Source organism: Sarcophilus harrisii, chromosome 6 (assembly GCF_902635505.1).
Source record: "Sarcophilus harrisii chromosome 6, mSarHar1.11, whole genome shotgun sequence".
In the NCBI taxonomy this organism is placed as follows: domain Eukaryota; kingdom Metazoa; phylum Chordata; class Mammalia; order Dasyuromorphia; family Dasyuridae; genus Sarcophilus; species Sarcophilus harrisii.
In genome coordinates, this window is record NC_045431.1 from 244,308,396 (window position 1) to 244,379,442 (window position 71,047).

A 71,047-nucleotide genomic window follows, 5' to 3' on the forward strand; every position below is an offset into this window, starting at 1 on the left:
CACTCCCTGTGTGATCTTGGACAAATCACTCAACTTCCTGGGCCTCATTTCCCTCGTTGGTAAAATGGTGGCAGTGATTCAGCAGCTTCTCCCAATCTGCGATCCTCTGATTTAGAGCCAGGAGTGACCTGAAAGGGCATTGTGCCCGGTGCCCTCTCTTGTGCCCTCGGCCGGTTGAGGCTCCACGTGTCCCAGGCGGCATTCTGGGCTGGCCCTCCCCCCAACCTCCCAGGGTTACCTTGTCCTCTTCCCCTGGAGTTGGAGGCCGTCGGGCCACAGTGTCACTGGCGGTCGTCAGGAACTAGAGGGATTTCCGCCAGCGGCGCTGCCCTCTGCCCTTCCTACCTTCCCACTCAGCCTGGCTCCCCGGCCCGGGCACTACAGGGCGTGCCCAGGGAGACTGGCAGGGCAGTGCCCGTTTCTTCTCCTCCCCAGGGTCCTGGAGAGTCACTGGTTCGTGTGGATCACGCAGATGAATCACCTCCCCAGGGACAGGGGAGGAAAACCGGATTGGGTTAAGGTGAGAGTTGAGAAGCCCGCCGGGGGGAGGAGGGAATGGGCCGGAAGGGGGGGCGGCGGGACTTCCCGCCCCATCCTAAACATTTGGGGTTTAAGATTTTAGAAACCAGGATTTTTAGTAAAGTGGTTTTTTATGATAACATACGGAAGGCTTTGGAAGGGAAGAGACACAAAAGAGAGAGAGACTGAGATGGAGAGATAGAGAGACAGAGGGAGAGGAGAAGAGAACAGAGAGAGAGAAGAGAGAAGGAGACAGGGAGAGAAAGACAGAGACACAGAGAGACTGAGATAAAAGACAGAGAGAAGAGAGAGGGAGAGAAGAGAAGAGAAGACAAAGGAGAGACAGAGGGAAGAGACAGGGACCAGAGAAGAGACACAAAGAGGATGAGATGAGATAGAGAAGAAGAGGGAGAGAGAGAGACAGAGAGAGACAGAGGCAGAGAGAGACAGAGACCCAGAGAGACAGAGACACAGAGAGAGACTGAGATAAAGAGATAGAGAGACAGAGAGAGGGAGAGAGAGACAGAGAGAGACAGAGGCAGAGAGAGACAGAGAGACTGAGATAAAGAGATAGAGACAGAGACCCAGAGAGACAGAGACACAGAGAGAGACTGAGATAAAGAGATAGAGAGACAGAGAGAGACAGAGAGACTGAGATAAAGAGATAGAGACAGAGACACAGAGAGACAGAGACACAGAGAGAGACTGAGATGGAGAGATAGAGAGACAGAGAGAGAGAGACAGAGACAGAGACAGAGACTCACACACACAAAGGGGCACACAGACAGAACTGCAGTTCTCCCCTGAGCCTGGCTCCCCCCTTCCCAGGGACAGCGGGGTCTCTCCCCTCCGCGCTGTCCCGGGCGGCTGCCTGTGAATGTGGGCCCACCGGGCCGCCGGTTTCCCCCGGGCCCCGCCCCGCCCGGGGCCGCGGCCCCACTTTCAGATCAGGGGGCGGGCGGGGGGGGGGGGGGGGAGCTGAGGCCCGGAAGGGGGGGGCGGGCATCTAGAGGGCACGGACCGGCCCCGGGACCGAGACCCCAGCCCTTCCGGCGCGGGGCTCGCCTTGCCCTGCCAGGGCGGGGGCCGTGGGGGCGCTGTTTCCGCCTCCCGCCCCCCCAGCTGAAAGCCCGGGAACGGCAGCCTCGCTCTTCGTGGATTGGTTCAGCGGCCACCTCAACTTCCAGATTGAGCATCAGTGAGTGGGGGGTCTGGGGCCGGGGAGAGCTTTAACGCGCCGGGGCCCTGGTCTGGCCTCCCGGGTCCCAAAGGCAGGTGGGGAAACGAGGGCCGAGGGCCTAGCACGGCCCGGCGGCCCATTCCACAGAGGGAGACACTGAGGCGGGGCGGGGGAGGGGCACCCGCAGCCCGCCTCTCTCCCCCTGCCTCCCGCCAGCCTCTTTCCCACGATGCTGACATACACAAGATCGCTTCTGGTGAAGTCCCTTCGCCCAGCCGGGCTCAGCCGAGGTCGCCCCGCGCGGCGCTGATGGACTTGCAACGTGCCCCCGGCTGGGGGAGGGGGAGGAGGGGGGGGGGAGGAGGGGGAAGGGGAGGGGGGAGGGAGGGGGAGGGGAGGGGGAGGGGAGGGAGGGGGGGGGCCTGGGCGCGGGAGGGCCCCGCTGCCCCACCGGCGGGGCCCAAGAGGAAGGGGGGGGGGGCCCGGGCCCCCCGGGGGTGGGCGGGCCCGGCCCTGAGCCCGCCCTTCCTTCCCCAGGGCCCCAAAGAAGCTGGCCCTTTTGAGCACCTCCTGGTGAACTGGCCACAGGGGGGCCCCGGGGCCCCCCCGGGGGCCCCTCATGGGCCCGCCCCCCCTGGGGGGGGGGGAAGGGGGGGGGAGGAGGGGGAGGGGGGGGGAAAAGGGGGAGGGCCCGGCCCCGGGGGCCCCCCGGGGCCCGACCGGGGGGCCCGGGAGACCGAGCCCCCCTTTGGGGGCTTTGGGGCCCCCCGGGCCCCCCCCCCCGGGGCCTGGTTGGGCCCCATGGAAATTGGGAAAAAACCCGGAAATTGGGGGGCTCCGGGGGTTTGTGTGGGCCCCCGGGCCCGTTTTTCCAAGGGGGCCTCTGCCCTCGGGGGGGGGCGGCCCAAACCGAGCCGGGGCCCCGGGGCCCGCCCCCGCCCGGCCAAAAGCCCCCGAACCCCTTTTAGGGTTAAAGTAACAGGTTCAGGCCCCAAACCCCCGGAAGTAAGCCCGGGGGGGCCCCCGGCCCCCCCCCCTCCCCCCCCATCTTGGGGGGGGGGGGGCCCCCCCGCCGGGGCCCCCCAAAGGGGGGGGGGGAGGGGGGGGCCCTTGGGGGCACGTGGGCCCCCTCCTGGGATCCGGGAGGCCCGGGCCGGTCACCAGCTGCCCCCCCCGCCCCGCCCCCTCCTGTCAGAACCTCCCCTGGGGCTCTCCTCGCTCCCCCAATGGCGGGATCTCGGGCGGGGAGCGGAGGCCAGCTCTGGGGCCTGACGCGGGCCGGGGCGGCCGCCGGCCGCTAGAGGGAGACAGACACCAGCAGGGGCCTCCCCGCCCTGGGCCCCCCTCCAGCACCGGCTTCCTTCCAGGCTTTCTGTCCGGCTCTCCTTGGCCAGGCCAAGGGGAGCTTCTGAAACTTGCACAAGAGGAGGCGGGCCCTGGGGAGAGGTGATTGGTCAAGGAGGATCCGCCATAAGCAAGCTTGTATTAGTCACCCACTGAATACCACGTCCCATACATCCCATCCTGAGCCACAGCGATGCAAAGCCCCCCCCAAGGGTGAGGATTCTTTCTCTCGGCCACGTTCTGCCCCCCCACCCCCGGATGTGAGGTGAATCTGTGCAGAACACAGGGGAGAAGGGGAAGGGACTGATGGGAAGGCTCCTTCAGCAAGAGCCTAGGAGCATCCCGGGAGGAAGGCCGGGGCCGAGCTCCTCCTCCATCGCCCGCGAGGGCAGGGACCCTGACCCCGGAGCTCATCCTCTGGCCCCCGGCCTCCCAGTCTCCGCCGCTTTCTGGCTTTCCAGAGCATTCCCAGGAGTCCCGGCTGCCAGGACTTGCCATCCCGCAGCAGCTCTCCTGGTCCTGCCGAGGCTCCCCGAGTTCCCGAGGACGTGCTGCCCCCTGGTGGTCACTGGCACATCCCTCCTGGCGCGGAAGTGGTGCAGACCTTGCCCCTGCCAGGCTGTGAGTGCCCCCAGGAGGGCCGGGTTCTAGGCCAGGCGCTGCCGCTCAGCCTGCTGCCGCACCACATGGGCCACGTCGTTCCTTCATCTGGGAAACAAGGGCTGGACTAGACAGAAAAACCCAGATTTCTGTGTCCACTCAGATGTTCCCTGTCCTAGGTTCTCCCTGGGCTCTTCCCTGTTCCCTGTTCCAAGCTTGGTCTCTGCTCTGACCTTCTCTGACATTCTGATACTCCTTGTTCCAAGCCCCTCCCAACTGACATTCCCTGTTTGAACCCCTTCCCATTCTAAGAGTGATCCCAGCTCTTGACCCGGATTCTGGGCTCCAGGTTCTTCTGGGTTCCGGCCTTTTAGCCTGACATGACACTGGACACAAAGATGAGGGACTTTGTCCCAGCTCGCGGCCCCAACATGAGCATCTCCTGGAGTCCCAGCAGGGGAAGGGACCTTAAGAGCCGTGGGCCTGGCCGGCCTGAGCAGATGCAGAGATGGAGGCCACAGAGGTCGTCCATCTGGCCCAAAAGGGCGATGCCACTTCCAGGGCCTCGGTCCTGCCCAGGCCGTTGGTGGCTGGAGAGCGGCGATTGTCTGGAGGCCGGCCTTGAACCTCACAGCCCGGCACCGAGCGTGGGCCCCAGACCCCCACAGAGATCTCTGGGGCCTTGAAGCTTGTACCCGTGGGGGATTAGCACAGTCCAGAGCCCAGGTTCTGGAGGTCTCCCCCTCAGAGGGTCCCCACGGGCTCAACCCAAGGCGGAGTCCCGCCCAGGCAGTCAACTGCTGAGAGAGACTGCAGGCCACACAGGAGACCAAGAAGGAGCCCCGTGTACAGGGGCTTGGCGGGAGCAGTGACCAGAGCCGGCAGTGGGGAAACCACTGGGACGTGGAAGGAGGCAGGGCCTGGGACCCTCACCTCATTTTACAGTGAAACAAAAACTGGCCAGAAAGTGACTTGTCCACAGCCACACGGGCTGAACCGAAAGCCCGGCCCTCTCCCTGCTTTCCAACCTAAGTAATGCCCCAGGGACAAGACAGAACATTTTTGAGGCTGGGCCCGGAGCCCTTCCCCAGCTCATCACAAGTGACCTCCCATGCAGGGAAGCCCAGCCCTACCCCACCCATGTCCCACCACAGGCCGGGCATCACGTCCCCCGGCCTCACACAGCCCTGGAGCTCCCCTGGCCCAGACTCCAAGGGTGGGGCCCGTTCCCAGAGGTTACAAACCAGCTTAGCACAAAAGGTCAATTTTTATTGAGTACCAAGAACACAGGCAACAAAATGGGCCTTTCATTCATTCCCAAAACAGTGGGGGAGGGGAGCAAAGTCAAATCAAGTCCTTGTTCCCTAAGAATTCTGCCTTCATTGGGGGGGGGTGGGGGGGGATGCAGCTTGAGGATGGGGGAAGGAGGGTTGGGAAAGGTTCCCTTAAGGATCCAGGCTACAAGTCGGCTAAAAAAAAAATATCGCTTTCCTTCTTCCCATGGGATGGTGGGAGGTTGGAGTCACGGCTTCCGGGGCAGTCCCTCCAGGAGCTCGCCTTCTCATCCCTCACCTTCCCAGAGTCCTACTCCTCAGCACCAATGCCTTCTCTCACTTTCTCCGGCCCAATCACTTCCCTACATCCCTTCTTTCATCCTGAAAACCTCCAAGTCCTCGAGGTCCCTCCTTGTGCAAGGGCCCCTGCTGACCATCTCTATCCAACCAGCCTGCACCCTGCACCCTCCAGCAGTTCCAGGGATACGGGGAGGGGGCTTGGAAGGGGAAACGGGAGGAAGAAGAAGAGGGAAGCACCAGAGGAGGAGACCCAAGCCTGTCCCTTGAAGACAGAAACGCTCTAATCTAGTGAAGACTATTAAAGGGATGCTACCAACAGCGAATACTCCTAACCACCATCCCACACCTTGGCAATGGCGGGTCACGAGGTCACGACCAGTCTAAATCTAGCTCTTGTGCTGAACTTGAACAGTCGTCAGTCCAGATAACTAAGGAGTTAAGGGCCCTAAGTTGGTGAGTCTTACACATTTTGTTCTAAGGGGAGCAAGGAAATCAAGCATTTCCAAAGCAGAGAGGGGGGAGGGGGGGGGAGGGGACCGAGAATCCCTCCGGTCTCATCTCCCTTATCTCCGGAAACTTCACCTGGAACTCCCTCCAGCCCAAGGGCCCCTGGGCAGGCAACAACTCCTGGAGGGGTCCAAGGCTGGAAGGCCTCCATTCTCAGCCCCAAAACGTCATCTTCCCTCTGAGATCCATCCAAGAGTGACTCAAGATGGCAGGTGCTCGGAGCTGCCCCTCTTAACCCTAAGCAAAACAGGACCAAGAGGGGCGGGAGCTCCTCAGCTGGACCAGGAGGGATGGAAACTCCAGGGCCAGAGGGAGGAGACAAGATCATTCTGGTGCTCAAAGGGAGGAGATCCTGCATCCGGAGGCCAGAACTCCAACCCCTTCACTTTATAGAGGCCAGAAGGGGGGAAGAAGTCCAACAAAGGGTGACTGACGGGTGGCCGAAGGGGTGACCCAAGCACTGCCTCCCATTACGGGAGCAGAGGGTGTGTCTGTGCTCTGAACTCCTCCCCCCTCCAAGGTAGCCTCTCACAGCATCTGGATCAAGAGGAGGACTTGAATTTTCTTAAGGCCATCATGATGTGTGCCCGAGAGGCTACGGGTTGTTCCTCCAGAGAGAAGGCAGCTCGGTCTAGTGGAAGTAGCAATGGGTTCAGGTTCAGGGCCAGACCACTCGAGTGGGAAGCCCCGCCGTACTCCTCGATACCTGTGGGATCTCGGGCAAGCCTCTGTGAGTCTCAGTTTCCACTTCTGCAAAAGGAGGAGAGCTTGGGCTCTCGGTAAACCCACAGGGGGCCCTCCCCTGTCTAGCTAAATCTGCAGCTGGGCCCGCGGGGACTGACGCCGTGCTGGGGAGGGGCACATTAGAGGGTGCGGGGCTGGCCGACTTCTGAACGGGGACCCGGGAAAGGAAGGCGGGAAAACCTTCCGAGTCCCAAGAAGGCAGTGGTGTGGCCCGAACAGCTGCCTCGGTTGCCCATTTGGTTCTGGGCATTCTCTGGGTGCTGGACAGCTCCTGGTCTGGTGGAAGGCCCTGGGGGAGCAGGCAGCCAGCGACGCTGGGGAGGAAGGGGGCCCTGGGTGCTTCGGATCCGAAACCGGGCAGAGCTGGCCGTGTATCCAAGGGCTTTCAGACTTGTAGAGAACCTGGGGAGCCCTACTGCGCTCCTCATCTGACAGAAGACCGCGAAGGCCAAGAGCCCTTCTCAGAGTCCCTTGGATGTACGGCAAGAGCCGAGATTGATCCCGGGTCTCCGGAGCGCACCCGGCCATTCCTCCGAGCGATCCCCAGGGGCTTGGGGCCACGTTTCAGGACAAATCGACGGGCAGGGGGCTGGGGGTCGGTGATTCCCAGAGGGGGATGCGGAACAGGAAGGGCCGAGGCCCTGGGGCCAGACCGGCACCGACTGAGTCCCCAGCAGGGGCAGAGGGGAGGGGGCTGCACAGGGGAAGGGGGGCCGCGGCAGGAGGGAACACAGTACCCCTTTCTTTCTCTCGGGGAAGTCGAGGCAGGGCAACTGCTCACGTGGGGCCAGAAGTGGAAGCCAGCTTGGAATGAGACCCAGCATCTCCGTTTGGAGCCCAGAGACTCCCATAAGCAAAAGAGTCCGCCCCGTTTCCCACCCAAGAAAAGAAGCCTGATTGGCCACTGGCAGATGCCAGGAAAGGAGAGGGGCTGTGCCCTGGAGAGAGACAGAGACAAAGACAAAGACAGACAGAGAAAGACAGAGACAGAGAAAGAGACAGAGACAAAGAGAGACAGAGAAAGAGACAAAGACAGAGACAGAGACAGAGACAGAGACAAAGACAAAGACAAAGAGAGACAGAGAAAGAGACAGAGACAGAGACACAGAGAGGGGAGTCTGAAGGGTTCCCTGAAATGGCCCTGGGCCCTCCTGGAGGAGCTCAAGTTGCTTGAACCAAAGGTGCTGCTCAATCCCTGCCTCCCTTCCCACAGTCCCTGAGGTGGGGGCGGGGGCTTCATTTGTGGAGGTAAGCATCCAGCCAGAGGTCTCCCGACTTCTTCAAGGACCTGTGGAGAGCAAGAGGAGGCTCTCAGCAATCTCAGAAGCATCTAGTTCAAAGTTCTCATGGGGAAGATGGGGAAACTGAGGCCCAGAGAGAGGAACAGGCATTTGTTCCAAGTTACACAAGGCTATAGGTTGCAGGATGAGGATTAGAACTCGGCTCCTGCGGGCGTCAGCCAATCAGGTGGGGGGGTGTGGAGCCGGGTCCTTCTGGTCCTGAGCCGCCACATGCTTCCTGTGCATGAAGGGATTCCAAAGTCCCTTCACCTTGCCTCAGTTTTCCCATCTGTAAGATGGGGGGGGGTCCTTGATTCTCTAATGAAGAGCCAGGATTCGAATCCAGGCCTTCCATAAGAAGACAGAACATGCTCCTTTCCCCTTTGGAGCCCGAGTTCTGGCCCGGGCCGAGGACCCCCCCCCCCCCCCCGGGTGGCTGCGTGCCACTCGCCCCCCCGAGCACCACAGGGCCTGCCACGGCCGAGCCCCCGGCTTACCCCACAATGTCCAAGAGGGCTCTCATGAGGGGCTTCTCTTGGTACAGGATGCCGTGCTTTGCACACAGAGACTTGACCAGCGGGGCGACCTTGTAGTAATTGTGGCGCGGCATGGTGGGGAAGAGACTGGGGAAGGGAGAGAGATGTGAGCAGGGGAAACCCTGCGGGCCCCTTTCCCCTGGGGGAAGAAACTGAGGGTCAGAGAGGACCATTGAGGAAATCTGCCAGCCTATGGGAGGGCTATTGGAAGCCGGATGGGGCTCCTGGCTGGTGGGGAGCAGGTCCGCTGGGGATCGTCTCAGAGAGGGGCCGGGACGCGGGACAGGGGAGTGACCCGTCCAGCACCGCAGCCGGAGAGGGTAGGGGCTAGGGACGACACGGGAGGCCCGGGCGTGTCCCGGCACAGGCAGGGAGCCTCCGGGCACATGTGGGCACAGCAGGCGCGTGCGCGTGGGAGGCATAAGGCAAGTGGCTTTTATTCATCCCCTATGAGTCAGAGACCCAGGCTCTCAGGCCTCTGGCTGCTCCCCCCCTCCTTCCCCCCGGCCCCCCCCCTCCCCTCCCCTACCCCACTCGGCCCACACCCCACTCACTGGTGCTCGATCTGGAAGTTGAGGTGGCCACTGAACCAGTCATTGAAGAAAGACTGCTCCACGTTGCAAGTGGCCGAGAGCTGCGGGGAGAGGGGAGCTCAGGGGGAGGCAGGAGCCCGCTTCCCCGGACGTCCCCGGCGCCAGAGCCCCCCACGTCACAGCTGGAAGGGGCCCCCCAATGGCGCCCCGGGTGGGGAACTCCCCCCTCTCTGGAAGAACCTTCCCAGTGGGGTGCACCCCCCCCCCCCCCCCCCCCCCCCCCCCCCCCCCCCCCCCCCCCCCCCCCCCCCCCCCCCCCCCCCCCCCCCCCCCCCCCCCCCCCCCCCTCTGCCCCCTGCCCCCACCCCCGCCTCACCTGGCTACTGAACCAGTCCTGGTACTTCTCCCGATCGATGTCCATGGGGATGTGATTCATCTGCGTGACCCACACGAACCAGTGGCTTTCCAGGAATCTGGCCAGGGGACACAATCGACTCTGAACACGCCCAGGGTCCCCTTGGGCTTTGAAGGGGGTCAGGGAAGGGAGGGGCAGAGAGGGGAGTCCTCCGTTGCTCGCTGGGGTCGGCCAGGAGAGCGATGGAAGCCGGGGTCCCCGAGGTGACCAGCGGGCGCTCCCCTACGTGGCTCGATGCCCGACGTTGGCACGGCTAGGAGCCGGCGGCGGGCACCTGGGCGGGAGGAGCAGCTCGGGGCTCGGGACTTCAGTCCCCGTGTTCCCCTTCCCCTGGCCCGAGCTCCCCGCCATCGGCCGAGGGGCTGGGTCCGAGGCAGTTTTCACCGAGCAAAGGGAGGGGGACCCACTTCTCCCCGGGCTCAGGGGAAGGTGGCTACCTGATGAAGTTGAGGAAACAGAGGGATCCCAGGATTCCATAGAAAGGGATGTAGGTGAAGAAGAAGCGGGTGTAGTAACTGATGGCCCAGGCCAGGTCCTAGGAGAGGGGCAAACGGTTAGCGAGTCTCCCACGGGTCAATGTTGTGCGTGTGTGTGTGTGTGAGTGTGTGCGTGTGAGTGTGAGTGAGTGTGTGTGAGAGCGTAAGTGTGAGTGTGTGTGAGAGCGTAAGTGTGTGAGTGTGTGTGAGCACTTGCGTGTGTGGACACACTTTCCAGGCCCTACAGAAAGCACTAAGAAGTTATCCCATTGGAGAGGCTAAACAACCCTGTGGGGGAGCAGTGTAGCCACCATGAGCCCACTTTACAGATGAAGAAACTGAGGCTGCATTAAGTCAGTTTCTTCAGGTTGCATCTGAGGGGCGATGCGAAGCCACTGCTGACGTCAGACGCAGCGCTGGGACCTTCTAGGACCCCCTGTTAAAGTGAAGAGAAGGGGCTGGCCCAGTCATACAGAGAACAGGGCTGCAGGAGGATTCACACCCAGTTCTCCTCGGCTGGTCTTCTCCCCTGTTCTACTCGATGCTGGTCCCTGCAGAGGATTCCCCGGAATTCCCCAGGGATTTATAACAATCCCAGAATCAGAGAATTAGAGGCAAGAGCTTGAATTTAAGAGTTTGAATTTTGCCTTGGCTCTTAACAACCCGTGTGAATATGGGCAGGGCCTGTCTGCTGGAGCCAGTGCATCTTTATCAAAAATTTAAAAATTAATGGTATAGAGAACTAAATTTAGAGGTTCTCTAGGGTTACCCCTGGCTCCCCCTTTCTTTTGTTTTTGGATCTTAATGTCTCTGTTTCTCCTCTCTATTATTGCCTGTCCTGGAGGATTAAAAGGTATGCCGTGATGTGTAAAATCTTATACTGTGCACAAAAGTGTGCAAAATGTTTGGAGGTGTAAGCGGGACCATTGTCTGTTTTTATTGCTTGTTTATTGTTTTTATAGCCACTCAGGCTATCTCTTTGCTGGTATTGCCTGGGATCCGCTTCCCGAACAGGGGCTCAGACCAGACGACCGCCAGGCTTCCCCCTCCAGCCCTACGCCCCGCCGGTGGCCACCGCTCCATACGGGGGAGACCACGGGCCTCCGTCGGGCGCACACACTGCCTGCGGTGCCAGGCTCCCCGGCGGGTGGGAACGCCCCCTTCCCGAAGGTCCGACACCAAGTGAACCCCCAGCCCCGGTGCCCGCGGACATGGACTCACCACCCAATCTCTGCGCACAATCATGGTCATGATGATCTGGAACTGGAAGTACAAGGGGATGAGCAGCGGGGGCCCAACTGTGGGAGGAGAAGAAAGGGCAGACACTGAGAAGGGCGGGGGGTGGGGGCCCGACCCCTCCGTGACCTTCCCGCCCCAAGCCCCTTCTGCATGGGCACAGGGAGGGCACTGGGGCCGACTCCCTCGACCACGGCCATGACGGTATCGTGTTGAGGAAATCTGGGGAGTCATTTAGTGAAGAGGGCCAAGCACGTGCCGGAAGGCTCGGCCCCGGGCTGGCTCTGGCTCGGCCCCAAACCTCCGCGTGGCCGAGGACGTGGGGCTCCCGCTCTCCGGGGCTCAGTTTCCTTATCTGCGGCAGGAGCAGGCGGGCAGGGCATGGGACGTGGGGCCGGGGGACCCAGGCTCGGCCGCCCATGAGCTCCAGGACACTGGCAGGTCACTCTCCGTGAGACTCGGCTTCCCCGTCCATAAAATGCACCATTTCACAGGGTGACGAGCCGAGAAGCCGAGCGAGACCCCAAAACCCGGTTGGGACCCAGCTCTGTACTTCATTTGCCTCTGAGTGAAGCCCAAACACTTTCATTTTCTGTTTATTTAAAGCATCTCTACTTCATTTTAAAAATGGGAATAAAGATTTCTCTCAGAGAGAAAATAGGGGAAAGGAGGCAGAGGTGGGGCTGAACTGGAGTCGGAAAGGGCCGAGTTCCGTTCCAGCTTTAGACCATTTACTAGCTGCCTGCCTCGGTTTCCCCATCTGTAAAATGGGGATAGTGACAGCCCTTACTTCCCAATGCTCCAGTGAGGGGACAGTGAGTTGTAGTTTATAGATCCTAGATATGTCATCCTCATAACTGGACGGAATCTCCCATGATTAATGTCAATGTTATCCTATCAATCATACTAATGATTCAGTGTATATCTATTCTGTATTATTACATGCAATCTCCCTTTAATAGATTGCTATGTGGAGTGTCTACTACTGTTATTAACACAGTGTTAATGAATAGTTATTATAATTAATCTATTATTATTTGGCATCCCCAATGACTGACATTATAATCTTAATGAAATCACTATAATATAAATGACATAATATATAATATAGTACATGTCATATTCTATAAATGAAATGTGTTTTATATATAATATGATCATTCTATTATTAGATGATGCCTAATATTTTTATTAGATGAGATTGCCAGTAATTAAATAAATGCTAATTATTATAACAATGTAATATATCATTAGTGTATCGATATTATTGGATGGGAGATCCTATTATTAATTACAACCATTAGGAAAATATAGAATTAGAAGGAATTTATGATTGTTATGACTATTAGATAATATTCCCACCTATTATTATGATACAATATACTAATTAATATATCATTCTTATTGTTAGATAGGAACTGTTAATATTATGTTAATCACAGTTGGTATGATGATGAAATTTATGGTTATTACTTTTCTACTATTAGGTAATCTCCAGTTATTATTAATTATAATCCTAAAATATAACAATATGAGATGTACTATTAACATCATTCTTATTGTTAGAAGTGTTCTCCTATCATTACGTAATCATAATCGTTACGATAATATAAAATTGATGAAATCTATGATTGTTATTACTCTTACACTACTACTGTAAGATGAGTTCTCCAGTTAATATTAATTATAATTCTAGAATATAACAATACGATATGCGCTAATTAACATACTCGTACTGTTAGATGCGTTCCCCGATTAGTATATTAATCACAATTGTTACAATGATATAAAATAATTAGTGGAATCTATGATTGTTATTACTCTTACTGGAGAACTACTGTTAGATGAATTCTCCAGTTATTGGTAATTATAATTCTAGACTACAACAGTGTGATAAGTACTAATTGTTAACATGCTATTGTTAGATGGGCTCACCTATTACCATGTTAATCACAACTGTTACTATATAAAATAATTAGTAGATGGAATCTATGATTGTTATTACTCTTACACTACTACTGTAAGATGAGGTCTCTAGTTATTAATTATTAAGCCTAAAATATAACATGATATGTACTAATTACTAATATATCATTCTTATTGTTAGATGGGATTGCTTATTATTATGCTTCTCATAACTGTTGCAGGAATATAAAGTAGTGATTAGATGGGGGCTATGATTGTTCTTACTGCTACTACTCCCAGCTCTCATATTCTATGAACTCTTGGCTTTTCTCTTCGCTTGAAATGAGGTGTCCCCTGGTCACAAATGGGGGAGGAGCTTCTGCTCCTCAGCGGAGGGTGCCCAGGGTCTGGGGCCTGGGGCAGGATTAGGGTGGGCGGCCCGGGGCCCGCCACTGTACTTACTCAGAAAGAAGTACTGATGCTGGTGGTTGTAAGGCAGGTATTTCAGCTTCTTCTTGCCATACTGGAGGAGAGAAGGGAAATTGTTCAGAATTGTCTGGACTCCTGACCCTGGCCAGGCGAGAGCCAGAACCAGTGGGGGGGGTGGGAGGGGGTGGGGGGGGTGGGGTGGAGGGGGAAGAGTCTAGGGGGTTTATCGTTGTATCCAACATCAACCCGGGCAGGAGTGGTAAGTATCACATCCCAGGGGATCTCGACAGGCCAGGAGGGGCCAAACTTCCCCAAAGGACATTTGAGGAAGATAAATGTAAAGTTCTCCATTGAAATAAACAATCAATTGCAGAAGGCCAGGACCAGAACTTCTCCCTGAGCTCACGCGGGAGCACCCGATGCGGCATAAAGCCACCTTTATCAAGCCCTCGCTATGTGCCAGGCCCGACACCCCTGTATTTGCATTAGCAGAACAGCGCCGGATGAAAAGCCAGTGTGGCCTGGCTCTGAAGCCCAACTGAACTCTGGCGACGATGGCAGGAAGCCAGCTGGACTGCGCTGGCTAGCTGCCCACCTGCCGTACTACACCCCTGGCGGGGGAGGGACCCTCGGGCAGGGACATCCATGGGGCAAACCCACTCAAGTGGACGCTGTTTCCTGTCCCGCTCAGCCAAGACCCGCGTTGTGTCAAGGCCCAGGGTCGGCCCCGGCGGGACGCGTTCAGGGCCAGAACTGCTCTGGCCGGCTTCTGTACCTGGACAGCGAGGCAGAGCAAAGCGTGCAGGTGGAAAAGGCCGTGAGCCTCAGGGCTGTGGGACCGAATGGCACAAGAGGAGGAGGGTCAGCCTCGCTGCCAAGGGCCAAAGGGTAGTTGAGGACAGCGGCCTTGGCAAACCTCCCGGGGACTCGTTCAGCTCTGGGCTGAGTAAGCACTGGTGGGGCCGAGCCCAGTCTGTGGTTATAAGTCCTGGCAGCCCAAACAGCATGGCGGGCCAGCGGCCAGCCAGATCCTCTGGGGACGCTGCACTCTGGACAGGAACACTGGATGGACCGCCCAGGCCTGGGGAACAAGGACCATGGCGGGCAAGACCCATCATCGTACAGGATGGCCCCAAAGCTCGGACTTGGCCAAAATCCCTCCAATCTAAGAGTCCAGCTCCGAACTCAAATGTCTTTGAACTGCTTGTCCTCCTTATCTGGAATGTCCTCCCTTGTTTGCCTCCCCTTCCTGGTTCCCTTCAAGACTCAGCTCAGCAGCAGCAGCTATGGGCGCAGTGAGTAGAGCACCCGCCCTGAAGTCAGAAGGCCCTGGTCTCAGACACTTAACACTTCCTGGCCATGCAACCCTGGGCAAGTCAGTTACCCCCAATTGCCTCATTAAAAAAAGACTCAGAAAAAAGATCTCTTCTAGGCCAGAGCCGTTTGCGTGGCCGTTTCACCACCAGTGGGAGCTCCTTTAGGGCAGGGATTGTCTTTTGCCTTTCATTTATATTCCAATGGTTAGCACAGTGCTTGGCATACAGTAAATGCTTAATAAATGTGCCCTGATTAGCTTGAATGGGATTGAATACAGCTGAACAAACAATGACAAATATGAAGACTTCAGAGAAGCAAGAGGAAACTTCTCTGAACTGATGCAAAGTGAGGGGAAAAGACAACACTAATGCTTTATAAGGTTTTAAAGCCCAACCTGGCAGTTCCATGACTGAGCTGGAACATTAAAGCTTCTGGCCCAAGACTAAGGACAATTCCCACCCTAAGCCACTCCTGGGGCAGAACAAGCCTGATCTCTCCCCATAGTCCAGTGTTAGCTGGGTGACACTGGTAAGTCCCTTCCCATGATGCCCTGCATGGACTCTCCATCCTATCTGTGGATCCACCTTCCCCAACTCTGTCCCTCCCTGCCTAGGGCATTTGAGATGCTTAATAAATAACGACCACTCGCCTGCTGGATGGAAGCCCAGCTCTGCCTTTTCCTATCCTGGGCCCCTTAATTTTTCTGAATCTCACTCAGTCTTCCCATCAGTCCTGCTCACTGAGGACAGGGGTTATCTCCATACCCCAAGCCTGACACAATAAGAGCAACTGTAACTGATGTGGACAAACCACTTTCCAAATGTTATTTATTTATCTCTTTTGATTCCCACTGAGCCTACCAGTCCACATCTCAGCCACCATTAGCATTATACCCATTTTAGAGATGTACTTAACTGAGGTGCAGAAAAATGACTTGCCTAAAGTAACAGCTAATTGGAGTCTGAGGCAGGTGGTTGCTACATGGATCTGAGCCCATTTCTCGGTTCCTTCTCTGTAAAATGAGGCAAGGAAGAGCCCTCTCAGCGCGAATTTTTGTCATCCTATGCCTTTTGATACAACTTGATAGGAAGGATTATAGGGAAAAGGGTCCCCAGATGCATGGAGAGCGGAACTCGAGGGATGCCCTGAAGGGTGCATTACCTTTAAGAAAGAAAGGTAAGTTGAGGCAGGCTCTCCCTTGGCTGTCTGAGCAGAGTACCCAGGGGCTAGGGCCTGAGAACGCCTATCTGGAAAGGCCCGGACACTTCCCCCAACTGTTTTTCTCCATTTGTATAATGACACATCTATTCAATCAGCTTAATCTTCTCCGGAGAGATAAGAGATCTTTCTCTTCCCAGGGGAAATGAAGAATTGGGGGGAAAGTCTTCCCATCTCAGCCGCCTGGAACTGGACACTTGGGGGGGGGGGGGCGACATCACTTAGAACCACTAGGTTCTTAACTGACTGGCGGCATGCTTCAGGTCCCGGTGAGGAGGATGGCATCTGGCGCAAGAAGGGGGCAGGATGCACCTCTAGAGATGAGGTTACTAAGCAGAGAGGGCAAGCCAGCACCATGGAGAGGGCCTCGGGCTGGAAGTGGGCTAAGTCACTGACTCTCAGTCTGTGTCTCATCTCTAAAATGGACAGTAGAGGGTGGTCTAGACCATTGAGTCTCAAAGTGTAGACCAGAGAATGCCGGGGTCTCGAAACCCTTTCCAAGGGTCTACAAATTCAGATTTAGCTTTGATTTCTAATGTGGTCAATATCTAGAAATATAACCCACACAAACACAAGGGCAGATCCACCATCATTTCTGATAGCAGAAAGAACCCCAGGGGCCTTCTCAAGGCTCCAGGCTCTGCATCCCTGATCTGGTGACCTTCCTCATCGAGCTTCTAAGTCCTGACCGTCCTCCACCTCCACGCTTTCCTCCCAGCTGCCCCTTCCCCCCTGGGCTGCCTCCACTCCAGTTCGGGCCATGGGAACCAGCCATGCAGATGTCTCCAACGGCCTTGGAGCAAATCCCTATTCCCACTCCTCCCCTCCTCCCATCTGCCTTTCAACATCCCAAGCTTTAGCATTCTTTAGGCATGGGCCTAATCACAATACGTCAGAAAATCTCAGAAGTCAACCCTCTCCTTTTTCAGAGAGGAAATCTGGGACCCAGAGAGGGAAAGGGATTTGGCCAAGCTCACACAGTTAAGAAGGGCTAGGATTGGATTTAAGTCTCGGGCCGCCAGCTCCCGATCTAGGGTTACTGCCACCGCCCCCTCATAAAGCATCATCGTCCCCTCATAAAGCATCATCGTCCCCTCGTAAAGCCTCGTTGCCCCCGTGGACCAAGGCTGGCTATTCACGGCTTCCATGTTAGCACACTGGTCCTAAATTCCAACAGTCAGTGGGATTTCAGAGTATTTAACAGGTTTTCTCCTCCCAGGGAGAGTAGGAACAGCGTTCAGATCTGGAGCTTGAAAGGCCATTTAGTCCAATACTAGTTTTAAAGAAAAGGAAATCAAGACCAGTCATCCAAAGTCACACAGGGAACCTCCAATTCTCCTTCTTGGCCCGTACTCCAGGACCTCTCACTGACTACGCTGTCAAAACAATAGGATCCTATTGAATAGACTAACCTTAAGCTATCACCTGGACAAATCCTTTACCTGTGGAGCTTCAGTTTCCCCTTCTGTGAAAAAGAGGGGTCAGATGCCATGATGTCAGAGGCCCCTTCCAGGAGGAGGAGATCCAGCATCCTTTGCCACCCAGTTTTGTTAGTCCAAACTCCAGTGTTGTCCAATTTCTCCAGTCCTAAACCTTGGGGTGAATCCTGCCTCACAGACTTACAAGCTGGGCGACCCTGGGAAGAACTTAATCCCACCTGGGGCTCTGTAAACTGACTGGGAAACTCAGTGGCTTCTAATGTTTCTCCTAGATCTCCATCGATGACTCGAGGGTCTCTCTTAAACCCTAATCTTTACTTTGCTCCTCCCTTGGGGGACCATAATCCCTCTGCCGAGACAGACCCCCCCCAAAAAAAAAAAAAAAAAAAAAGGGTCATGTCCTCAAATCCCCAGCTCTGGCCCCTGGGAACTGAACCCACAGCAGGTGTTTTAACAAAGGTTTACCGGATTGATGAGTAAATGAACACCACACTACAGTGGGCCCGACCCCTGAGGCCGGACTTCATGCTCAGAGACCCCTCCCAGCCCAGAAATGAAACAGGATGCCTTTTGTTTCTGGAAAGAGGATTTCCATGAAATAGTCCGAGCCCACAAAGCCAGGAGTAATCCTGTTGCTAATGGCAACCTGATTTTAATTCAAACCCCTGGCATTCAAGATAAGCCTGTTCCAGACAAGGTGTCCTAGGGCCTGCCTGACTCCATCTTGCTCGGACCCAGATTGGATTCCATCTCAACCCAGAGCTAGGGGGTCACCGAGTCCGGCCCCCTCAACTTACCGAGACCGGAGAAGTCAAGTGACTTGTCTACTCATTAGAGAAAATATGAGGCGATTCAATCCCAGGACTGCTAACTTAAAACTTAAAGTTCTTTGTGGGGGAAAGAGCAGAGGGAGAAAAAGAGGAGACAGAGAGACAGATGAAGAAAGAGATGAGAAATAAAGAGACAAAAAGAAAGAGACTGAGAGAGATAAAGAGACTCTGAGAACCAGAGGGAAGACAGATGTAAAGAGAGACAGATGGAGAAAAGGAGAGCAGGATGGAGGGGGGAGGGGAAAGAAGGGAAGGAGAGAGAAAGAGAAAGAGGAACAGAAAGGAGACAGAGACAAAAAGACAGAGATAAAGAGAAAGAGGAGAGATGGAGAGACTCAGAGAGACAAAGATCAGAGACAGAGACAGAGACACAGAGAGATCGTTGTATTTGCAATTCTTTCTTGGTTTTGCTTTGTTCCTCACATTCAAAAAATACAAAAAAACAAGACCTCAGGAGCCATGTAGGACAATCTTCCATCTTATGCAGGGGAAAACAGGCCCGGGGAAATTAGTGACATTCACCCAAGCCATCAGATCTTGGAAAGCCCCTCAGAGGGTTGTTACAACAACCTTCTCATTCCTATATATTAGGAAACCGAGGTCTGGAGCACAAAGTGCCTTCCCACGGTCACGAGCATCCTAGGCATGCTGGGGCCCACAGATTGTTTAGATTGGAGGCCCATTTGTTAAAGGCGAGACACCCCAGGCCTCAGCGAGAATTCCAGGCCCTTACACAGGGCAGGCCTCCTATCTACACATCTACACGGATAAGCCCCAATTAAGCCTGCAGAAGGTTTCCCCAGGGGAGGGCAAGACCAGACTTTGAGATTGGACGAGAGGTTCTGGTCTAGCAGGTCTGGCCAGAAGGCAGCCGCCATTTGGAAAGATGTGGGCTTTTGTGACAGAGGGAATCGTAACTGTTCCTCCTGGCCCCCGAGGCAGAGCCAGGAGCTCCCTCCTGTTCGGAACCCACTGCGCTTTTTCCACTGGGCTTCTATGGCAAAAGGGAATCCAACTGTCCTTCCCAGCCCCCGAGGTAGAGCCAGGAACTCCCTCCTGCTCAGAACCCACTGTTCCTTTTCCAATGGGCTTTTGTGGCAAAGGGAGTCATACCTTTTCCAGGCTTCTTATACCTCAACCCCTTTCTCCCTCTTCCCTACTCATCTGTGCCTCCTTCAAGACTCCATCTCCCAATGCCAGGCAGTGCCCCTGCTTGAGCACTCCTCCTTCTGAGCCTCCTGGCTTCCTTCAGATCCCAGCTAAAATCCCACTTTCTAGCAGAAGCCCTTCTCGCCAGCCTCAGAGCCAGAGCCTTCCTGCCCAGATCGGTTCCCATTTATCCTTCCACATATGCATGGCTATTGGTTGTCTCTCTCCCATCAGATGGCGAGTCCATCAGGAACAAGGGCCAAGTTCAGGCCTAGATACTGGGAAACATCTCCCGATCATAAGAGCCGTCCCAGAGTAAAGGGACTGCCTGACAATGGGGTAGATCTCTCCCTCCACGGAGGCCTTCAAGCACAGGAGGATGACCGCTTCTCCCCATGCTGGAGAAGATCTGTGTTCAGGTACGGGTGATTCAGGGTGAGCTCTGTGGTCCCTTCCAGGGCTAAGATTCCAAATGAGATCTAGGCTTCCCTAGGAACTGATAAACGCTTCTGCAGATAGCAGACAGAACCTTAAACCTGAGAGCTGGGAAGACCTGGGGTCAAAAGTACCTCAGACAACTGTATCATGGATTTAAAGTAGGGAAGCACCCAAGCGATTATCTAGCCCAACTCCACTCATTTACGGATGAGGAAACTGAGTGAGCTTTGAATCCAAGCCTTTCAGATTCCCAAGTCCAGAGACAGCAAAGGGAGGGAGCATGGCCCTAGCTGAAGTCATGCTGGGCCTTTCCCAGAGCCCCATTTTTGTGCCACTTTCTTATCGCACCCGACCGCTCAGAGGAGCTCCCTCCCTCCTCCTCTTCTTACCTCCACCGGCTGCCACTCGCCCAGGACAAAGACGTGGAGCATGTTCACGTCGGGGTCCTTCTGAAAGGTGTTGGGCTTGGCGTGGTGCTGAAAGTGCCGATGATTCCACCAGTTGGCCGAAGCTCCCTGGAAAGGGAAAGGGCAGGGATGAGGCCGATGGCTCAGGGTTGGGACCTGATGCTGGCCGGAGCCTGGAGCTCAGGGAAAACAGCCCACCCACCCCAAGCATTGGCACCAGAAAAAAAAATCAAAACACAATGGCAATACTTCCTAGCTGTGTGGTCCTGGGCAAGTCACTTGATCCCAATTGCCTCCACAAAAAAAAATTAAAAAAAATTTAAAAGACACGATGGCAAAGACAGCCGGGAACTATGGGTAGGGATGACCTGATGCATAAAGAAAAAGAGAATCCAGATTCTCTTTTATGTAATATGTTCGTAAAAAAAATCCCTTAAAAGATAAGGAAGTCAAAGAGCCACAAGAAACCTGTATTGAATAATGAAATATCTCTCTCCAGTCTTGAGAGAGGTGGCAGAATGCTGGATACACTGTCAGATTCGGTTACTGTATCACCTTTTTTTTGTTTCAATGTTTTTCTTTGAAGGGTTTAATCTGGGAAGGTTTAATCTGGGGAGGAGAAAGATGGGCAACAGGGAAGAGATATTTCTAGAAATCACTAATATAAAGAAAAAGATATTGATTTTTTTTAAAAAGTACTTTTTTCTCCTCTTTTAAGTGGAAAGGGAAGTCTCTCAATTAAAAGAAAAAAGGTGAACTCTGTGACCGGTTTCTTCTGTAAAAGGCGATTGGATGAGGCAGTCCCTTCTCCAGCTGGAATATTTTATAGACCAAATAATTGGCAAGGCCTTTTCCAGTTCTAAATCCATGAAAAGTCCTAGAGCAGTGAGAAGAGATCTAAAGATTGTCCGCTCAGATCCTTTTAGCAGGAAACAGAGGCCCAGAGACATTAAAGTGGATAATTAAAGTGGTATCTGGGGCAGAATCCTAACCCGAACCTTCCAGTACCAGCCTGGCCATAAACCATCAATTCTGTCCCAGTTCCCCAGCCCAGATTTTCTTGTCAGAACCGAAATAAGCTGGAATGGCTGGATCAAAAGTGATGGATGACTGTGGCCGGTACGATTAGACGCTTGCACCTGCTCTCCATTTATCTATCTCACGTGGGATCCGAACGTTCCCGAGGGAGGCTGCCGTTGTCGGAACAAGTCCAGGGCCCCGGCTTTGGTGGGAGGCACTCCTTCTTGCCCAATTAATCTGAAGATCATTGACAAGCCCACAGCTGGCTTGTTCGCTTCCTGAGGTAGATATCCGGACAGATGGCAGATTTGCCAAAATCTCAGCTTGTGCCGAGGCCCTTTCCCAAGCACAGAATGCTTGCTCGAGCAAAGAAGGGTTTTCATTGGTTGGCCCCCACTGGGCCAGGATATTAACCTGGCATAAGTTCCCTACTTGATTGAGATATTTGTGCTGACAGGTTCTGGGGAGAGAGCACGAGGGCTGCCCGGCACATCAGTCAGCAATGGAGTCCAGGGAGACGCCACAAGCCCATGTTATGTCTCTGCTCTGCTCAAGAGGCTCCCTTAGCTCCCTTCTGCCTGGAGCGCTCGCCCCCGCCTCAGCTCTAGCTCCCAGCTTCCTTAAGTCCCACCTTCTACAGGAAGTCTTCCCCAATTCCTCCTAATTCCAGTGCCTCCCTCCTTTTCACTCCAATTGATTGTGTATATAGCTTATTTATACATAAATAAATTTGTACATAAAGTCTGCACATTGTTCTTCCAGTTACTGCGGGAGCTCCTTGTGGGCAGGGCCTGATTTTTGCCCCTTTTGGTATTCCAGCAGCATACAGCAGGCGCTTCATAAATGCTGGCTGGATGTTGAATGAGGAAATGTTTAAAATGTGGGCAGGAAATCCTTTTCCTTACTACCTGAAGGCAGCTTAAAACATCCAGCATCACTAAGGGCTGGCTTACTGGGTGCCCCTGGGCCAGAGATGGTTCTCTGCTCTCCTGGAAGTGGCTGCTCCCTTTGAGGATGCAAACTGCTCCTGAACAGACCTCCCAAATAGAATGCTTTATATCCATGACCTCATTTGATCCTCACAAGAGAGAGGGGGACAGATGAGGAAACTGAAAGCTACCTCCCTCTTCCCTGCCACCTCTGACCACCCAAGAAAATCCTGAGCAGCAAGAAAATGCCTGGAGGAAATTTTTTAAAAATCAGTCTGGATCAAACCCAAATCAGTCCCTGGGCGGGATGTCACAAGACCTGGATTCTGAATCCTCTGCCATTTACTAAGTGGCTGATCCTGGATATAGCATTTTCTGGGTCTTGTTTTCCTTCTCTATAAAATGAGGACGTTGTGCTTTGTGGTCCCCAAGATCTTTCCTATTGTCTAAAAGGCTGGTAAGCTTAGACTAACCCTGAGCCAGTTCCGTAAGGCTGGGAAGTGGAATTCCCTCCCCCTTTACCTCCAGCCCTCAAAAACATCTTATATGTCAGGCCAAAAGCTAATGTAATGACTGGATAGCGCCAAGATGGCAGAGCACAGGCAGCAATCCAGATGCATTCTTACATTATCCTCCAAAAACCTTAAAATAACACTGAGCTCACATTTTGGAGTCGTAGAGCCAACAAGAGTTGAGGGCGAGACATTTTCTCAGCCCAAGATACAAACCATGAAGAAGACAATCATATGAAAACAGCTATAAACCAAATCTCAAAGAAAAATACTCATTGGACCCAAACCCAACAAGAATTTCTGGAAGATTTAAAGAAAGAGGTCAGAGTGAAATTCACTGAAGAAAAGAACTCCTTAAAAAAGTAGAATTGGCAAATGAAGGTGGCCTAGCTGTACCTGATCTAAAACTATATTATAAAGCAACCGTCACCAAAACCATTTGGTATTGGCTAAGAAATAGATTAGTTGATCAGTGGAACAGGTTAGGTTCACAAGACAGAATAGTCAACTATAGCAATCTAGTGTTTGACAAACCCAAAGATCCTCACTTTTGGGATAAGAATTCATTATTTGACAAAAACTGCTGGGATAACTGGAAACTAGTATGGCAGAAATTAGGCATGGACACACACTTAACACTGTATACCAAGATAAGATCAAAATGGGTCAATGATTTAAGCATAAAGAACGAGATTACAAATAAATTCGAGGAACATAGGATAGTTTATCTCTCAGACCTGTGAAGGAGGAAGAAATTTGTGACCAAAGATGAACTAGAGACCATTATTGATCACAAAACAGAAAATTTTGATTACATCAAATTGAAAAGCTTTTGTACAAACAAAACTAATGCAAACAAGATTAGAAGGGAAACAACAAACTGGGAAAACATCTTCACAGTTAAAAGTTTTGATAAAGGCCTCATTTCCAAAATATATAGAGAACTGACTCTAATTTATTAGAAACCAAGCTATTCTCTAACTGATAAATGGTGAAAGGATATGAACAGACAATTTTCAGATGAATGAAATTGAAACTATTACCACTCATATGAAAGTGTTCCAAATCACTATTAATCAGAGAAATGCAAATTAAGACAACTCTGAGTTACCACTACACACCTGTCAGATTGGCTAAGATGAGAGGAAAAAATAATGATTGTTGGAGGGGATGCAGGAAAACTGGGACACTGATGCATTGGTGATGGAGTTGTGAACGAATCCAACCATTCTGGAGAGCAATCTGGAACTATGCCCCAAAAGTTATCAAACTGTGCATACCCTTTGATCCAGCAGTGTTACTACTGGGTTTATACCCCAAGGAGAGACTAAAGAAGGGAAAGAGACCTGCATGTGCCAAAATGTTTGTGGCCAGAAATTGGAAAATGAATGGATGCCCATCAATTGGAGAATGGTTGGGTAAATTGTGGTATGTGAATGTTATAGAATATTATTGTTCTGTAAGAAATGACCAGCAGGATGAGTACAGAGAGGCTTGGAGAGACTTACATGAACTGATGCTAAATGAAACGAGCAGAACCAGGAGATCATTATATACGTCAACAAGGATACTGCATGAAGATGTAATCTGATGGAAGCGGATTTCTTAGACAAAGAGACCTAATTCAGTTTCAATTGATCAATGATGGACAGAAGCAGCTACACCCAAAGAAAGAACACTGGGAAATGAATGCAAACTGTTTGCATTTTTGTTTTTCTTCCCGTGTTATTTCTGAATCCAATTCTCCCTGTGCAACAAGAGAACTGTTCGGTTCTGCACACATACATTGTATCTAAGATATGCTGTAACCTCTTAAACATATATAGGACTGCTTGCCATCTAGGGGAGGGGATGAAGGGTGGGAGGGAAAAATTGGAACAGAAGTGAGTGCAAGGGATAATGTTATAAAAAATTACCCTGGCAGGGGTTCTGTCAATAAAAAGTTATTATAATAAAAAAAAGTAGAATTGGCCAAATGTGAAAAGAAGTATAAAATCTTACTGAAGGAAAAAATTCCTTAAAAATCAGATTTGGCCAAGTGAAATCTACTGACTCCACAAGACATCAAGAAACAATAAAATAAAGACAAAAAATGAGAAAAATACAAGAAAATGTGAGATATCTCATTGAAAAGACAACTGACCTGGAAAATGGATCTAGGAGAGATCATTTAAGAATTATTGGATTACTTGGAAGCCATGATAAAAAAAAAAAAAAAAAAGGAACCTAAGACATCTTATTTCAAGAAATTATCAAGGAAAACTATTCTGACATCTTAGTTCCATAAGGGAAAATAGAAATTGGAAGAATCCACTGATCACTTCCAGAAAAAAATTCCAAAATGAAAATCCCCAAGAATATCATAGCCAAATTCCAGAGCTTTGAGGTCAGGGAGGACCTATTGGAGGCAGCCAGAAAGAATTTAAATATCATGGAGTCACAGTCAGGCTATATTACAAGTTTTAACAGTTTCCACGTTAAAGGAGTGAAGGGTTTGGAAAATGATATTTCAGAAGGCAAAGAAGCTAGGATGACAGCAAAGCTGAAAGTAATTTTTTGGGAGAAAAATTAGATATAAATATGATAGAGGATTTTCAAGCACTCCTGATGAAAAGAACTGAACTGAACAGAAAATCTGACATTCAAACACAAGACTTAAAGGCATAAAATAGTAAACTTAAAAGAGTAATCATAAGGGTCTCAATAAAGTTAAACTATTTATATTCCTATGTGGGAAGATGATATATGTAACTCCTAAGAACCTTATCATTATTAGAACAGTTAGAAGGAGTCTATATAAACAGAGTACCTAAATATGAACCAATTATGTTACAATACTCTTCAAAAAAAATGAAGGGGTGAGAAAGAGGGATGCACTGGGAGAAAGGGAAAGAGTGGTAGAATGGGGAAAATTTTCTAACACAATAGAGGCACACAAGGAAGAGCTTTTAGAGTGGAGGGGAAATGAGTGGAGGGGTAGAGGGGAAGTCTTTAAGCTCACTGTTAATGATTTTTTCTAATGACAAGTAAAAATGGTTTTCATCGTTTATTTTTGTAAGATCTTGAATTCCAATTTTTCTCCCTCCCTCTCTTACCTCTCCACTCCTCAAGACAGCAAAAATCTGATATAGGCTAGATATGCACAATTATTTTAAATGTATTTCCCCATTAGTCATTTTGTAAGAAAAAAAAATGAGAACAAAAGGAGAAAATCACAAGGAAAACAACAAGATGAAAATACCATGATTTGCTCCACATTCACTCTCCATAGTTCTTTCTCTGGATGTGGATGGCATTTTCCATTCAAAGACTATTGAAATCGTCTTGGGTCATTATAGTGCTGAGAAGAGCCAAGTCTATCGTAGTGGATCATCACACAATCTTGCCATTACTGTGTACTATGTTTTCTTGTCAGAATTAATTCAAAGAGGAAAAATATGTGTACACATAGCCAGTTGTATAAAGAAATATATCTTATCTAATAGGGAAACAGAAGGGGAAGGGGATGGATAAGAGATGGAGGTGGGAGTAGGGGATAGGTCAATAAAAGGAAGGCAGAGTTAAAGGAGGCAGCGGTCAGAAACAAAATAAGACTTTTGAGGGGAGATAAGACAAAAAGAGAAGGATATAGAAAAGGAAAGAGAATGAAGGGAAATACACAGTAATCATAACTATGAATGTGATGAGCTCACCCGTAAAATGGTAGCCAAAATTAGAATGGATCAGAAACCAGAATCTAACAATATGCTGTTTATAAGAGACACATTTGAAACAAACACACAGAGGGAGTTAAAATAAAGGAATAGAAGCTATTTCACTTTAGCTGGAGTTAAAAAGACAGAGGCAGCAATCACGATCTCAGACAAAGAAAAAGCAAAACCAGACCTAATGAAAAAGGATAATCAATTGAACTACATTTTGCTAAAAGGTCCTATAGTTCATAAATTATTACCTCCAAAATTTACAGCAAATTTCACTGATAAAGACTTTATTTCTCAAATATGTAGAGAATTGAGTCAAATTTATTAAAAAAAAAAAAAAATCAGTCATTTCCCCTCATTGATAAATGGTCAAAAGACAGGGACAGTTTTCAGGGAAAGAAACCAAAGTTATCTGTAATTCTATGAAAACACGCTCTCAGTCACTTGATTATGTTAAATAAATAGCCCTACCATCTCACCCCTATCAGAAAAGATAAATATCGGAGGGTTGAGAAAGAGGTTCACTAATTAACTGTGAACTTGTCCAATGGTGCTAAAGAACAATTTGGAACCAGGCCCAAAGGGTTATAAAATAGCTCTCAGCCTTTGATTCAACAATATGGCTATTGTCTCTATTCCAAAGAGATCAATTAAAAAGGAAAGCACCCAAATGTACAATATTATTTATAGCAGCTCTTTTTATAGTGAAAAATGCTGGAGATTGTAGAGATATCTATCAATTGGGGAACAGCTGAACAAGCGTGCTACGTCATTATAACTATAAGAACTATGTATAGTTCTTATATTATATATGATTAATTATATAATATTATACATATATTAATTGTATACATAATTATTATATAATATTTATATAATAGAACTATAAGAACTATATGTAGATCTTATATATAATAATTAATTGTATAATTTTTATATAACATTTATATAATAACTATAAGAACTATATACAGTTCTTATTATATATTGTGTATAATGATTATTATATAATATGTATATAATAATTACATATAATAATATTATATAATTTTATATATATCAAACTATATATGATGATAAAAAATGAGAAGGAGCGGGACTTCTACGAACTGATGCAAAATGAGGTGAGCAGAAGTGGGGAGCTCATGGCACACAGGCCCAGTGTTGGCTAGTCTGAGCAACACAAGGATCCAAGATCATTCCAAAAGATAATGCCGTGATGACAAATATTATCCGCCTCCAGAGGCAGAACTGATGAGCTGCATGCAAGGAGAAATATCATTTTCTTTCTTCTTTTTTTAATATGACTCATATGGAAATGTTTTAGATGATTTCCCATGCATAACCTTTGCCTTCTCAGTGAATAAGGGAGAGGGTGAGAAAGGGAGACAATTTGGAATTCTAAATTTTAAAAAGTTTTAAAATAAATAATGGAATTCCAAAACCAAAAAGAGTTTGATTTCTCCCAGCCTCCCTTACTCATTTACTATACACCAGTCCCCTTCACTCACTCTTGTGTTCTTGCCCAAGGGGCTGGGGGTTGATTAATAGACATGATGTTCCATTTCCTACCTGGAGCCAACTTCCTTCTTCCCAAGCACCTCTAAAATTTGGCTTCCTTCTTCCCAAGCACCTCTGAGCTTCATTTAAAGCTCAGTCCAAGGGCCACACTCCCCTTGCCCCATTGTTCTGTTTCCTGACATGCATATGCTGTTCCCCCCCATCCAAGGGGCACAGGGACACAACAGGGAAGTGAGAGTTCCCTTTCATAGCTTTGAATCCCTGGCCCGGCAGTGTCTGGCACACAGGTGGTGATTAGCAAATGCTTACTGAGCAAATGAATGGCCGATTTCAGGGAGAGTGGGAGAAAGAGCTAGGAGGAGAATCTGGGCCCCCTGACCAAGGCTGCTCCTCCTCCTTCCCCAAAGTCTGGATGCCAAGTAACCCAGCCCCCCCCCCCCCCCCCCCCCCATTCAGCCTCCAAAAGCAAGTGATACAGAGGAGGGCGGTAACAAGGGCCTGGCCATTGCCGATCCCTCCGGCCGGCCCCCAGAGCTGGGGTTCAGCCCTCCCCCAGCCAGCCTGGGGGGCATCCCTTCCTCTGGAGCAGGACCAAGCAGGGCCACACAGACCCTCCTTGTGGAGCCCACAAGGCTGAGGCTGCCAAGGAGGGGGATGTTGCTTTTCAGCATTCAAGAGCGTAATTATTAGAGATGGGAGAGCAGGAAAAGGACACAAAGGGCTCCCTGTGCGGCTCGAGGCCCCCAACTCTGGCAGGAAACCAGACCCTCGCCGGAGCTCAGGCCGTTGCTTACGAAGCTGGGTGTCCCATCCTCCTGGGCCGGCAGGCCAGAGGCTCCCATCCCACAGCCCCGGCCCTCCGGAGCTCAAGCCAGCCTTGACAAGGCTCCTCCCCTCCACTCAAGCAGGAGAGAATCGGCTTGTGGGGCAGAGAACAGGGAAGGTGAAGAGCCTGGAGGGCCCGGCAGTCAGAGCCGCCAAGTTCTATGGGAGAGCCGGGCCAATGGCTGCACCGGAGGGCAGGACCACAGGGGCCCAGATCAGTGAGCAAACTGAGGCCTGAGGAGGCCAGGGGAGAGATTGACTACTCTCCCATTCTACAGATGAGTTAACAGGCCAAGAGAGGTGTAGCCCCGGGTCACCCCACTAGCAACAATGCAAGGAAGGATTTAAATTCAGGTCTTGACTCTGGTTTCAGCACTACCTACTGAGCTCCCTGGCCACTAGAGCCACTACACTCTCTTAGTGTTCATGTTTCCTTTTTTTATTTTTGCTTTTAAATAATGTCTTTAAATGCACAAGATAAAATTACCAAGGAAACCAATTATTCTAAAATACAGTTATCAAAATATTTTTGGAAACACATTCATGGACCCCTAAGTGAAAACCCCTGCTGCACCCTCATTTGCCCATTGTAGAGATAGGGAAAATGAGGCTTGGAGAGAGGGAAGACCACAGTCTTATGTTCAGCGGGGGTGGGGTGGGGGGCTCCCAGTTAAGACGGTCAATGATGAGGCAGGTGGATGGTAAGTGGTTAGAGAACTGACCTTGGAATAAGGAGGACCCAAGTTCAAATCCAACCTCAGACACTTACGAGCTGTGACTCTGGGCAAGCCAAGAATGGAAACAAGGATGACCCCAGAAGAGAGATCTAACTAGAAAACCTAGAAAATCTGAGGGTGCAGAGAGCTTCCAACTGGGAGGAGTCAGGTGGGACCGTGGAACAGCCAGGGCAAATGCATGGAGGAAGATTAGGAAATCTCCTGCTTCTCCCTGCCCAGACCTGGAAAGGAAAAGGAGAGCCGGCGGCCCGAGGTGGCTTTGGGCGGACAGCACTTACCTTGAGGTGGCCGATCACAAATTTGTGGAAAAAGTGGTTCCACGTGGATTTCTGGTAGACCGAGAGGTGACCGTAGTCATGCTGGAGCCATCCAGCCTGGGCCTGGGGGAAGAGAGCAGGTCGAAGAGAGATACTCAGGGAACCCCCATAAGGCACCTGGAGGACCCGACCACATGAGCCCATGGGAGCCGGAAAGCAAAGAGGTCTGGGTACACCCCGGGAGTACGGAGAAGGTGGGGGGCAAAAGGGGAGAACAGAGGAAGCGGCTGAGCCCGTCTCCCCATCTATAAAACGAGAGGGATGATCCATAATGTTCCCCCCATTCAGACGGTCTTTGTTCTATGTTCCAAGGTTTCTCCTTTAGGGGATCCCCCATAGCTGACATTGCATTTTCCAAAGTTCCTCTGACATTTTGTTCTATGTTCTCAACTCCTTTCCAATTTAGAAGTCTACATTCTATAGTCTAACCACCCTATTCTAAAGTTTCTCCCAGCTCAGGCAGAGTCCAAGTGCTCTCCCCAAGGTCCTTCCTAACTCTGATAATCAATCCATGTTCTGATGCCCCCTCTTTCTCACCTGGGAAATTGCCAGGATGACGGCTGTCAAGATGGTGGAGATCCAGCCGGTGCCAAAGTAGAAGACGGTGAACCAGGCTAGACCCTCCATGACGATGATGTGGGCCAGGAGCAGGAGGAAGAACATATGGTTGGTCTCAAAGAGCTTCATGTCTTCCGCAGTCTTCTTCAGGGTTCGGAAGTCCTCGGTAATCTGGGGCTGAGAGGCCAGAGCCCAAAATGGGGCGTCAGCCACCCAGGCAATCCCACACAAGACGGGAATCCCGAATGGCCCCAAGCAGCTTACTGCTCCCATCCAGGGGAGCCAGAGGAAAGGGAGTGATCTGAATGTCCATCTCCAAGCCATCAATGGAGAGAAATCTTAAGTTTCACAGACCCAGCCTCATGGTCAATGCTGCATCAGGGACAGAGGGGCTTCCCTGAAAAAGCCTCGAGTCTGACTGGGAAATAGGTGTAAATAAACCACTGAGTCATCAGCAAATTGGTTTAGTTTTGTCTCCTCTTTACTGTGTTTATGCCTTTAATTTTTCCTCTTGTTTCACTATTACTGGCAATTCTAGAATGTGACAAATAACAGGAGCTTTATTCCTGTGTTTTCTGGGAAAGCCTCTAGTGTTATCATTGTATATGACATTAGCTCTGGGCTTTAGATCAATCCTTTTGCATGGTTTTAAAAGAGGTTCTTCCAACCCTATTGAGTGTTCTGCCTTGTCCAACCTTTCCCTCCTTCCCCATCTCTTGAGATAATCATACGGTTTGGGATGTACAAGGAGAATTTTAAATGAATAATTAGCAAGTTAAGGGGAAAAAATGGGAGATGGGAATCTTAGTAGACTACAAGCTCAATGTATCACCGTGTGAGCTGAGCAGGGGAACAGAAGAAAACATATTTCACTGGTGTGGGCAATGACCAGTGAGGACAGTTATGCAACTTAATAATTTTAGAAAATTGTACTGGGCACTCAAGAGGTTGAGTGACTGGCCAAGGGTCACTCAGGCAGAAGCAGTCAGAGATAGATATGAAAACCTCAGTCTTTCTGACTTTGGGGCTGTTGCTCAATTTTAATGCTTGTTAGTTCTCTCTCCCCTTCTCTCTCTGTCTCCTTTTTCTCAGTCTGTCTTTCCTTCTCTTTTTTCTCTCCTCCTTTTCCTTCTTTTCCTCCTCCACTTCTTTTTTTCTCCCTTCTCTTTATCTCTCTTCCTCTCACTTTCTTTTTCTCTCCTGCTCCTTATTCTCTCTTCATCTTTTCTCTCTTCTTTCTGTCTTTCTTCCTCCTTTTCCTACTTTCTCCTCTACCTCCTCCTTATTCTCCCTTCTCTCCTTTTTTTCTCTTTCCCTCCTTATTCTCCCTTCTCTTCCTCTCTCCTCTTTTCTTCTTTCTCTCATTTTTTCCCTCTCTCCCTATTTCTCTTTACTTTCTCCCCCCTTTATCTCTCTCTCTCTCTCTCTCGCTCTCGCTCTCTCTCAATGTAATATGCTAATGGAACCTTAGTATACAGGAATACAGGAGAGCAGCGATGGTCCTAAAATTCAGAATATCAAGCTTGGACTTTTTCTTCATTACCGAGGAAGGTTTTCAGGGATGGCTATGCCCAGATGAGGGACAGAAGGAAGAGAAGGGCTTCCACTATGATGAAACAGTCCCTACAAAAGACCTGCCTCATACCCAGGTGTCCTCTGACTGTCCTTGACAGCCATGAGGAAACCACAAAAAGCTAAGTTCCTTGAGAACAGGAACAAATGTATTTGTCTTGCTGTCTGTGGTGCCCTTGATGAATGCCAATTGAAGAATTTGATCCTGCCTGCGGGAGGAGGGCACTGGCCAGCAGGCAGACCACACTGGCGTCTCAGGCTCTCAGAGGTCTCCCTGCCCCCCTACCCCTGCCCCACACTCACACTCTTGTCACGGTCTTGGCTGGGCTCCCCAGGGGCCAGCTCCCCAACCAGCAGGGGCTTCATGAACTTCCTCACAAAATGCAGGTCCTGGTGGAAGGCGAGGAAAGCGTCCTGTTGAGGAGAAGGAAAAACCCCGGCTGTATCAGAGCCTGGCAGAGCCATCGGAATAAACAAAGATGTTCCGGAACCCCTCCACGTTTCCCTTGCTGTCTAATCCCCTCATTGGCACACTAGGAGCAGAAAGGTCCTTAGGAATCATCCAGTCTCCCGCTCGACAAATAGGGAAACTGAGACCTGGGGAATGAGTTGCCTGGGACACTTCTGCTCTTCAATAACAGAGTCAGGATTAAGATTACAGATGGAGAACTGGAGGGGACCTTGGCTCAGAAATCACCTAATCTAAACCTCCTCCGTTTGTAGATGAGGAAGCTGCCCAGGGTCATACGGCGAGCAAGGGGTAGAAGTAAGATTCGAACTCAGGATCCCCGTGAAACCCCCTCTCCAATTCTGGACTACAAAATGAGATCCCAAATGTCAGGGGTCCCAGGAGAGTTAGGGTATTTATCCAAGACCAGAGCTCCAGAGATGTGAAGCTGGAAAGCAAACTAAAATTTTTTTTTTGCAGATGAAGAAACTGAGGCACAGATTGGGCAAGTGATTTGCCCCCAGAGAGGCAAGAAGAGGGTTCATAGCCTAGTCTCATTATTTATTATTCAATAGGACTTTTTTTTTTTGTATTTTAGTTACTGCTGCCCCCCAATTGGGAGCTCTGAAGAAAGCTGGCTCCCATGTGAACTCTCACCTTTGTCCCTTGTACCACTGCTCCCTCCCCCAGCTAAGAGCTGTGCACAGTAGGTGCTTTGTCCCTTGTACCACTGCTCCCTCCCCCAGCTAAGAGCTGTGCACACAGTAGGTGCTTTGCCCCTTGTACCACTGCTCCCTCCCCCAGCTAAGAGCTGTGCACTAGTAGGTGCTTTGCTCCCTTCCCCAGCTAGGAGTGTTAGCTGTGGGTGAGATGGTACTCTACATTTTGAGTGGGAGTAAAATTAAGTAGCTGACAGAGCTTTAAGGTTGGCCAAGCTTTGGCTTTCTTTCCCAAGTCTCAGTTTCTACACCTGTCAAAAAGAAGGGGGTGGGCTCATGACCTCTGGGGTCTCCTCCAATCTCGATAAATCACAAAATCTCCCAGGTTTAGAAAATAAAGGAGTGAGTGGAGCTGGGAGCTGCCGAAACCTCTTCAGAGAAAAGGGATCCTCCAGAAGAGGCCCCAAGGGTCAGGATAAGTAGCTGCCAGTCTGGTAGACCCAGATCAGGAGATCTCTATTTACAAATCAGGGGTCAAAGGGAAACTGTAATTATCTCATTTAAATGCTCTATCTTATCTCCAAGCAGATTACAAAATCCCTCCAGGCAAGAATCTGTGAGGGGAAAAAAAAAAAAAGGGCCGGTAGTTCAAATTTACTCCAGATACCTATCCTCCAGGATAGGCACCTTCCTGTGCCTCAGTTTCCTTTTTTGTAAAATGGGGAGAGTGGCGATTTGTGAATTAAATGACTGGACTGGGCAGCCAGGATGGCCCTATCCATGTTCCAGGTCCTGAGTTAAGTGGCGGGGATCCAGAGATAAAAACCCAACAGTTTTCACCCTCAGGAAGCTGATTTTCTATCAGAGGAAACTCCTCTGTGACAGTGGTCACAAGCTAGCAGTGCCCGGGCTGGCTGGGCTGCCCAGAGACTCTCCCTCCTCTATCTGGCCTCTCACCCTTCATGTACCTCCTCATTCCCACTAAGTTCCTGCCACCGTTAATTCTAACAACAGCTCAGGCAGAGACGACCCGGTGGCCAAGTGGAAAGTGCAGTGGGTGCTCTGAACTCAGAACCTCAGACAAGGCCCTCAACGCTCCAAGGCTCATAGCCTATGGTTGTAGCTGCTGGGAGACGCACAGGAGATCAGCTTGGGAAAAGGTGCTTTGTCAAAGGGGTAGAGGTGCCTCAGCACACAGTTAATAAATGTACCTACTATGTGCACAACTCAGGAGAGAGAGATTGCAGTGATACATGGGGTAAAGCACCTACTATGTGCACAGCTCTTAGCTGGGAGAGGGAGCAGTGAGACAAGAGGTAAAGTGCCTACTGTGTGCATAGCACCTGAAGGGAGGAAGATATTCTAGAAGAGTTGGGGAAGTCTAGAACATTAGGATTCTAGAAGAGCTGGGGAAGTCTAGAACATTAGGAAAGGGCCAGGGAGCAAATGGATTTAAATGCCCAAAAGGAAGGCCAGGAATTACTGCCTCAGGCCTGAGAAAGGCTTCCTCAAAGACTGGCAGTTAGTTGCCCAGGGTTTGAACACAGAATTTCACCAAGTAGAGACAGAGAACCAGTTTAGGTCTGGGGGACTCTATTTGAGCAAAGGCACAAAAATGGGAGAGTTTGGGATCCCAAGGGCAGGGAGCGTCCAGCCTGGCCCAGGAGAACAATTTGGGCTAAGCCTGGAAGAGCAAAAGATCTCCACTGCTAAGCTTGGGAGCTTGGGTAATGGGGAGCCACAACAGGATTTGGAGCAGAAGCCCACCTCAGAGAGCCAAGGGCTGCTCCCCATTTGTCGGGTCCAGCCTGGCGGGGGTCCCAGAGGCTCTATACCAAGGCCAGGAGGGCCCCAGGGGGGTATAGTCGTCAGCCCAGCCTGATTCTCCCAGCCTCTGCATTCGGGAGTTTTTCTAAATCCTCTCCAACCTGATGTAAAGCATGCACAGTGGCAATGTCCCAGCTACCCCAAGGAGAGGGCAGGCCGCCCTCCCCCAGCTAGGAAAGCCAGCAGATTGGATCAGAAACCTGAGAAGCGTAACTGGATGATGCCGGGGACAAGGCCCTCCGTGTCCTAGTGACCCACACTGATGTAACTCGGCTTCTCCATTTCAGAGCCCGGTCCCTGGGGAGCTGGGTCCCTGAGGCGGGATGGGCCACCTGGATGGAGCAGCAGCCCAGAGGCCTCGGGAACAGAACAGCTGAAGGGCAGGGAATGGAAGCACTGGGGGGCAAGGATGGAAAAGGAAGGCATCGGTATGGGTTCAAAGCCTTTCAGTGAGTTGGGAGGGGCCTTAGAACATAGACACAGAATGACAGTTGGAAGGGGCCTTAGAACACAGAATGTCACAGTTAGAAGCAGCTTTAGAACATGGAATGTCAGACTTTGGAAGGGCCTTAGAACATAAAACATAAAATGCCACAGTTGAAAGGTTCATTAGAATAGGAAATGTTAGGACTGGGAGGGACTTAGAACACAATGTCAGAAATGGGAAGCCCCTAGATCTTTGAATGGCAGAGTTTGGAGGGAGAACAGAGACCATAAGATGTCACCTGGCAGAAATATTACGGGCCAGAGGAGTTGGAAGGGTGCAAGTCACAGCAGGAAGACACAGAAGATAGACAAGAATGGGCAGACCCACAGATGAGGAGATTAGGATATGCAGAGGGGGAGAGTGTTGGAGAGATGCTCCAGAGATAAAATCTAGAAAGATGTAGCAGAGGACTCTTAGCAACAGTTTGGGACAGCTAGGAACCACAGTGGATAGAGTAGAGAACCCAAAGTCAAGAAGACGAGAGTTCAAATCCAGCCTTGGACACTTACTAAACTGAGCGAGTCACTTTACCAAGTTTGTAGAGTTTCTTCTGCCATAAAAGGAGGTAGAAGTAAGAGGCAAAGCATTCCAGCACCTTTGCCCAGAAATCCCCAAGTGGGTCAGAAAAATAACCGAACAAAATTAGAACGTAAGCCCTTTGCAGCAGAGTCTGCTTTTATGATTTGGTTTTGTTTCGTTTTGTTTTTCTTTTTTTGCTCTTACGCTTGTATTAGGAGCAGCTGGGTGGAAAAGAAGAAAGAATGTTGGAGGTGCTGAATTCAAGTCCTGCCTCAGATACTGCAACCCTGGGCAGGTCACTTAGCCAGTCCAGAGCAGAGAAGCAGAAAGGAAGCACTTTATAAAGCTTAGCTACGCAAAAACTGGCGACTGCTGCTAGCCTCTGCCCTTGGCGCCGAGACAGCTTTCCTGAAGGCTTTCGGTCCCTGTTCTTATTGCTAGAAAGTTGTTCTTGACAACAAGCCTACGTTTGCTTCCCTCCGCCTCTGGCTCCAGAGTCTGTCCTTTGGGAACCAGCCTGAGCCCGGAGAATCCTTCCACCCTTGGCGTACCTAAGGGTGACCAGTTAATCCAAGAGCATCTACCCTGTTTGAGATCCTGGAGCCAATGAAAGAAGCCAGAAAACAGAAGCCCAGTCAGCTGACGAGGGAGAAGGACATTCAGTGCCAAGGAAAAGTTAGAAGAGGGACCAAGAGGAAGTTCCAGCGGCACATCTGCCAATATGTCGATGTTTAGCCCCACTAGGCTCAAGTACACACAAAGCACTGACATTTCCTGGCTGCTCGGGCACAGAGTCAGAACCTGCCGCAGTCACTTGGCTAACTCCGATACCCTGGCTATGATGGCCAGCCTCAGTTTCTCCATCTGCAAAATGGTACCTACTTTGCCAAGTTGCTGTGGGGATAAAATGAGCTTATGTTACATGATCAGCTTTGCAAACCTTGAGACACTCCACAAGTGTTACTTTGTGATAGCAAATGTTACTGTTTGTTATATACAAGGGCTGGAGAGGAGATACAGTGGCAAGAGAACAAATACAAATTACCCTTCAAAGGGTGGTCATCCTGTCACCTTTCTGGTCTTCCTACACTTTTTCTTCCTCCATGGTCAGAAACACTGACCTTCTTATTCCTTTAACCAGACCTTCATCTCCCAACTCCCTGTCTTCTGCTGTCGGTCTGTCTGTCTCTCATGCATGGACCATTCCTCCTCAGCACCATCTCATCCTCTAGAGGCCTTCAGGTCTCAGCCACTCCCTTTAAGCCTTTAAGCCCAGCTGCCCCTTAGTGCCGGCTCCTTCCCAGCTGCCCTTTAGTGCCGGCTCCTTCCCGTAGCCAATGACTATTTCCCACTACCCTGCCTCCATCTTGTCGTCTTTATCTGAATGTTGTCCCTCCCTGCCGTTAGACTGGAACTCTCACAAAGAAGGCGTCTAATAAATGCTTTTTGACTTGGCTCAACTTTGGGAGCAGCTGAAGTCTCTCAGCTGAGGATGAAATTTCAACAAGCAAAGCAGTGGCCTTTAGGGTTAAGACAGGGAACAATCTGTTCCAGGTCTATGTCTCCTGCAAGGTGCAAGCATCAGCCGAAGCAGGACCGGAAGAACCCAGAGGGCTCTAGTTACTTGTCCAAAGTCCACCAGCTCAGTGGCCCAGCCTTCAGGGGGAATCCAGAGCGCTTGCCGCCTTCCAGAGCCCTGTCTTCGGCCCCAGGCCAGGAACCCAAAAGGTCCCAATAGGCTGGGCCCCCCCCGAAAGTCCCCCCAACCAACTGTAAGGGCGCCCTCCCCTTTGCCCTCAAACAACCCCATTTTCCCTTGGGACCCAGTCCGCCCTTGGGGGATAAAAAAAAAAAAAAAAAAAAATAAAAAAAAAACGGGGAAAAAATGGGGGGGAAAAAGCGGGTGACTAAGGCGGAAAGGGGTGGGGAGAGGAAAAGAGGGAGAAACAAGAGAAAAGGAAGAAAGGAAAGGGGAGGAAAAATGGGGAGAAAGGGGGAGGAGAAGAGGGCAGAGAAAGGGGGAGGGACAGAAGAAACGGTCACATCCTTATTCCTAGAATCTTGACCGTACTAGTGATGCGGATAAGATTCCAATCTTTGATTCCCAACCCCCCCTAGCTAATGTAAATTACCCTTTGACTCACAAATCCTGGTCCCTTTGAATTCCAATAGAAGATCCGGACCTGTCCCAGCCCACCTGGATTAGAACCTGGGGCTACACCCCAAACCCCTCGGCTAAGTCTCCACTTAAAAAGGACCACTAACCCCCTTTGCAAGATTCCAAACATGGAACCAAATGGTGAGGTGTGACCCATGTTGAGGTCTACATTTGGATTTAAATGAAATAGGGTTTATTGGTCTAGTGGCAGGTTTGGGGTAAGGGAGTCAAACAGAGTTCCCCAACCCCTTGGATTCGGCCAAAATCGGGGTATTTTCATGCGTGGATTCCCAATAAAAAGCATTTTTGGAAAGAGCTAGATTAATAAAAGGGTTTTTCGGTTTAAGTAGGAGATAGGTGGGTAGAGAAAGGGGCACTGGGACAGAGGGGTCCAGTGGAAGACCCATGGGCTGTTTGGGAATTTCCAGGGGGGTTCCTTTTAAGTCGGGAGCTTGCTCGGGGGGCTTTGGGGTGTGCCCCAGGTTGGCTCGATCCAGGTGGGGCTGGGACAGGTCCGGACCCTATTGGAATTCAAAGGGACCAGGATTTGTGAGTCAAAGGGTAATTTACATTAACTGGGGGGGTTGGGAATCAAAGATTGGAATCTTTCCCGCATCACTAGAAAGTCCCTTTAAAGAGGATTCAGGAATAACCTGAATGTCTGGCTGATCTTTGGAACGAAAGCCGCTGGGGTAGGTCCTTTCTTAGGAACCGTGCACATGATGCAGAAAATGGGATCAGAACGGCAAAGGTCTCAAACCCCAATTTCATCTGGGGACTGTAGACAGAACTGGGCTACTCGGCCTGTTGGCAAGCGAGGAGATGGGAGGCCAGGCCGTGTGCCACAGGGGATCCTTCCCTTCTCCAGTCCCTTTAACTGCCCCTCTTGTGGTGGGAAACCAAGGTCCCAGCATCCTCCTGGGGCCGCCATTCCCTGTACTCTCTCCAGCTTAACAAGAGCCTTCTTAAGACCGCAGGGTTGATGCGGGAAAGATTCCAATCTTTGATTCCCAACCCCCCTAGTTAATGTGAATTACCCTTTGACTCACAAATCCTGGTCCCTTTGAATTAATGAAGATCCGGACCTTAGCCCACCCGGATCAACCCTTTGGGTTACAGCCCAAAGCCCCTCAAACTAAGGACCACTGGGAACCCCTCTTTGCAGAATTAAACATGGTGCCATGGGGACCCTCTTCCCTGATCTGTCCAGTGCCCTCCCTATCTCATTCCCTTTCCCACTTCAAACTCAGTAATAAACCTCTTTTATTAATCTAGCTCTCTGGGCTAATAAATGCTTTTATTGGGAATCCACTTTGCTACTAGACCTCATATACTCCGTATCCTTGCGCCGAATCCAAGGGGGTTGCAGGGGAACTGTTTGACTCCCTGTACCCCAAACCTGCCACTAGACCTTAACTAAACCCTAATTTCATTTAGGTACCTCAAATGTAGACCTCAACATGTGGTCTACACCTCAACATTCGGTTCCTGACCTCAACAGGGTGGGAGCAGGAAGGGAGCCTGCCTGGCCCCTTCTTGGCCCTGGAAGCCAGGCCTCTTTCCGCCAGGGTGGCCAGCTTCTGAAGGGCTTTAACTCTAGAATCCTGCTCTCTGCCCTCCAAGGCATCATATCCCTGGCTCATGTACTTCCCTACCTCTTTTTACTCCTTCCCAGGAGCAAGAACACCAAGTGTGGAAGCAGAAGGCCCAGGGTTAGAATCTTTTCACTGGGTGAGAGATAAGTCCCATAAGCCTTTGAGGCTCCAGTTAAGATAAGGACCAGGGAACCCTCCCCATCACAGACCTGCCAAAAGGAATCTAAGGGGCTTTGTAATCCTGGATGCAGGATGCTAGGCTTCAGATGCCAATGCATATAATCCTTCCATTTCACAGATGGGGAAACTGAGGGAAAAGGAACATTAAGGTACTTGCTATCAATGAACCCATAAAAATGGATTATTTCTGGAAACTTATTATTAAACCTATTCTAATGGAACGGGGGTGTCTCTTAGGCCCTGCCCTGGGTCCTCCAGAACTGCTCCCCCCACAGTGCCCGTTCCAGTCAGCTGGAGGCAGGATTCACCCACTGGCTCCATCACCGACTGATCGTGAGATCTTGGACAAGTCTCTTCTGCTCTGAAAAACAAGGGCTTTGGAGGAGGGAAGGCCTCCACAGTCCCGTCAGTCCCGTCAGTCCCGTCAGTCCCGTCAGTCCCGTCAGTCCCGTCAGTCCCGTCAGTCCCGTCAGTCCCGGGACAGCCCCCAGCAGCGTCCAAGCCACAGGAAAGGGGAAGGGAAAACCTCTTTGCGAGCACATCTTTGGGGGTTCACATCCAAACCTCTCCCTTGGCAAGACTGTCTGTCCTAGGGAACATTATGCACCATTGCCCGGGGAAGGGCGGACAGGGCCCCTCAGTCAGTGACCAAAGGAGTGAGAGTTCCCGCCTCTCCCCCCCCCCCAGGCCTACCACTCATCTGAGGGCAGGGCTGGCAGGGACTGGCACTTAGCCCAACCCCCTGCCCTTGACAAATGAGGAAACTAAGGCCCCAGGACGGGAGGGCCTGCACAAGGTCCGCCATCAAAGCAGCCACTAAGCTTTCTTTCCATCCCACCACGCTGCCTAAGCCGGAGCTCCCCCAACTTGGTCAAGCTCAGGAGGACTGACCGGGCACGCCAGACACCCAGGAGGAGGCCGCCAGCATGGCGCAGTGGGGGGAAGGGGAAGTGGGAACCGGGAGGCTTGGTTCCGTCACTGCCTCTGCCACCAGTCGCTTCTCTTAAGCCTCCCTTGGACCTTTGTCCTCTGGATCACAAAACTGAGCTGAAGAGGCCGCGGGAGCAGCTGTCGCCCCCAACTGGAACCTGCCGGATGCAGCCATTCAGCTCTCCCTCCCTCCCTAGGGATAACTTGCTGTTCTTTGAGAAGATGCTCATGCAGTTCCTTTCTCGTTTGAAGTGTGTGACCCCGAGCTAGCTGCCTTCCAGTTCTGGGAGCAGGCAGTGTGGCCCAGTGAAACCGCCCTGCTCTGCCTTCTGGGCCTTCCTGCCCCTCAGGGAGCCCCCCCAGGCAGGCCCAGGCTGCTCTCCTGGGCCGGCCTCCGGGAGCCTTCCAGGGGGGTATCAGAGAAGTACAGGAAGGGCCGCTCCAAGGAGGAAGATGAGCCATTATCGGTCAGCCCCGAGCAAGGGGAGGGAGCCCGAGGGAGACTGAGCAGCCAAGCACAGAGCTGTCCCTGCGGGCCCTGGGCTGCCTCCTGCAAAGACTGGAAAGCTACTTTAGGAGAAAGGGCCGGTCTGGGGGACATGGGGGATGCTCCTCAAGCCCTCCGGAGTCTGGGAGAACCTTGGGAGCTCCCCTTGGGATTCCTCGCTGACTTCCCAGCCAGAGGCGGCCCAAGTGGCCTCCCCAGCCTCTCAGTGGCGGCAGGAACCTGCCCAGCAAGCCCCGATGGAACTCGGAGTGCCTCTGACCAAGGGCTGCACACTCTCTGCCCAGATGTACCGATTAAGGCCTCCAGTTCAAAGCCAGGGGCAGGCAGACTTTCCCAAACATGAAAAGCCAAGGCCCCCCCAGGTCCACTGGCCCCCCTTCTCTACAGTATCCCAGATTGAACCGTGCACTCTCCTCCCAGCGTCCCCCAAGGGCAAGCGAGGGGATCCGCCCATTTTGCAGCCCAGCAAACCAAGGCTGAGAGGCAATGACTTGCTAAGGATCATAAAGCTAGTAGAGGAGGAGAGGGGAATCTGATTACCTGGAAGCACAGGTTCAAAGGTTTCTGAAGCAATAGGTCCCTTAGCCCCCATGACCCTATCTGGGGGTTTCTCAACTGAGATACTTGGGATGGCTGAGGCTCCATCTGAACTCCGGGCTTCCCCATTCCAGACCGACTGCTCAGCTCCCGGGGCCATGGCCCTGGCTTAGGAGGGAGCTGGCTGGGGTGAGGTGATCACCAATATGTATATAGTACTTATTATGCACTTCCCAATGATTCTCTCCCCTGGAAGACAGGGGAGAGGACCCCCAGCGGGATACTGGCCTTAGACACTTACTAGCCAGATGACTTTGGGCAAGTAAGTTGACCTCTGCCTCAGTCTCCTCATCTGTAAAGGGAGATTCACAGCCCCTCACCTCCCAGAATTGTTGTAAAGCTCAAAGAAATAGATTTGTAAAGTGATCGATACAGTGCCTACCATACCGTGGGCACTTAATAAATGCTTATTCCTCTGAACAGTGTCTGGCACACAGTGGGCACTTAATAAATGCTTATTCCTTTCCCTTCTCTTCCCTTGTCTTTCATCTATTGAAAAAGCAGGAATGGACTAGACTTGATCTTGACCTACATTTACACTAGCAAGCAGGACTTTCCTGATGATTCCTGAACTCCAAGGCCAGTTCTTTAAGCATCGCCCTTCCCCCAATGGGCTGGGGCCCAGTGGGAGGCAGAGAGGCCCCGAGAATGGCACTGGAGATGGATGAGATCAGTCCCTCCCCCTGGCCCAGGAGGGCACCACTCTCAGGATCTCTTGGTCTCTGGCCTGGCGGTCCCAGAGGGTCCTGGGAGGAGATGAACCCGTCCCAGAGGGTCCCAAGAGATGAACCCAGAGCTGAGCTCAATGTCGCCGGGAAGGCTTCCACATCCCCGGGCAGAAGCCCCCACCTGTTGGCCCCGGTCTCCTGGGCCAGCCCAGGGCTCGGGGTACAAATGTGCTAAGGGCTGCTTTTCCAGGCCTCCCCTCCCCCTTCTAACCCCCTCCTGGTCCCCCGGGAACCCTCTCCTGCCCCCCTGAAGTGCCCGGTCCTTGGAGCTAACCACCCCATCAGTTCCTAGAATATCTGGTCACTGACCCAACAAAGGTCAACGGAAAGAAGCCCCTGCCTTTTGTGCGAGCCGCACCGGGCTCTGGGGCAGTGACAAAATTCAGGGCGGGCAAGGGCTCCGCTCTCCCAGATCTGGGCACAGAGCCTGGCGCGCACGTGCATGTGGCACCCGCAGGGTTTCCCCTGGGGAGAGGAAGGAGCGGGCCACGCATGGGCCAGCCTGGCATCTCGGTGCCCAGTTGGCAAGCTCGGCCCCTCTCCCAGGAGCCCCCCGGCCTCTTCAGGGCCCGATGGGGGGAGGGGGGTCCTGGCAGGCCAGAGAAGCCCTTCAGTCCACGAGCCCCGCTTCCCAGGGAATGAGTCCGCGGAGGTGACGGGGCCCCCGCCGCTGCAGACCCCGAACGGGGACCCAGGGGACCTTCCCCCTTCTGCTACCAAGGACAATGGGGCCCGGGCGTGGGGGGGGGGGGGGGGGCGGGGACGCCAGGCCTGGCCAGGTGGAAGCCGGTCCCGCGGAGCAGCCGCTTCCCCGGACCGGGTCAAATAGAGCGGAGCTGCAGGGCCGGCCCCCGCCCCCCCCTTCACCCCCACCCCCCATCCCCGGCCTTTTCTGCCGGATGCCAAGCGGGCACAAAAGCCCGCGGTCTAGACCTGGCGCCCACAGCCGCGGGGAGGGGGAGGGGCGGGAGAGCGCCCCGAAGGCCGCCCAGGAGCCGTCCGGAGCCCAGGCCCTTACCGTGGCATCCTCGCCCGCGTAGTGGGCTAGGACTCGGTGGCCGCCCGGGTGGCGGTGCTTCCACTGGGTGACGTTGTAGATCTTGCGGTCGATGACCAGCCACTGGTCGGTGCGCAGGTTGTGCTTCTGGACCTCCTCCCAGCTGTAGGTGGGCAGCGCGGGGGCATCGCGCTCGGCGGCGCCCTCATCTCCCTGCTCCCCGCCTTTGCCCATGGCGCCCGCGGCCGCCCGGGCTGCCAGCCCCTGCCTCAGCCCCTGCGCCGCAGCTGTCACTGCCTCCGCCGCTGCGGCCGAGAGTGCCCGGCCAGCCGGCCGCCCGCGCCGCTTTTGTCTGCGGCTCCTGCCCCCGCCCTCCCTCCCTCGGCAGTAGCCCCGGGCTCCCCGGTGCCCTCCCGGCGGCCCCGCCCCCGCCCGGCCCCCCTTGGACTTTCCCCTCCCGCCGCAGCCCCGCCCTCGGGCCCAGCCCCCGCAAAGGGGAGGGGGAGCCCAGCCGCCCACCTCCGCCCCCCAGCCCCGGCGGCCGGGCTTCCTCGGGGATCAGCAGAGACTCTGCACCAATCCGTGCGCGCCGTCGGAGGGGTCGCCGCCTGCCATTGGCCCAGGAAGATCTTTCGAAGGCCAGCGGGCTGGACTCCTCCGCCAGCGGCGGCCCGCTGGGCCCCGCTGCCAACGGCCCCCCCTCCCCCTCCGGGACCGGCAGGCAATCGGCCCCTGGCACCTGGGCCGCCCCAAGTAGGAGGACACACCTGGGTGCCCGGGATACATGCACCCTCCATTCACACTCCCCCCCCCCCTCCACGCACACCAGCGCGCGCGCTGTCTGCACCTTCCAGATCTTCCCCCATCTGGCCAGAGCTGGGGGAGGTCCCGAGCCGGTCTTCCGGCCGAGATCGGGGACCCCCCCCCGGGATCTGCGGGCTCGTGGGGCCCAGAGCGCAGCCGGGGGCCTCCCTCCATCCTTATGCTCACCGGGAGGAGGCTCTGGCTCGGGAAGGGACTGGAGGGTGTCCATGGGGGGCCCATTGGAATCGAGGTCACCCGCTGCTGCTGCCTCCGCGGCCTTTCGCTCCCACACGTGGCCCCTCTCTTAGGAGATGGGAGGGACCAATAGGGAGAGGGCCTGGGGGCCTGGAACGGAGCGGGTGTGGGGGTTCCAGGCTCCCTCCCAGGCCGACCACTGCCTGTGTATGCTGAGGGGCAGCCTCCAGCCCCCGGCGCCCCGGGGCCTCTCCCCCAGCTCCTGGAGTGGTGCCTTGGAATGGAAACTCCTTGAGGGGCGAGGCCCTTCCCAAAGGGCTCCATTTACTTTCTCTCGCCACCCAAAACGCCCTCGGCAAAGTCTCCGGGGAGCTTTTTATTGCCAGTCCCCCCTCTCCCCCTTCAAGCATCCTACACTCTGGCCTCTGCGGCCTCTGCCGCCTGTCGCCTCTTTCCCATCCTCTCTTCCGCTCTGATGTTCTAGCTGGATCCCCAACCATTAACTTCCCAGGACATGACCCGGCCTTGGTCAGACCCGGGGAGGCAGCCCAGCAGGATCCACACCAGCTTTCTGGCCTCGGAATCCGGGCCACTTTTCCTCCGCAAAAGGAAGTCAAGGGCCAGCTTAAGTGCGGAGGGATTGCAGCAAGAAGAGGAGAGTTTAGCCCAGGGCACCAGGGAGGCTTTTTGGAGGGGGAGGCGGCTGAGGCCGGAGTCCAAAGGTGTGAGTGAAGTAAAGGCTTCATTCCCTTCCCCCCTGCCGATGGGAGCAGGAGATGAGCAGTCCCAGGATGGGGGAGCACAGTCCCAGGATGGAGGCTCGCAATCGATGGGAGCCAAGGTCCTGGAGTTTATGGGTAGAAAAAATATGAGATAAAGGAAGAAAGGACTTAATGACCAAGAAAACAAGAATTTCCATTTGGTTCAAGAGGCAGCAAAGAGTCATTCAGTCTGGGAACCGAGGCCTGCCAATGGGCAGAGGATTAGGAGGACTGGCTGAAGGACCCTGACTGGCAGAACCAAGTAGCGGGGAGCTTGGGAACCTTGGAAACCTTAGATTGGACAATGTTCAAGCTGGAAGCCCTTAACCACATAAGCTGTGAGCGTGGGGCGGAAAGGTCCGAGCCGGCTGGGATTTCAGAGGCTTTTAATTCAACTCTCTCATTTGGTGGGAAATGGAGCCCTGAGAAAGGAGAGAAAGCACAGGTGGGCCAGCTTGCCAGGAAGAAGACATGGCCCTGGGAGATGGCACGTAGAACCCTCTTGACTGCCCTGTCCCTCTCTGCTGGTCCCATTCCCCGCTGCTGCAACACACTCTCCCTCCATGTGGCCATTTCCACGACTTCTGTTTTGTGGGCAGACTCCCATCTACACTTGGGGCTCCCGTCTCTTTTCCTCTCTCTTATCTCTGGAGTCTGACTTCTGACCTCCTCATGCAATCAGAACTGTCCTCTTCAAAGTCTCCAGGAAGAGTTCTTTCCTTTCCTTTCCTCCTTCTTCTTCCTTTTGGTGAGGAAATCAGAATTAAATGACTTATCCAGGGTCTCAGTGTTGAGTGCCTGAAGCATTCGAATTCGATTCTTCCTGACTGACTCCAGGGCCAGGGCTGTATCCACTGCACCAACTACTTGCCCCTCCAGGGCCAGATCTTCCCACAATCCTCATCTCACTTAGGTCTTTGCAGCCTCTGGGATCATCCTGTCCCGGACATTCTCCCCTCTCTAGGTCCACCCTGGTTCTTCTCTGTGGCTCCTTCTCAGTCTCCTTGTCTAGACCTTCCCCCACACACACACACCTCCCCTCCACCCCCCCAAGCTCTGTCCAGGACCCCTTCTCTCTTCCCTTTACTCTGCCTAGTGATTTCATCACCTCCCATGGGTCAGTGATCCATGCTCAGCTTCAATATCAGGCCTAGCTGCTCTCTGGAGTCCAGTTCCATTTTGAAATGTCTTTTAGACTTTTCCAATCCTTCGACATGTCCAAGACTGAACTCATTGCCTTTCTCAGAAAACCGTCCCCTCTCCCCAGGCTCCCGGCGTGTACCCATCATCCCTGTCTCCTCTCTTGCCTCCCCCCCCCCCTTTCCAATCAGTTACTAGGTCTTCACAACTTCACACCATCCCTCTTATAAGGCCCCTCCTCACGCCCTCCCCTGTTGGTCTCCCCAATTCTGGTCTCTCCCCATCCTGTCCTAAAGCTGCCCAGATCAGCCATCTATTAACCAAATACACGTCTTGTCCAGGATCAAATATAAAATCCCTTTTAACCGAAACTTCCTTCCACATACAGCATCTGCTGCTCCCTGTTATCTCTCCAATTAAAATGGGAACTGGGACTGTTTTTGCATTCCGTAAGCAATAAAAAGCTACTTATAAATAGAGCTGCTGAACAGGATGACTGATAAAACAAATCCAATCCCAAATCCCCATGTTCCAGCCTGATCTTTCTAAGCTATAGGAACTTGTGTAGGACACCAGCTATTCTGCTGAGAAAAGAAAGAAGGGGTAGAAGAAAAACCCGAATGTTTGGGCTTCAGAGAAATTGCAGGTCACGTGATGAGTGAAAAAGTGGCCGAGTTTAGCGTCCAGAAGGCTAACGTCCAGGCACGAGCCGGACCTCGCGGTCATTCCGAGGCTAGGCTTTGGGGCGTCCCGGGGAGAGATGTCACCCCTCCATGTCTGGATAGGGGATGGGGCAGAACCAAGGAACAAAGCGGAATTACTCCATTTTGATTTGTCTTTGTTTACCATGGAGAATGATGAGGGAGAATTTTGTAGTGGAACAAGTGCTAGATTTACAATCCTTTGGTCTGGTTTCAAAGTGACAAAGGACCATGGGCAAGTCACTTAATCCCGTTTGTCTTGATCCACCCAAGAAAGAAATGGCAAGCCTTTGCCGACAAAATCAAAAGGACAGCGTGTTCCATGATGTCACGAGTTGGACATGACTGAGCAACAACTTGTGTTATGATGAAAGACATGGGGTGACCTAGGCCCATAGTGCCAGGTGATTGCTTGGTGAAAAGAATACTGGAAAGGAAAACAAGAAATAACAAAATAGGCAGGGGCAGAGAAAACTGAAACACTTGGAGGAATTGATGCAGAGGGAAGCGAGCAGAACCAGGAGACCAAAGAGGTGTCAGAACCAAAAATGAAATATTCCCTCCCTGCTCCTGCCGACCCTGGGAATTAACAGTGAGGAGAATGGGCCAGTGTGGGAGACAGTTATGTTCCAATGTAAATACATTTATGATTATTATCAGGACCTTTTAATTGTTCAGTGAGGGGGTTAGTAGGAGAAAGGTACATGCATATATATATATTTCCCTTTCTTAAAAACAAAATGAATAAACTGATAGATGTAAACACACACACATTATTCATTTTGTTTTTAAGAAAGGGAAAGAGGATCTGGATTCAAGGAGATTCTTCTCCATGTTTTATATAAATATTTAGTTTTCCTTGTGTAATTTACAATTGAAAGCCCCGCCCAGGAGATTAAACTCACTTCTAGGGCCAAGCACAAAACATGGAAGGTGGGGCCTGTAAATACTGGATGACCAGAAACACAAAGATTATCAAGCAGCAAAAAATGTCAAAACTAGTTTTGTCCTTGGTTGCTGAAAGCAAAGGAGAGTGGCTCACGGTGGGGAGAAGATCCCCTTGTCTTCCTGTCTTCCCTCTCGGGGTGCTGCAGTGATGGTCTCCTCCCAGGCCTGGGCGCCGGCCGGTCGGGGTGTTTGCCATCCAAAGGCCTACACCGACAAGCAGTCAGATAAATCAAGACTTCAGCTATGTCAAGTCAAGTGAAGCTCACGGGATCATTGGTAAAGCAGCTGTCCCTGCAGGCGGTTTCTAGGCTGGCTCCGGATGACCAGTCAACACTTGCTCTTTCCTTGAGATTTCAGGGTTGCTCCCATGCTGCAGTGAGAAGACAGACTTGGACAGAAAAAGATTTATTTCATCGTTAATAATGCAGATGATTCCAGTTTCTAGAACGCTCACTGTTAAGGACCATGCCTGAGTGAAGGGGCAGGTCAATTCTCCTAGAGCCTCCTAGGATCATAAACTCGAGGGAGTGGCAAAGCAGCCTTCGCTGCTGTAGTTGTGGATTGGGAATGAAATAAATAGGAGGCAGCAGAAGGAAGAGGAGAGAGCTCAGACAAATGCCTCTCAGTCTCTTTGTAGCATGGATCCATTTTACAGATCTGAGTTAGCCCTCCAGCAGCCAGTGGCAGGTGGCTCCCATAGCACAAGAGCTTACAAGTGACAAATATCCCTCTCCTTCCAAATGCCTTAAAGGGCAAACAGACAAGTGGTTTGGAGAGGTAGTTTATTTCACCCCTGAGATTTTATTCCTGTTAAGAAATCCCCATGTGGAAATTCCACCCAAAGACACCAAACACACCTTCCCTTGTAGCTTAAGAGTATTATCCAGGTAGGGAACACCTGGAGATTAAGTGATTTGCCCTGGTACCCAACCTATATCACCAGCTGGACCTGAACCCAGATCTTTTTTTCATATGACCCCATATGCCATATTTCCTTTCAAGGACAAATAGTATTATCCTTATGTTCTATGAATAAAAGCTATGATTTCAGTAATGTGGGGGACTCTTCATAATATTATATACTGTACACATCATATATCAACTGCCCTGAACCCTACAGTTACTTCAGGGAAATGGAGGTCACACAGCTAGCAAGGTATCATTTACAGTGTTTGAATCTGGATCATCCTAAATCTAAACCCAATCTATACTCATTATGCCATACTGCCTTATTATCTCTGTATTATAGTTCAGAAAAGGAAGACTCAAAGATAGGCCATTATGTCTCCAAAGTCACATAGCTAGTTAGTGGTGATTCTTGGCAAGTCATTTTATTTTATTTTATTTTTTAAGTAGGCAAAAAAGGTTTATTGATGCTGAGAATTCAGCAAGCTAGATTCCAGATTGGAACAAAGAAATGAAAGATAGAGAACAGCTTTATTTAGTCTCCCATACTTTAAAGTGAAGGAGTCTATCATTAGCATGCTGATTCTAAGACCCAAAGCTAAGGAGTAATCTTCAGAAGAATTAAATAAAAATTAAGGGTGGTGTGCTAGGGAGTAATCTCTGGATGGAGTAAGAGTGATACTGAGCTTAGAAATTTCCTGAGGCCAGAAGCTATCTGGCTTAGGAGTAGTCGGAGTTTCCAAAGGCAGACTCCTAAATGGCAAGTCATTTTAATAATCTGCATTTAGTAATAGTTTCAAAGCATTACAGGAAATGGATGGACTTTGGCTAGGTCACTTTCAAAAAGCTCTCAGAATATTGTTGAAGAATATTTTCTGGAAATCAATGTCAACATTTTGGGCTTTTCATAATTAATTGATGGGAGTCATAAGGAATATGAGCATTTCTCAAATTTTCAGGGCACCTATGCAAACTTTAACAATTTGATTCTTTAGGAGATAAAGAACTCATAAGCATAGAAAGATGAAACACAGTGTTTGGAGATTATAGCACATTTTGAAAAGTTATAGTCAAAGGAAATTTGAAGAAGGGAGCTAGAATCAAATATGATAAGTCTTTTTTTTTAATTACAAAACCAAATGCTTTTAGCAATTAAAATGGCAACAAACCAAAAAAAATTAAGATGAAGTCACAAAAGTCTTTAGGAGAAAAAAATTTCTATTTTTACACACTTTCATCAAAAAAAAAAAAAGAAAGAAAGAAAAAAGATAGAATCAATGAAGAGAGCATGCAACTAAAAAACTCAGAAACCAACCAATTAAAAACCGTCAAATACAAAATTAGGAATTCTGAAAATTAAAGAAATGAAATTGAAAACAAAGAAATTCTGAGTTGTGAAACCAAGAACTTATCAAAAAAAAAAAACCCTACGAAGATAACAAAATATTAGGTTAGTCCCTCAAAAAAAAAAAAGAAAGAAAGAAAGAAAGAAAGGGGAAGACCCTATTACCAAAATAAAAACAAAAAAGATGAATTAACAGAAAATGAAGAGACATTTTTTTAAAATTACTAATAACTATTGACTCAGTTATATGCCAAAAGAATAAAAAATAAGTGAAATGGATAGATAATTACAAAAATATAGAATTTTTTTTATTTTAAGACATAAATTTTAAGAATATTTAAAGATAATGTTAAAAATATTTTGACTTATAGTACAAAAGATAAAGAAAATAAACATCCAGTGCTCAAAAACAAAGATTGAAAAGCTAAATAAATTCTCAAAGGAAAAATCCAAATGCTTGAATAAACTTGTAAGTGAATTCTATCAAACATTTCTGATTGTTTAGTCCTCTGTGACCTCTTTTGAGATTTTCTTGTCAAAGTGGTTTGTTATTTCCTTCTCCAACTCATTTTCCAGGAAAGAAAACTGAGGCAAACTGGGTGAAGTGACTTATCTAAGATCATCAGATAAGTAGGTGAGGCCAGATTTCTGTTCTTAGTGACTCCAGGCCCCAAGCTCTATTCATTGCCACCTAGTTGCCCAACATTTAAAGAACAATTCCTATATTGTATGAATTATATAAAGTATATAAATACTTTACCATACCATACCATGCTATACATACAAATACTAATTCCTGATTCCCAAACCAGAGAGAAATAAAGCAGAAAAAAAATCACTACTGAATATTGCCGTAAAGATACTAAATATTAACAAAGAAGCTATAACAATAAATAGATAGTTTCCTAGTAGTGCCAATCATTCCTCCCACAAAGTGGTTACATTCTTCTAAAAAATACTGCCTATTTTCTTTGGACTACAGCCAGTTACTATATGTGACTTAATTATAATTTTGAATAGTGAGAATTTAAATACAGGCAAAGTGTCAGGGGATTCATTATTGACACTTATTCAGGCTAGCTGTATTTAAAATATTATACACTCAGATCAGGTTGGATTTATAAAAAGAATGTAGGCTTGGTTCAACATTGGGAAAACTATAAACATTTTAGGGGGATAGGATTACACCTTGCTACTTCAGCTTATCTGACACGGCTAGATATAATACAAAATAAGTCTCAAAAAAAATCCATCGTTCACCCAATCTCAGAAACTTGTGAGAGATGCTATGTGAGAAATGCTGAAAATTTGGGTTTCCACAGTGTTGCAAGCTTTGAGGTAGTGTGGGATAGTGGGTACCACTATCCAAAAGATTTGTAGAATGTGAGAGGCTAAGGAAGATTATGAGCCACAGAATGATTAAGTAACCAACAGAAGCCATGAGCAAATAAGAAATTGGTGTGGGGTCAGGAAAGCATGTGGGATTCAGCCAATCAGAAAGAGTCTTATGGTTTTGAAAAAAACACAAACTGAAGATAATAACCCATCCTGCCCAAACTAGTTGGGGTTAATGACCTAAATCACTACGGGTCCTCCTTAATAGGCTAATTGGATATTTATTAACCCACCCCAGAGGAGGAGTTTTCTGCCATTTTTGAATATGGGATGTATGATGGGGGGAACATGCTTTATGCATATTAAGGGGAAACATGTAATGGGCGTATCAGAAAGAATATGTGAGAAATGCTGAAAAGTTGGGTTTCCACATTGGTGCAAGCTTTGAGGTAGTGTGGGATAGTGGGTACCACCGTCCAAGAGGTTTTCAGAATGTGAGAGGTCAAGGAAGATTATGATTCACACAACAATTAAGTGACCAACAGAAGCCATGAGCAAATGAGAAATTGGGGGGCTAGGAAGGCACAGGGGCATTCAGCCAATCAGAAAGAGTTTTGTGGTTTTGAGAAAATCATAAATTTAAGATAATAGCTCAATCTGCCGAAACTAATTGGAGTCAGACTCTGACTTGACCAAATCACTACTAGGCCCACTTAATTAGCTAATTGAATGTTAAGCAACACAACCCAGAGGAGGAGTTTTCTGCCATTTTTGAACAGGAGATGTTTGCGGGGAAGACATGTTTTATACATATGAAGGGGAGACGTGTAATAGACGTCTTTCTACTACAGATAAAATGGACCAATCTGTTCTCTGAAGGGAGGGGCTGCATCACAGGAGCAAGTATTGTAATGCTGAAGAAACTGAGCAAGAGGAGATTAGAGACCAATTCAATAGTTTATTAAATGGAGAGAAATACTGGGACCAATGGATCCATGGTTGATCCCAGAGCTAGAAGGGGACTATGATCTCCAAGAGTCCAGCCCCAAGTATTGGGGCAGTGCGCTTTTTATAGAATAACAAAAACAGTGACATAATGGAGGTACCTAGGTGGGGATAACCTAAAGGAGGGAGGTTACTGATATTTTAATGACATCGAAAATGGATAAACCTTTATCTTGCCAAACATTAAGAAGGAATGGCTATAAAACCTTTACCTCAAGCATTAAGAGGGAAAGGTTATAACCCAAGGTAGAATAAATAGGACAATTGGAGAAACGGGGTCATGACATTAAAAGGGAACTTTGGCATAATAGTATAAAGGTTCCCCCACTTCTGTATTCAGTGCTCCTTCTTCCCGAGGTAGAGTGGGGCAGCTTCTGGCCAGAAACCTTAACACAATTCCTTAAGATTCTTCTTTAAAAAATTTTCCTTGATATCTAATTTTCTGAGTCAAGAGGGTTATTTCTAATAGCTGTGTGACTCTAGGCAAGTTATTTAACCCTGCTGCCTCAAAAAAAAAAAAAAATACACCATTCATTCATATTACAAACATTAAAAAGCAAAGGAATAAACGGATCTTTCCTTAAAACATGAAAAATAGTAAGAGCAATTTTTTTTGTAATGAAAAAACATTAGAATAAATGAATGGATGAATGAAAAACCATTTAATTGTTTTGTAATAAAGAAACATCAGAATAAATGAATGGATGAGTGAAAAATCATTTGTTATTTTTTGTAATGAAGAAACACTGGAATGAATGGATGGATGAATGAAAAATCGTTTAATTTTTTTGTAATAAAAAAACATCAGAGTAAATAAATGGATGAATGAAAAATCATTTGTCATTTTTTGTAATGAAGAAACATTAGAATGAATAGATGGATGAATGAAAAATCATTTAATTTTTTTGTAATAAAGAAACATCAGAATAAATGAATGGATGAATGAAAAATCATTTGTCATTTTTTGTAATGAAGAAACATTAGAATGAATGGATGGATGAATGAAAATCATTTAGTAGGCTCTCATTGTGTGCAAAGCACTGTGCTAGAAAAGTCAAGGGAGATAACATACACAGGAGTTCTCACCTGCAATTCAGATGGGAAGGCCCAGTAGCTGGTGGGGTACCTCAGCCAAGCAGACGGTGACATCTTCTGAAGTGGTACTTCCATTGACATAACCCCATCTATTGAATGGACCCACAATGGATGATGTCAAGGGCTTCAACGGAGGGAATGTTTGAGTCTTGCTGAAGACAAGGCCTGTCACATCTGAGAGCCATTTACAGGGTCTCCTTTCCACAAAAGTTAGTCCCCTGTTTGATGGTGCATGGGGAGGAGAAGGAAGCAGAGCAAGTGATCTTGGGAGCTCTGCTGTTCCTAGAAATCTTCCCAATAATATCAGTGGTAGAGCAAGGATGCTGATTATGGCCACCATTATTTGATAAATTTTTGGAAAAGCTAAATAGTAAAATAAGAAAAAACACGGAGAATAAGCAGGCAAAATGGGGACAAAATTGTCTCTATTTGATGGTTAACTTAGAGAATTCTAGAAAATCCAGGAAAAATTAATGAAAGTACTTCAAAGTCATTAAAGTAGAAAACTAGCTTATCTCATGAAATATATTAGATTACTTGCTGTCTAGAGGAGAGAACAGGGGGAAGGGAAGGAGAAAAAATTTGGAACACAAGGTTTTGCAAGGGTGAATGTCAAAAACTATCTTTGTGTGTATTTTGAAAATAAAAAGCTATTATATATATATTTTAAATCTTATGAAAAGCAATAAACTTCTCGTATATTTAGAGATCCCACTCTTTGTGATCCCATTCCAGTTTTGTTTTGTTTCTTTTTGTTTGACAAATCTTTGGAGTGTTTTGCTTTTTCCTCCTACAACTCATTTTACAGATGAGGAAACTGAGGCAAATAAGGTTAAGTGATTTGTTCAGGGTCACATTTATTAGGAAGACTGGATTTGAACTCAGATTCCTCTGTCTTGGGTCCCAGTACTCTATGTAGCTCTCTCTCTCTTTCTCCTTCCTTCTTTCTTTCTTTCCCTCCTCTCTCTCTGTCTGTTTCTCTCTTTATCTCTGTCTCTCTCTCCACACAGATATACATATAGACTGCACACACACACAGACATATATTTATATACTATATATATACATGTGTATTCATATGTATACACAGAACTCAGCAAACAGAAATGGGAGGGGGATTTCAATCAAGATTATTACAAATGCATATAATTTCTTGATATAAAAGGTAACTAAAAAGGAAGATTTTTTCCAGAAATTGGAGTGAAGGGTCATTTCCCTAGACAAATCCAGTGTCTAAGGGTACCCTTAAAAGCCTGAGACTCTATTGGCAGTTAAAATACTTTGATGCCTGTATTTCAATAGAATTTGATTTTATTTGTGTCCCTATACATTTTATGCAACTAAAACCATTCGGAAAGGGGTTCTCTATATTTCTCCAGCTCAACAAAAGGATCCACAACCACCTTTATCCCTCCCCCAACCTGGAATGACTGTGACAAAGGGAAAATTCTTAATATGTAAATGTAAATGTAAATATAAAGTAGGGAATTTTAATTGCTCAAAATTGAACATCTTTTACATGAACAAAATCCATGCAGCAGTAATAAGAGGGATGAGTAACTTAGCCAGATAAAATATATGCTATCAGACAGAACCAATTGATGGGTTTATTTTGCTTGATTCTTTTACAAGAGAGTATTCTAGGTGTGTAGGTGGGGAGAGTCATAAGAAGAACAGCAATATGCAAAAGGCATTAACAAATGCTTATTAAAAAAAGGATTGCTTAGCCTAATCTAATCCATGGGATGGAAAGGATGAAGGTGGTCATCTGTAGCAGCTGCTAAATCTTGAGGTTCCTCAGTGAATTCAGTAAATCCCTGCTGAAGAAATACAGCGATGCTCATGGTCCCTACTGGGGAAGCCAATAGGGCTCAGAGCCACATACGCAGAAAACAGCAACAACAAAGGCAATTTACATTTCTGGAGCATCTGCCGCTCCCCACTCTCTCCATCCACCTGTCCCCCATTTCTGCCTTTATTATGTGGATCTGTTCGAGGCAAACTCTCCGTTGCCATGGAGCCAGGGCTCTTGGCCATCAGAAAGTCCTACTACAAAGTCCTTTCCTCATAACAATCTCCTTGGATGATTGTTTTTGAATAAGTATGATTCCCTATTTGATAGATGAGAAAACTTAAGCAGAGAGACAATTAATTTACCCAGAATCACCTGCAGAGCTAGTATTCCAATACAACTCTTCCTATGTCTCTCATATTCTTTCCATGAGACTTTTTATGATACAGGTGAAGAGAATAGAATAAGGACATGAGAAAGACACAGCAAAGAGAACAATGCTGGAAAATAAGAATCCTTGGATTCCAGTGCTGACATTTATTAGACTCCGCATAAGGAAGCCCAGAATTCAAATTCAGTCTCAAACACTCACTCTATGAGCCTGAGCAAGTCATTTAACCCTGTTTGCCTCAGTTTCCTCATTTGTAAAATGACCTAGAAAAGGAAATGACAACTATTCTAGCATCTCTTCCAAGAAAACCCCAAATGGTTTCACAGAGAGTTTGATGCTGTAATGCCAAAGAAACTGAGCAAGACAAAGATTAGAGACCAATTCAATAATTTATTAAATGGAGAGAAATACTGGGACCAATACATCCATGTTGATCCCAGGGCTAGACGAGACCATCATCTCAAAGAGTCTAGCCCCGAGTATGGGGGCAGCGAGCTTTTTATGGAACAACAAGAACAATGATATTACTGATATTCTAATGACATCTGAAATGGAGAAACCTTTATCTTGTCAAATATTAAGGAACGTCTATGAAACCTTTATCTCAAATATTAAGAGGGGACGATTATAACCTAAGGCAGAATTATGAAATAGGACAATTGGAGGAACTGGTCACCCCATTAAAAGGAAACTTTGGCCTAACAATACAATTGAAAATAACTGAACAAGGTGTTTCTCAAGTGGAGTTTTCCTCATATGTAAAACAGACAATACTTCTAACTTCCTGGGTGCTGTGAAGATTAAATGTAAATAAAATGTAAGCTCCTTGAGGGCAGAACTGGTTTCATTTTTGAATTATGTGGCCAACACCCAGTAGTTGCTAAATAAATATCTGTTTAATTGAATCCTATGGCGTCAAATTAAAGAATCATACAAAGTTTTGGAGCCATGGATACTGTAAAAATTTAAGCCATTAGTATTGTTACTCAGATCAAAAAGGAATCCGATCCTTCTAAGAATATCTGGGAAGGGGCAGCTGGATGTGTAGTAGATAGGGAACCAGCCCTAAAGTCAGGAGGACCTGAGTTCAAATGTGACCTCAGATACTTAACACTTCCTGACTGTGATCCTGCAGAAGTCACTTAACCCTAGTTGCCTCAGCAAAAAATAAACCAAAAAACTAAGCAAACAAACAAAATCATCGGAGACTTCTAGAAGGAGAGGCGAGTGGTAATCAGGGAATGAGAAAGCTTTTCAGATCAGCAATAATATCCATTGACCTTAATTAAAACTAATAGTGTCAGTCCTTCAGCTCCCTGCTCCTATTTAATCGATCCTGGGGTATTTCTAAGATGTCTGTTGGTTATTGTTCCCTGTGCTCAAAGAGAACCTAAAGGACATCAGTGTATTGAGTCAGTGAAAGGTGCTTCTGACTGTGACTAATCAGACTAATACAAGCTTGGAAGGTACTGTCACAGATGGAACACAAAAAGTCTAGATGAAATGGAGAAGAGAGAGTTCTCTCCATTTGTGCATCTCATGTTTGTTGGGAGCCACCCCGCCATTCTGCTTGGCTTGGAGAGTAAAGAGCCTTCTTTGATGTGGACATACCATGCCGGGAGGTCCTGTGCCAGTATCTCCCATGTCATGCAATTGCTTCTAAAGTCCTTCAGAGAGACCTTGGAGAGTGCCCTTGTGTGGGGAGCCGGCACTAATCTACAGCCACATAAGGCCAACCTTGAATAGGTTGAATCTCCTAATCACATTATACCAAAGACTTCCTGAATAGGAATCTCCTAATCACATTCTAACTTTGAATAGGCAGATATCTAGGCATCCCCTAATCCCATCATAGATCTTCCTGCCACCAGAAACATCTGAGCAGCTGTTTCAACATGTACAACATATAATGGATTGCTTGCCATCTGGAGGGAGTGGGGGGGAAAGGGGAAAAAGCTGAAACCCAAGGCTATGCAAGGGTCGGCATTATCAAATTATCCCACATATGTTTTGAAAATAAAAAGCTTTATGCGAGAGAGAGAGAGAGAGAGAGGAGAGAGAGGAGAGAGAAGAGAGAGAAGACTTCGGGGTGTACCTTACTTATCCTGCCAGGTGATTTTCAAAATCTTCCTAAGACAATTCAAATGGAAGCCATTCATTTTCTGTCATGACCCCAGTAAACTATCCAGATTTCACAAGCATACAACAATGAGATCAACACAATGGCTCTGTAGACTTCCATTTTGGTAGTCATTCTAATACCTCTTCTCTCCCACCCCTTCCTTTGGCGCCTTCCAAACAGGGAAATAGTTTTGACAATATATGAGTTAAGCACATTTTCAACGAGTACCTCTCTGGATGGTATACTGCCAAGGGAAGGGAACTTATCCACAGCATTCGGACGGTCTCCGCTGTGGGAAGCGATGGCTCCACGTATGGATGGTGTAGTGCTGGCTGACGGAGCACCTGTGTTTTCTCGGCCATAATTGGTGGGCCAAAATTAGCACAAGCAGCAGAGAATTCATCCATACTCTGCAGCATCTCAACTTCAGAGGCTGAATGGAGTGCACAATCATCTGCAAACAATGATCTAATGAAAGAACAGAAAGGTGATCCCTGTAGTCCAAGAAAAAAGCAGAAGAATCATAGGGTATTTAAAAGTCAGAGTTAAAAGGGATCTTGGACATTTTCTTACTGAGGAAACTGGGCCCAAATAGGAGGAAGTGCCGGCTTCACAGTTACTGAGTGATAAAGCCATGACTGGTACATTGCCTAAAATAGTCTAGACACGTAATATATATTTGTTGATTTACAAGAACCAGCTTTCTTTATTCTTTATTTCCTGGCATCCACCACCACCAGCAGCAACCAATTCACAAAACTGATCTGGCCCAAAGTCCTCCAGGAGCAGATCCAGATCTCAGAAAAAGTGATCTTAAAACAGAATAAAGAAAAGAGTACATCCTTGCACACAAGGGAGCCAAGTGATTTTACCCATATATTTATAGTTACAAAGTTATGGTATATGACTAAAACCGTGAATCATAGACTAAGAAAATAGGCGATCGTGGAAAATATGGCTCAGAGATAAATGAAAATGATCAAAAGTATCTCTAATCAGGAGCATACTAGAGCTGACTCATGAGGGATGCTTGTTAAATTTTCAGTGTGAACATTTAAACTTTTGAAATCGGCAATGACTAAATATAAAGGTGTGATTCATTGTTTTGTTGGTTGATGAGACTTAAGAAAATGACAGAGAAAATATTAATATTGCAGATTGAAATGAAAAAGTGTTTCATGACTACTTTTATTTTTTTCCTACCAGAGAGCTGGTTGTTATTCATTTACCAGTATATCCCTTCTTCTAATCATTTTCAGAATAGAATATCAGAATAGATTCCATAAGAAGAGTTTAAAAAATAATAGATTAAAAATAAAACCCCAAACAAACCAAAAAAGACTTGGGATGTTGGAAACAAGGCAAGCACTAAACTACACCATTAAACAATCAAATATATTATCTCAGATAAGAATTAATTAGTTATTAATGTAGAAGTCATTTCCAAGTAAGCCATCTGGTATAGTCAGATCACTGAATGGTTAGAGCATGAGTCAAAGCAATAGCAAATTAGAAGAAAGAATAAAGGTAAGAAGACATTGTATGCAATTATAACATCTCCAACCAAACCTCTTGAAAAGTGGAACATAGATACAAGTAAATACAAATTACCACCATTCTTTTGAGGTTAGTTGATGTGTAGGAGCTGCAGAATGGAGAGACCTAGAAAGGACAGAAATGATTTTAATCTGAAAACATTTGATCTCTTTATAAAATAAAACTAAAGTCAGACAAGGGCAACAGTACTTTATAATAATGCTCATTTACAAAATCTTACAGATGAAGAGGATGGGAGGATTGTGAGGAATTTCTCTTCCAAAACATTAGAAAGCACTGAAAGTGAAAATGAGCCTTCCAAGGAGACTGGGGCAAGACCCAACCAAGCCCAAGTCATGTTGGAATCTTTACAAAGTGTTAAGTCATTAGAATTGATCGAGACAATAATTATCTAATTTAGCCTGGTTCAGTATGATTGATCTGATCCTACGAGGAGATGTTATGGGTCAGAACTTGAAACAAGGTAATAAGTGGAATTGAAGAGATAATGTTTAAATCTAGTTTAGAATTGATTTAATCCTAGAACAAATAATGGTTTCCCAGTGATATAATGATTGGTGTGTACTCAGTGTGCAGCATATAAGCAAGAAGCTCTCAGGGCCAGACACACAGAAGCCCACTCTTGGAGGAGCAGACAGATTCATTCCATATTCCACCTTTGTGCTGGCTGGAGACATTTGGAGGGAGCTAGGGACTGAAACTCAAGACTTTGAAGGACACAATAAAGGACTGGATTTTAACTCCTGGCTGTGTTTGAGGTGATTATTACTTTGAACTGAAACTAAGGCTGCCCCAGAAAACTTCCCCAAGAAACCTGTTCCTAGAGAGAACCATCATATTATACAAAAGAAGACAACACTACAAAGTCATCTAAAGAGTATCTATGGATTTCATTCAGTTCTAGCCCATGAGTATTTATTTAGCACCTACTGTATGGCAGGTGCTGTGCTAGATGCTGAAGATGCAAAAGCAAAAATGAAACAATTTCTCTCAAGGTACTTCTACTATATCTTAACTTCCAGATAAAAGTGGAAGTAGGGCAACAAACTGATGTGAAGGGAAACATAGTTGCCAGGGTTTCTATAATGATCTTCTTTCACCGTTGATGACAGCAAAACTCGCATTTGAATGTTGGTTCCCAACATGTTGCATAAGGGAATGGAGAATAAGCTTCAAAATTTGAAGTCAGAAGGACTGACACAAATGGACCTGACAAAATGTTTAAAGAAGAAAGCTGTACTTGAGGCAACACAATTTTAATGGCACTTAGAGACTGATTTTATTTATTTATTTATTTATTTATTTATTTATTTATTTTTTAAATTTTTTTTTTTATTTAATAGCCTTTTATTTTTTTTTTTTAATTTAATAGCCTTTTATTTACAGGATATATACATGGATAACTTTACAGCATTAACAATTGCCAAACCTCTTGTTCCAATTTTTCACCTCTTACTCCCTCACCCCTCCCTAAATGGCAGGATGACCAGTAGATGTTAAATATATTAAAATATAACTTAGATACATAATAAGTATACATGACCAAAACATTATTTTGCTGTACAAAAAGAATCAGACTCTGAATTATTGCACAATTAGCTTGTGAAGGAAATCAAAAATGCAGGTGGGCATAAATATAGGGATTGGGAATTCAATGTAATGGTTTTTAGTCATCTCCCAGAGTTCTTTTTCTGGGCATAGCTAGTTCAGTTCATTACTGCTCCATTAGAAATGATTTGGTTGATCTTGTTGCTGAGGATGGCCTGATCCATCAGAACTGGTCATCATCTAGTATTGTTGTTGAAGTATATAATGATCTCCTGGTCCTGCTCATTTCACTCAGCATCAGTTCGTGTAAGTCTAGAGACTGATTTTCAAGGTATCACTAAGACAAGAAAATTCCCAAAGCAAAGAAAAAAATCAGAGAGGGTATTACTGTTCATAAAAGATGACTGATGGGTTAGTAATTACCAATCCACATTCCTGTTTCCTCATTTTTATGAAAGAAGGAAAAAAACAAACATTTGTTAAACATCTACTATGTGTCAAGTACTGTGACAAGCCCTTTAGAAACACTATCCCATTCGATCCTCACAACAACTTTTGAGGTAGACACCATTATTATTTTTATTTTAAGCTGAGGAAACTGAGGCAGACAGAAGTTAAGTGAGGGTCACACATTTAGCAAGGATCTGAGGCCAGATTTGAATTTGGACATCCTGACTTCAAGCCCAATGCTCCATTCATTGCACTATCTAGCTGTTCTCTGAACAATTTTATAAAATTAGCCTATACCAACATCCAAAATATCTTTGATGAAAATATGAGAAAGAAATTGGTTTTCATATGTGATTCTCCATAACAGACCATATCTCCATAGTTATACAATTGACTAAAAGGTATACATGATTCTGCTACATTTATTGTTTATAAAAGACTATTTGAGAGAACATTCATTGGATTAAGTTAAGTAGTGCTTAATAATTCTTACTATGTTCTTCAAAGACCCTTTATTAAATATAATGTTTATTGTGTTAGGATTAATTTTGTAATTCCACAGTTGTGGAACACACACACACACACACACACACACACACACAACACAACACACACACACACACAACACACACACACATGCACACACACACACACACACATTCCTTTCTTTCCCCATTCTATTGTTGCTGGAAATATATCATATCTAACTTTAAAAAAATTCTATTCATCTTAATTTCTTATCTATCTTTGATTAGAATTATCTAAGTTTGTGAGGGATATGCTTAGATGACCAACTATTATAGTTGTGTCATATATTTCTTCCTGCAAATTAATTAACTTTTCCTTAAGTATTTAGGTGCTTGGTCATTTGATACATGTGTATTATGTATTGATATAAATTCATTTTCTATGGTGCCTTTAAACATAATATGACTTCTCTTTTTAATTCTTTTTTTTTTTTAATTGTACCTGGTTGAGATCATGATTGCCGCCTCTCTCTTACTTTTTTGATTTTGTTTTTTTTACTTGAAGTATAATAGATTTTACTCCAGTTCTTTCACTGAATTCCTTGTGAATCTTTGTTTCAACAATGCTTCTTATAGATAAGATCTTTGTAGATTCTATTTTTTAATCTATTTAACCCACTCTTTATTTTATTGTTGAAATCAACCCATTTATACTCAGAATTGTGATTATTAATTGTGAACTTCTTCCCTTCCCCTTATTTTCCATTCCCACCCCCACTGCTTTTTTACAGAAAGGAGAAGGGAGAAGGGAGAAGGGAGAAGGGAGAAGGGAGAAGAAGAAGAGGGAGAAGGGAGAAGAAGAAGAAGAAGAAGAAGAAGAAGAAGAAGAAGAAGAAGAAGAAGAAGAAGAAGAAGAAGAAGAAGAAGAAGAAGAAGAAGAAGAAGAAGAAGAAGAAGAAGAAGAAGAAGAAGAAGAAGAAGAAGTTGAGAAAGAAGTATTTAAACATAAAAACTCATAGAATTAAAATGTGGGGCTGACATTTGAATCTCACTATCATATGAACTGGTCAAAGGAAGGAAGAACATACACATGAAAACACATGCATACAGAGAGAGAGAGAGAGAGACAGAGTTAGGTTAAATAATATTTTATTCAACAGATGAATATAAGGAGAAAAGGAGAAGAAAAAGGAAGGAAAATAAATTAGGTGAATTAAAGGAAGGAATAGTCCCAAGCAAAAAACTAAAGAGGGTGAATCACAAAGAGGAGTTTAAAAGAAAACAAAGAAATAATTGGAAGCTGTCATTTGGCTCTGTCTGAGAGAAAGAAAAGGGAGTCAGTGGAGCACAAATAGATTGTATAAAATCAAGAGCACATTCCTTTCTCAATAGCCTTTTCTTCTCTATTAAGAGGAAAATGATAAGAGAAGGTAAAGTACAAGACAATACAATAGAGAAAATATACAAAAATCATAAATATGAATGTGAACAGAATGAACTCACCCATAAAATGAAAAAGGATAGCACAATGGATTAAAAACCAAAATACAACAATATGTTGCTTACAACAAACACATTTGGAAATTAAATATGAACACTTAATTAAGATGAGGTACTGTAGCAAAATCTTTTATGATTCAGTTGAAATTAAAAGAGCAGAGGAAGTAATCATGATTTCAGACAAGACACAGCAAAGGCAGCATTAATTAAAACAAATAAACATGAAAACAACCTCTTGCTGAAATGTACCATAGATAATGAATTAATATCAACACTAATCATATATGCCCCAAATGGCATAGCAACTAAATATTTCTTTCCTTCTTTCTTTCCTTCCTTCTTTCTGGCATAGCATCTAAATATTTCTTTCCTTCCTTCTTTCCTTCTTTCTTTCTTTTTGGCATGGCATCTAAATATTTCTTTCCTTCCTTCTTTCTTTCTTTCTTTTATTGAGGCATTTGGGGTTAAAGGACTTGCCCAGGGTCACACAGCTAGGAAGGATTAAGTGTCTGAGGCCAAATTTGAACTCAGGTTCTCCTTACTTCAGGGCCAGTACACTATCCACTATGCCATCTAGCTTCCCCTGCATTTAAATATTTCAAAGAAAAGTTAAATGAGTTACAGGATGGATAGTAAAACAATAATAGTGGGAGATCTCAACTTACCCTCTTTAAATTTCAATAAATCACCCCCCCAAAAAAAGCCCAACAACAATAAAAATTAAGGACCTGAAGAGAATTTTAAAAGTTAGATATCATAAGCTCCTAGAAATTATTGAATGGGAATAGAGAAGAGTATACATAATTTTCAGATATATATGTCAACTTTACAAAATATGATTGTATTATTACATTAAAAACCTAACAAATAAATACAGAAGAGTAGAAATATTAAACATAATTCATAGAGTACAATAAAAATTATATTTGACAAAGGTTTACTGAAGAAATTATTAAGAATTGATTAGAGATTGTAAACAATTTAATCCTAAAGAATGGCCTTGATACCTAAACCAAAAAGATCCAAAAGAAAAAAGAAAACTATAGATCAATGCCACTAATGAATATCAATGTGAAAATTCTAAATGAAATCATAGCAAGGAGACTTCAGAAACATAATACAAAGATTATACACTATGATCAGGTTGAATTTATATCATGAATGAAGGGCTAGTTCAATGTTAGGAAAACCAAAAATAACTAACAATATTAATAATAAAAATAACAACAAACGCAATTATCTCAACAGATACGAAAATGCTTTAAACAAGATACAACACTTAGTTTGTTGAACTAGAAAACACAGGAATAAATAGATCTATCCATCATATGAAAAGCAATATTTATATAAAAATAAGAGCCAGTGTTATCTATATTTGGATTAAACATAAGATTAAAAGTAAAGCAAGAATCTTCATTACTATTCAACATAGTGCTAAAGAGCCCAGTTATCATAATAAGACAAGAAAGATAAATCTACAGAATAAGCATAAGTTAACAGGAAACAACGTTATCACTTTTGCACATAATATGAAGGTTTACTAGAGAACACTAGAAAGTCAAGTAAAAAATTAATTGAAATAATGAAAACCCATCCAATTTGTAGGATACAAAATAAACCTACACGTATCATCGGCATTTCTAAATTTTAGCAACAAAATCCAACAGGAAAAGTTAAAAAGCAAATTTCCATTTAAAGTAAGTACAATATACTTTAAAATATTTAACATATATTGGTCTATCTGCCATCTGGAGGAAGGGGGTGGAGGGAAGGAGGGGAAAAGTTGGAACCGAAGGTTTTGCCAGGGTCAGTGCTAAAAAAAATTACCATGTATATATCTTGGAAATGAAAAGCTATAATAAAAAACAAAAACCAAAAAAAAAAAAAAAGGACAGAACATATAAAATACTTTGTGAGTCTGTTTATCAGAATATACCCAGAAACCACAAATATAAGTACAAAATACTCTTTATACAAAGACAGATATAAATTGATATAGAAATACTAGTTGCTCATGAGTAAGCTGAGCCAATATAATAAAAATGATAATACCACCCAGATTCATTTACTTATTTGGTGTCATACTAATTAAATTACTAAAGTATTATTTTATAGAGCTGGGGGGGGGGGGGGGATACCAAATTCATCTGATAAAACAAAAGGTCATAAATCTCTTTTTTTTTTTTTTTTTTAATTTAATAGCCTTTTATTTACAGGTTAAATGCATGGGTAACTTTACAGCATTAACAATTGCCAAACCTCTTGTTCCAATTTTTCACCTCTTACCCCCCATCCCCTCCCCTAGATGGCAGGATGACCAGTAGATGTTAAATACACTAAAATATAAATTAGATACACAATAAGTATACATGACCAAAACATTATTTTGCTGTATAAAAAGAATCAGACTCTGAAATATTGTACAATTAGCTTGTGAAGGAAATCAAAAATGCAGGTGTGCATAAATATAGGGATTGGGAATTCAATGTAATGGTTTTTAGTCATCTCCCAGAGTTCTTTTTCTGGGCATAGCTAGTTCAGTTCATTACTGCTCCATTAGAAATGATTTGGTTGATCTCGTTGCTGAGGATGGCCTGGTCCATCAGAACTGGTCATCATATAGTATTGTTGTTGAAGTATATAATGATCTCCTGGTCCTGCTCATTTCACTCAGCATCAGTTCGTGTAAGTCTCTCCAGGCCTTTCTGAAATCATCCTGTTGGTCATTTCTTACAGAACAGTAATATTCCATAATATTCATATACCACAATTTATTCAGCCATTCTCCAACTGATGGACATCCATTCAGTTTCCAGTTTCTAGCCACTACAAAAAGGGCTGCCACAAACATTCGTGCACATACAGGTCCCTTTCCCTTCTTTATAATCTCTTTGGGATATAATCCCAGTAGTAACACTGCTGGATCAAAGGGTATGCACAGTTTGATAACTTTTTGAGCATAGTTCCAAACTACTCTCCAAAATGGTTGGATTCGTTCACAACTCCACCAACAATGCATCAATGTCCCAGTTTTCCCGCATCCCCTCCAACAATCATCATTATTTTTTCCTGTCATCTTAGCCAATCTGACAGGTGTGTAGTGGTATCTTAGAGTTGTCTTAATTTGCATTTCTCTGATTAATAATGACTTGGAGCATCTTTTCATATGACTAGAAATAGTTTCAATTTCTTCATCTGAGAATTGTCTGTTCATATCCTTTGACCATTTTTCAATTGGAGAATGGCTTGATTTTTTATAAATTAGAGTTAATTCTCTATATATTTTGGAAATGAGGCCTTTATCAGAACCTTTGACTGTAAAAATATTTTCCCAGTTTATTGCTTCCCTTCTAATCTTGTCTGCATTAGTTTTGTTTGTACAAAAACTTTTCAGTTTGGTATAATCGAAATTTTCTATTTTGTGATCAGTAATGATCTCTAGTTCTGCTTTGGTCATAAAGTCCTTCCCCTTCCACAGGTCTGAGAGGTAAACTATCCTGTGTTCCTCTAATTTATTAATAATTTCATTCTTTATGCCTAGGTCATGAACCCATTTTGACCTTATCTTGGTGTACGGTGTTAAGTGTGGATCAATGCCTAGTTTCTGCCATATTAGTTTCCAATTTTCCCAGCAATTTTTATCAAACAGTAAGTTCTTATCCCAAAAGCTGGGGTCTTTGGGTTTGTCAAAGACTAGGTTGCTATATTTGTTGACTGTTTTATCCCTTGAACCTAACCTATTCCACTGATCAACTAATCTATTCCTTAGCCAATACCAAATGGTTTTGGTAACTGCTGCTCTATAATATAATTTTAGATCTGGTACAGCTAAGCCACCTTCATTTGATTTTTTTTTTCATTAATTCCCTTGAAATTCTTGACCTTTTGTTTTTCCATATGAATTTTGTTGTTATTTTTTCTAGGTCATTAAAATAGTTTTTTGGGAGTCTGATTGGTATAGCGCTAAATAAATAGATTAGTTTAGGTAATATTGTCATCTTTATTATATTTGCTCGCCCTATCCAAGAGCATTTAATATTTTTCCAATTGGTTAGATCAGACTTAATTTGTGTGAAAAGTGGTCTGTAATTTTGCTCATAAAGTTTCTGATTTTCCCTTGGCAGATAGATTCCTAAATATTTTATATTATCAGTAGTTACTTTAAATGGAATTTCTCTTTGTAACTCTGACTGTTGGATTTTGTTAGTGATATATAAGAATGCTGATGACTTATGTGGGTTTATTTTATAACCAGCAACTTTGCTAAAGTTGTGGATTATTTCTAATAACTTTTTAGCAGAATCTCTGGGGTTCTCTAAGTATACCATCATGTCATCGGCAAAGAGTGATAATTTGGTTTCCTCATTGCCTATTCTTATTCCTTTAATCTCTTTCTCAGCTCTTATTGCCAAAGCTAGCGTTTCTAATACAATATTAAATAGTAACGGTGATAGTGGGCAACCTTGTTTCACTCCAGATCTTATTGGGAATGGTTGCAGTTTGTCTCCATTACATATGATGCTTACTGATGGTTTTAAATAGATGCTGCTGATTATTTTAAGGAAAAGTCCATTTATTCCTATACTCTCAAGTGTTTTTAATAGGAATGGATGTTGGATTTTGTCAAATGATTTTTCTGCATCTATTGAGATGATCATATGGTTTTTGTTAATTTGGTTGTTAATATGGCCAATTATATTGATAGTTTTCCTAATATTGAACCAGCCCTACATTCCTGGTATAAATCCTACTTGATCATAGTGTATTATCCTGGAGATGATTTTCTGTAGTATTTTTGCTAATATCTTATTTAAGATTTTAGCATCAATATTCATTAGGGAGATTGGTCTATAATTTTCTTTCTCTGTTTTCAACCTACCTGGTTTAGGTATCAGTACCATGTCTGTATCATAGAAGGAATTTGGTAGGACTCCTTCAACAAAGTCAGATCTTAAAACTATCCTATGAAGCAATTATTGTTGTGTCACAGATCTCTTTTAATGTCCTGATCCAGTTTCCCTAATTGTCCTATTTAGTTACTCTGCCTCAGATTATAACCATTCCCTCTTAATGTTTGATAGGATAAAGGTCTTATATCTTAGACCTCAGGCTATACTTACATCCTTTTAATGTTTGATGGGATAAAGGTCTTTATCCATTTTGACATCATTAGAATATAAGGAGCTTCTCCAGTGCCTCCCTCCATTATGCCTGCCTCCATTATGTCATCCTCATACTAGGCTCCTCCCCCCATTAGGTCATCCCCATCCAGGTACCTCCCCTATTATGTCATTGTTCTTGTTACCCTATAAAAGAATTTTGTATCTGACTTTCAAGGCTGGATTCTTTGAGATGATAGTCTCATTCAGACCAACCACAATTGTTTTCTGATCTCTATCTTGCTCAGTTTCTCCAGCATTACATTATTATCAAAACATTTTGGTGTTGATTAAGCAGTAGAGAGGTTAATCAGTGAAACAGCTTAGGCATACAATATACAGAAGCAAATTAAGCATAATATCCTGGGGTGATAAGTCCCAAGATTTCCATCACTGAGGTAAGAAATAATTATTCATAATACCATTGGAAAAACGGGATGGTGGTGTTGATGGGATTTGACCTTGGCTTGGAAACAAGAAAGGCAGAGTGTTGTGACAAGAATTCACAAAACCGAGTTATCTGTGGCAAAGAATAGGAAAATTTCTTTCTGCATATCACTAAGAAAGAGACTCTCTTAGTGGGCAAAAAGCCCCAAACACAATTGGGAGATTTTGTAAAGAGGTTTGTTGAGGGTACTTAATTTCATAAGTAGATTCTAGAGTTTGGGACTATTGAAACAAGGGAGAATTTTGGAATTGAATGGGTATTTATTTACCTTGATAGAGAACTTAAGCAGTACTGAGTGTTATCAATGGGGGTGGTCTCTCAGAATGAGGCTAGTTATCCTGTTTGCCTCCGTGGGATACAGAGATAAAGTTCTCCTTGAGAGAGAAAGTTTCTTTAAGCTTCCCATTTCAGTCTGAGAAGAAATTGTATAGATCAACATCTCATACAATATACCAAAATAAAGTATGTGACTTGGACATTAAGGTTGATATAAATAAATGAGATAAAAATTACCTATAGGAAACTAGATAGGGAAAGAGTTAATGACCAAACAAGAGATAGTATATTATAACCTATCCTTATCTTGTCTGTCTCTTACATCTCAGTCTCACCACATGGCCTGTTCTTTTTCTATAATGCTACATCTTAGGAATGTCATTGACAAGTTATAGGGCATCCTGAAGTACATAGCCAGGATCATTACCCAGACCTATGACTGAAGAATATGCTATACAAGTTGTTGCTGTGTGTCCATATTTTTTGAAGAGAACCAATGATATCATGATATCTTGATTTTTGAGTGAATTGGACTTAAGTGAGGCAGAGTTCCCTGAAGTTATAAAACTCACTCCTTCCAGAGTCATTGAAGCTCAAAGCAAGACAAAAACCAAGATGACTGACAATGAACTGAGTTGCAGTGGGTGACTTTGGTGTCTTTGATGTCTGAGAGCTCCACAGCTCTTGCTTCAGTCAGTCACCTTCATAACCCCGGCCATTGGAACAGATTGTTCTCATCCCTCTGTTACACCAGGTGAGGTCTTCACATGCTTGAGGTGTTATGCCATACTTCCCTTTTAATTCCTGACCCAGTTTCTTCAATTGTCCTATTTAGTTACTCTGCCACAGGTTATAACCTTTCCCTCTTAATGTTTGATGAGATAAAGGTTTTATATCTTTAGGCTATAATCATTCCTTTTTAATGTTTGACTGGATAAAGGTTTATCTATTTTGGACATCATTAAAATATCAGTAACCTCCCTCCATTGTGTCATCCTAGGTGCCTCCCCCCATCAGGCTATCCCCATCCAGGTACCTCCCCTATTATGTCATTGTTCTTGTTATCCTATAAAAAATCTTGCAGTCTGATACTCGGGTCTGGATTCTTTGAGACAATAGTCTCCTTCAGCCTTGGGACCAAACATGGATCATTTGGTCCCAGAAAATCTCTCCATTTAATAAATTATTTAATTGTTTTCTAATCTCTGTCTTGCTCAGTTTCTCCAGCATTACAGAAGGAGCTATTCCCCTAACACACTGGCTACCCTCAACCTGGTTTAACCAGTCTACCTGCCAAGATGGTCTTAAAGTGCGGTCACTCTGCTACAGCTTCTTGGGGCCACAGGTAAGAGTTGAGTGGCAAGTGGACACCAAAGGTGGATGAAACCCTAAAAAGGACTCAGCAAGACCTCACTGGAGGTGCTAGTCTCCCAGGACATCCCATATCCCCTAGTCAGTCGTTAAACATTTGTTAAGAGTCAACTATGTGTGTGGAACTGTGCTGAGCTTGAAATAAAGAAAGGTTATTCTCTTTCAGTCTTTGCCCTGTAGGGGTTCGCTATCTGTTGGAGGGAGAGAGGAGATAATATGCAAACAAGTAGGTATAAACACACCCTGCACAGGGTAAATAGGAAATGATTAATAGGCAAGGCCCTAGGTTTAAGATGATTACAAAAGGCTTCTGGAGGAAGGTCAGATGGT

At 46.8% G+C, this 71,047-nt stretch overlaps 2 protein-coding genes and 1 long non-coding RNA gene across 5 annotated transcripts in view; 2 read left to right on the forward strand and 1 right to left on the reverse strand.

The window, feature by feature from the left end:
• LOC100929774 (fatty acid desaturase 3) overlaps positions 1 to 2,009 on the forward strand; it is a 19,559-nt gene extending 17,550 nt beyond the window's left edge. Inside the window, exons 9-12 of the mRNA XM_031943655.1 lie at positions 436 to 520; positions 1,348 to 1,477; positions 1,642 to 1,717; positions 1,916 to 2,009. Coding sequence (XP_031799515.1) covers positions 436 to 520; positions 1,348 to 1,477; positions 1,642 to 1,717; positions 1,916 to 2,009 — 385 coding nt within the window. The remainder of the gene's footprint in view (positions 1 to 435; positions 521 to 1,347; positions 1,478 to 1,641; positions 1,718 to 1,915) is intronic.
• A 2,882-nt stretch (positions 2,010 to 4,891) lies between these two features.
• On the reverse strand, positions 4,892 to 43,635 carry FADS2 (fatty acid desaturase 2). Its single transcript, XM_031942019.1, has 12 exons — positions 43,423 to 43,635; positions 32,072 to 32,182; positions 30,176 to 30,373; positions 29,600 to 29,701; positions 20,059 to 20,184; positions 13,312 to 13,372; positions 10,930 to 11,006; positions 9,670 to 9,767; positions 9,194 to 9,290; positions 8,839 to 8,918; positions 8,246 to 8,371; positions 4,892 to 7,756 (listed from the first exon to the last, which is right to left on the reverse strand). Exons 1-12 carry the CDS (start codon positions 43,633 to 43,635, stop codon positions 7,705 to 7,707), a joined length of 1,341 nt encoding a protein of 446 aa, XP_031797879.1. The 3' UTR covers positions 4,892 to 7,704.
• A 25,179-nt stretch (positions 43,636 to 68,814) lies between these two features.
• Positions 68,815 to 71,047, forward strand: part of LOC116419827 — a 10,861-nt gene continuing 8,628 nt past the window's right edge. For 2 of the 3 annotated variants that reach the window (XR_004230138.1, XR_004230137.1), the window contains exons 1-3: positions 68,815 to 69,020; positions 69,928 to 70,100; positions 70,565 to 70,691. This is a non-coding gene — a long non-coding RNA (uncharacterized LOC116419827). Of the gene's footprint in view, positions 69,021 to 69,927; positions 70,101 to 70,564; positions 70,859 to 71,047 lie in introns of those variants that run through there. The other variant, XR_004230136.1, reaches the window with a different exon arrangement.

Excerpts from the sequence above, each read along its gene's own strand:
- FADS2 (XM_031942019.1), bottom strand. The coding sequence starts at position 43,635 with ATGGGCAAAGGCGGGGAGCAGGGAGATGAGGGCGCCGCCGAGCGCGAT. Across the intron at positions 29,702-30,175 it reads TCATCCTGGCAATTTCCCAG|GCCCAGGCTGGATGGCTCCA; the intron begins GTGAGAAAGAGG and ends CTCTTCCCCCAG. Across the intron at positions 13,373-20,058 it reads GCGAGTGGCAGCCGGTGGAG|TATGGCAAGAAGAAGCTGAA; the intron begins GTAAGAAGAGGA and ends TCTCTCCTCCAG.